The sequence below is a fragment of the Akebia trifoliata genome, chromosome 4, assembly GCF_017979445.1.
Source record: "Akebia trifoliata isolate Shusen 1 chromosome 4, ASM1797944v1, whole genome shotgun sequence".
NCBI lineage: Eukaryota > Viridiplantae > Streptophyta > Magnoliopsida > Ranunculales > Lardizabalaceae > Akebia > Akebia trifoliata.
This window is the reverse complement of record NC_141378.1, coordinates 36,454,661-36,526,749: the sequence shown is the minus strand read 5'-3', so window position 1 is coordinate 36,526,749 and position 72,089 is coordinate 36,454,661. Positions and strand designations below refer to the sequence as shown.

At 35.9% G+C, this 72,089-nt stretch overlaps 4 protein-coding genes across 5 annotated transcripts in view; 2 read left to right on the top strand and 2 right to left on the bottom strand.

The window, feature by feature from the left end:
- Positions 1-4,565, top strand: part of LOC147404826 (1-aminocyclopropane-1-carboxylate oxidase homolog 1-like) — a 6,447-nt gene extending 1,882 nt beyond the window's left edge. The window contains exon 2 of the mRNA XM_086440905.1: positions 3,979-4,565. Coding sequence (XP_086297031.1) covers positions 3,979-4,242 — 264 coding nt within the window. The 3' untranslated portion in view covers positions 4,243-4,565. The remainder of the gene's footprint in view (positions 1-3,978) is intronic.
- A 19,294-nt stretch (positions 4,566-23,859) lies between these two features.
- On the top strand, positions 23,860-47,306 carry LOC147404825 (putative E3 ubiquitin ligase SUD1). The gene is made up of 9 exons (XM_086440904.1): positions 23,860-24,256; positions 36,127-36,819; positions 41,396-42,157; positions 42,239-42,450; positions 42,667-43,032; positions 43,807-43,964; positions 44,048-44,211; positions 44,623-44,769; positions 46,586-47,306. Exons 1-9 carry the CDS (start codon positions 23,972-23,974, stop codon positions 47,084-47,086), a joined length of 3,288 nt encoding a protein of 1,095 aa, XP_086297030.1. The 5' UTR covers positions 23,860-23,971; the 3' UTR covers positions 47,087-47,306.
- A 1,655-nt stretch (positions 47,307-48,961) lies between these two features.
- Positions 48,962-63,670, bottom strand: LOC147404824 (polyadenylate-binding protein 2-like). Of its 2 annotated transcripts, XM_086440903.1 has the most exons (10): positions 63,013-63,670; positions 54,154-54,272; positions 53,389-54,045; positions 53,214-53,291; positions 53,052-53,141; positions 52,613-52,750; positions 50,187-50,369; positions 49,884-50,090; positions 49,524-49,778; positions 48,962-49,223 (listed from the first exon to the last, which is right to left on the bottom strand). In XM_086440903.1, exons 1-9 carry the CDS (start codon positions 63,257-63,259, stop codon positions 49,524-49,526), a joined length of 1,974 nt encoding a protein of 657 aa, XP_086297029.1. In that variant the 5' UTR covers positions 63,260-63,670; the 3' UTR covers positions 48,962-49,223. The 2 variants fall into 2 exon arrangements, with proteins under 2 accessions (XP_086297029.1, XP_086297028.1); XM_086440902.1 differs by lacking the exon at positions 48,962-49,223 and having other exon boundaries at positions 49,262-49,778.
- Positions 63,671-66,757: 3,087 nt separating this feature from the next.
- LOC147404823 (uncharacterized) lies at positions 66,758-67,270 on the bottom strand. The gene has a single exon (XM_086437916.1). The coding sequence runs from the start codon at positions 67,268-67,270 to the stop codon at positions 66,758-66,760; it is 513 nt and encodes a 170-aa protein (XP_086294042.1).
- Positions 67,271-72,089: the final 4,819 nt, after the last annotated feature.

Here is a 72,089-nt window from a genome sequence, read left to right as displayed (position 1 = left end):
TTCATAAATTATATTTAGAAAAATGTCACTCATTTGTTTTTTACTGAATAAAAAGTAAATATGTTTTTTTATTATTGTGTGGGAGAAGGGATGAGTTTGGAGCATGATTTTAAAACTCATTTTAACATTTCGTCTTGTCCATAAATGAGACCGAGTTGTTTGGGATGAGCTTTTTGATTCGTTTGAGTCATATCGGTCAACAATGAGACAAATAAACCATGGTTTTAAATCTCGTCCGATGTGTTTAATTTGTCTATTTGTCTCGTTGGTGGACAATACCGAGATGTATTGGACGAGTCGTCTTGGTCTCAAAAGAGATTTAAAACCATGGTTTGGAATTTGGAGGCCACTCTCAAGGATGTATTCCAGAAATTACTTGATGCATGTGGGGAGGGGATAGTATCTTAATTGGGTGCTCTAAGAGGTCCAGATACCTCGGTTCAAAAAACAAATACTAGAATATTCTATTTAAAAAAATGCCAGTCAATTAGGTTTTGAAATTAGAGAATTCTAAATATTTTCATTGATCATTAGTGATTTGGTGTATGTATCTTATGCACTTCAATTGATCAATACACCTCTATAATATAATTCTCTTGTCTCTATATACACTTGAATTTTCACCACATATTGAGTCAATTGTAGGAAAAATCAGGGATTTATCGTATGTGTTTGAATGAAAGTGTAAGTGATATTGTGAAGTGTTTTGTTTTTGAAGTTGTGGTGTAAATGCTTTAGTCCTATATCGGATAAAAGCAATTAAAAAGTGTAACTCTTATATGGAAGCTCTCACATAATATATTGAATATGAGAGAGATATGGATAAAGTATACACGTGCATGAGAGCCCATGGCTTTTAAAGGGATTTGGATCCATTAGTTAAAAAAAAAAAAAAACTTAGTATGTGTGTGCACATCCGATGCTCGTGCAGGGGGTGCAAATCTTAGATTTAAACCTCATGTGGATGCATGCGAAATGCCCACTTTTGCTCAAATTTGTTGGAGCTTTTTCTTCAATTATTTTATCCATTGAATTGAACTCAACGAGTTACAACTCGTTATTGTTTTAAGTAACACAAGTGGTGGTAGTTCTTAAGTCCTCACAAAGTGTCTATCCAAAGAGACACTTCCAAGTCTATTAATTCTCATCCTTTCTCTCATTTAGAAAATGAACCTCAAAGCTTTAAGGAGGCCATGTTCACTCCTAAAGCACTATTTTGGAAAGAGGTTGTGAATAATGAGCTTGAACCTATTATGCAAAACCATACATAAGAACTAGTGAGTCTTCCACCAGGAAATATACCAATAGGTTGCAAATGGATTTTTAAGAGAAAAATGAAATCTGATGATTTCATTGATAAATATAAGGCAAGACTTGTTGCCAAAGGATTCAAACAAAATGTTTGGATTATTTTGATATGTATTCACCTATTACAAGAATAGCATTCATTCGGATGTTAATAGAAATTGTTGTTTTATATAAATTTGAAATCAATCTAATAGACTGAAAAACAATATTTCTAAATGATGAATTAAATGAGAAAATTTACATTGAGCAACCAGAAAGGTTCATCGTCAAATGATAGGAAAAGAAAGTGTGTTATTAATTTAGATAAACCAAGCGAAGAAGCAAAATGGGTTCGTCATTTCTTAGAAGATATTCTATTATGGGAAAAACCCATGACTGCAATTTGTGTACATTGTGATAATCAAATGAGTATCATCTGGGCATAGAATTTTGTATATAGTAGAAAGTCATGGCATTTCCGTCGTATACACAACACTGTTAGACAATTACTCTCAAATTGAGTTATTTCTATTAACTTTATAAAGTCTAAAGAAAATTTTACGGATAGATTTGTCTAGAAAATAAAAATATCGTATATTGAGGGAAATGGAATTAAAGCCTATATCTATGAGTTGCCTTAATGGAAACCTAACCTAGCAATTGAAGATCCCATGGACTAGATTCAATATGAAAATTGGTTGTGAGTAACTCAATCGATAACACTTAGAATATTTTTCTTCTACCCATTTTTGTGATGCATTAAGTGCTGCCTACAACGAGTGTTTATGATAAAATAAATTTTTAATGATGCATATATCTTGTACTTACAAATGGGGTACAACAAGATACTCTTAATATGATGTCACCTATGTGAGTGTAGAATTGGATCGGTTCTATGAGAATCTTACGAGTTTGGATTCTCTGGAGCACTCAAGAATTTGAGATTGTTCAGGACCAAAATGAAAATAATCGTAAGAACTAACTGTGATTGGAAAGGAAATGTGTCAAGTCTATTGTCTTAATTTACACAAAACACTGAATAGTTTAGGACTTATGTTCATTGCTTAGTCTAGTAAATCTGATAGGCTCTCGCTAAGGAAAGTACAAAGCTACAAATTACTTTTCCTGATACATGATGTTTTCCATTGTATTCTTTGTGTTTTTAGAATGTTTTATCATATTCCTTCCATAGTTTCAACTTTTTTCCATTCATATGGGGGATTGTAGGAAAAATCTGGGATTTATCCCATGTGTTTGAATGGAAATGTAAGTTATATTGTAAAATGGTTTGTTTTTTAAGTTGAAATGTAAGTATTTTAGTCTCACATCGGATAGAAACAACTAGAGAGTGTAACTCTTAGATGGAAGCTCTCACGTAATGTATTGAATGTGAGAGAGATATGGATAAAGCCATGCGTGCACAAGGGCACATGAGATCTAAAGGGATTTGGATCCATTGGTCTGAAAAACCTTAGTGCGTGTGTGCACGTGCAAAGGGGGTGCAAATCTTGGATTTAAACCTCACGTGGATGTGCGCAAAAGGCTACTTTTGCTATAAAAAATTGGGTGTTTTTCTTCAATTATTTTATACAATGAGTTACAACTAATGATTGTTCTAAGAGACACAAATGGTGGTTGTTCTAAAGTCCTCTCTAAGATCATCGTTTCCACGAGGTCCGACTTCCTTCCTGTCGAATTGGATGCCGCCACTATCAGCACAGACTTTGAAAAGTAACACACTCCCGACAGGTAGGATCAGGATTCTTGTTTCCGTCTATCTATTAGTATGAATGATTGCCTATTCAGATGCGGTGAGCTAGTGTCTGTCTGAACAGTCACAACTAAGAGACATTTTCACTAATTTGGTGTATGTCCAAAGAGACACTTCCAACTTTATTAATTCTCATCCTTTCTCTCATTTATGTCATTGCATTTTCGAATTTGCTTGCATTGTGTCATTCGATTTTCATTGATTTTTCCTGTGAACCATTGAGAGTACAGCCACAACATAAGTTCGATTGTACGTGTACACTTAAAGTGCTGACTTGTACATGTGTGGAGTGTTGTATCCCGGGAGACAGACGTCCAAAGACTGTTACTACATTGCAGGGAAAAAATTTGTCTCAAGGCTATTGTATCTAAATACAAGTCTTGTTTTGTTCAAATCAGTGATTGAGTCCAATTGATATTTCTAACTTATTTAGTTTTTTGTTATTTTATTTTAATTTCTTTTTTGTTTATCTTCTGTATCTAACTACACAGAAATAACATCAATTGCACGTACTTAATTAAAAACCAAGCAAGCTAAGTCCACTTGACTGAGTTTCAAGTAAAACTAGTTTTAATTGGGCAAATTAAGTTGAATGGAGAAACAAGAATTTTGATAGGCAATGTGATCATTTGGGGTATAGAATCTATTTTGAAAGGGAACATGGTCACAAAGGATTCAAAGACTTTTTTTAAAAAGAGAACTTGATCTCTAGGATTCAAAGGCTCTTCGAATCAATGATATTTCGGACTAGAAATAACACAAGTACATATAATTTCCACTTTTTTCACACATGAGTGGGACTGAATTGGTGTTGGACCAAATTGTATCTAAACCCCCTTAAAATTCAAACTAAGCTCAACAGCAAAATGCTGGTGGGCTGAACCTTTGACTTGGGCTCCTTTTTTTTTTTTTTGTGGCAGATAATATCCAATGACGAGTACAAGAGTGTCGTGCATCGGGTGTTGGCTAATCCTTCCCGAGATCCAAAAATCTCGGTTGGTGTTTTCTTTGGTCCAGGAAAAGATTCAGATACAGATTCCTATGGGCCTTTTCCGGAGATGCTATCATCGGAAAAACCAGCACTCTATCGAAATTTTACTATGCCAGAGATATACAAGCACAGCCATATCTATGCAGGTAAAGGCAGAGAAATGGCAGAATCATTTAAGTTGCACAATATGTAATCCATGTCATACCGTATATGGAAGGATAGCTAGAAATATTTTCCCCAAAAGGAAATTTATATTACTTTGGAATTTTGGATTCCAAAGCATAAGAAATTTATCTTTTAGGAAAATATTATCTAAGTTTGAATCACCTTAGGTGTTGGATTTGGTGTCATGGTTTATTTTGATTTTGTTTGCAAAATAAAAGTGTGAGTGTTGTTGGGTGGTTACATATTTGAACACTAAGTTCTGTATATGGTATCCTTTTATATGTAAAACATATTAGAGTTTGTGTGTAATTGTCATCCAAGTTATTATGAATAAATTTAAGTCTTCATAAATATCTCCCTCAAACAACACTCATTTGTAACCCAATGAGAAAAAATACTATATAGAGAAGTTGATTTCATGGAAGAATGGTTGAGTGGACTTAGGGCTGTAGGAATGCTAATCACATTGATGGATTCGCCACGAATAACAACTTGTAATGGCTAATCACTATAGTTTTTGACGGATTCAGCCTTTGAGAAATCGCAAATGTGAATGGCTCATTTATAACAAAACAAGGATTGGATTTCGTCCAATCTTCAAACATTTCTTTTGTAGAAATTTCATAGATAAAATGACTTGGTGAACGTCATATAATAACAAAGATAAAATTTCTTATTTATTTTTATGTTCTATAAGTGACATATAGAACCTGGTACATGGATGAGTGTGTGTAATTAATAATGAGAGTTGCTGGTCATATTGCCTCTTTTTATTGGATCTGTTTTACATTGCTATTCTAAGCATTACATGTATTTCTCTTGAACCAATGTTTAGGTTTGTTGGTAAAACTGATTTTGTTTGAGCTTGAGAGCTAAGATCTAGTTCCTAAAGGGTTAGAAAACCCAACAATTGGTATCAAAGCCGTGGTTGTGCACTCGTTTTCAATTGAAATCGGTCAACTATGTTCGGATTGAGAAAAATGGAGAGAAGAAAAACTAAATGAGTTTCTCTTCATTTCTCTTATTTGGGTTGTTAAGTGGGGAGAGAAGAGAAGAAAAAAAAATGTGAGTTTTCCTTCCGTCCAAAAGTTGAGAGAAGAGAAGAGAAATGAAAAGAAATCCTTTTAAAATATTTTATAATTTCAACTCTACCCCTATATTTCTTTTAAGATATTTTTAAATTTCAAAGTTATCCTAATTTTTCTCCTGTCAATTCAAATATGATGGAGAGAAATTGAGTTTCTCTTCTCTCCACTTTTCTCAATCCAAACAAAGTGAAATCATTATAGTGCCAAGGTTTTAAAGAGGATTTCGAAAAAAAACTCCTTGTTTTATTTCTCACCATTGCCATCGGTTAATTGTGGGATCACTGGATTTGGTGTTACTAGCGTACTGTCGTGCATACTTGTTGTTTTATTGCCGATCAAAGGTTAAGCTTTTGGTCTCCACATTGCGCTACTATAATGGTTTTTTTTTTTTTTTAAATCCTCAGGTTCCAAAACCTGATTGGAGAATATTAAGTCATTGGGTCGAAGCCTTATGGATTTATCGGGTTGCGCCTATTAAAGGGATTGAACTATTGTATGTTTTTTTAAAGTAGGAAAAATTATTTAAAGGACCCTGGCGGAGGGACTTTTTAAAAATAATCCCCAAGTTTTGGTCGGTCTCTTAATAGTCCATTAAGTAAAATTTTCTTTTCTTAACAGACCTCATCTCCCAAATTTCTCACGATTGAATACCTTAACCATACAAACTTATCGTTTTCATCCAAAAAAAATTGGATTCTTGACATCTCAATCGAGTTTCGGAGACTCCATTCCATCATAAAGGATTTAAGAAAGAAGAAGATGTCATTTTCAAGGATTTTTCAAATATTTTGAATATTTGAGTAAGATAAGTAGGGTTTTTTCATTTTTTTGTATTAGTTTTTAGATAAAAATCAATCAAGAATGGTTCTTTTGGTTTGAAATCATCTCAACAAGTCATTATCTCAAGTTTTTAATTGATCTTTATATGTATTTTAATATAAAAATAAAAAATACGTGGATTTTACCATTGTCGAGTTCACCATTTTATTTATAAAAAGGGATAAACTCAACAATAAATAAAAAATGGTGAGTTCACTAATAAGGAGGTATCATTATGAAATAAAAAGTTTACTAAATATCCTATTAAGTTACCATCCGACACTTATATAGGGATTATTTATAAATAAATCTCTCCGCCAGAGCCTTTTAAGTAATTTTTCATTTTGAAGTGTTTGGGCGTATTAAATATTTAAAGAGTTTTTTCTTTATTCAAAGTTTTAAGTTTATAGAACTTCTATTTGGGGTCCAAAGGTGCCAAGCAAAGTTGCTTTCTTCACGTGGGCGGCGGCTCTAGGAAGGATACAAATGATAGATTTTGTTGATGCGGCGTGGATGGTACGGGGCGAGTTGTTGTGTACTATGTATGGAAAATGGAGAATCATCGGATCATCTCCTAATCCATTGCAAGTTCTTGCATGGCATTTGGGCTCATTTTTTTAAGTTATATGGGGTCTCAACATGTTTACCGGAATCAGTTAAGGATATCTTTATTGGTTGGTCGTCAATTGGCTATTCGTTTGGCGGCACAAAATGGTTGCTTTGGACTATTACGCCGTTTGCAATTTGTTGGGGGGTGTGTTTTGAAAGGAATAGGCGCATATTTGAGGGGAAACAAAATGATTGTTCAAACACGATCATGTCTATCTTAGGTCTTATCTTTTGTTGGTCCAAAGTATATAAGGAGTTTAAGGGTTTGTTTTTTGAGGATTTTTTATACAAGTGGGATGGAGTTTGCCGTTCCATTCGTAATTAGCATTGTTTTGTAATGCCCTTCCACGTCTGGTCATCTCGACCGACTTGGTTTTTTTTAGAAATAGAATGCTATTTATTAAAAAAAAAAAAAGTTTATAAACTTCAAAACCATAATCACTAGTGAGTACAGAACACTTCTCAAGGTTTTAAAATTATTTGGGTTTAATTGTAACCCATCATTTTGACCCACGTGTTACTTCAAGCTAGGCACGGTAGATGTATCATTGTTTCGGAACCGAATCGGGTTTGTTATAACCCATTTTCTGACTCAGTAATAAACTAAGTTGACTCAACAATTCTTAAATTTTTTAAGTTGTTGTGAGCATGTGCTTAATTACTGTTTGGAATTAATTATTTGAAGTATTGATTAGAGAATCAATTGCAAAATCATTCCTTGATTAGAACTCTCTTGAACTTATGATTAAATTATCGTTGACGACATTCTTGCGAGTTGATTTTAATAATTACATGTGAACCCCAAAATATTCAAATGATTTGCTTTGAGTTCTATCTTTCGAAGACAAATCCCTTGATTGCCTTGAGGTTTAAAGTTTCTTTCTTTTAGGTTCTATGGGTGCATAAAGAATCATTTAATCTAATAAATTAAAGCTTAGAACCTAGATTAGTGACCATCCCAAATCAGGTGTTAGGTCTAACCTATGAGGTTTAGGAGCACCAGTAAGGTAACCATTTGAGGATACATTATCGAAGTAATCACGCATTCTACCAAAAGTGGGCAGATGATCGATTTATGGAGGTTGTGTCTTTCTTGAATTTTTTAGATAAAAAATCTCTTCAAGGTTACACATAGCACTAATTTCCATGAAACCTCCTTATTCTACCAAAAGGTTATTTAGTAGTTTTGTGTGAATGGAATGAGTAGAATAGTCATAAGTGTTTTAGGGAGATCCTTCTTTCCAAAAGGTAGTGGTAGTGTCTAAGTTGAACTAGAGCATGAGAAGTGAGTAGTGTCTCAAAACACTAATTTATATGCAGTTATAACAATTTAGGACCTAGTTCTATGTTTGTAAACAAATAATCGTGTTTATGGCTCATATCATCTCATTCCATCTTTTATAATGTTAATTTGGCATTATTGCATGAAATTGTACAATTATTGAAAATTTGATCATGCATGTATTCAAGTGTGCAGGCCAAAAATCAAAAAGACAAAAATGAATACAAGAGTTGTTTTCCGGCATTACTTTACAACTATGAAGAGAAAAAGGCCTAGACCAAATCCCAGGCATTTCCAAGTGCTCCCCCCTCCTTTGGTGATGATGATGATTGTTCTTCTTCCGTAGACAATGATGTTGATGTGAGTGAACAGATATGGGATAGGGGACAATAGAAGAGTTCTTAATCTCGATCCCATTACAAGGAGAAAGGATCTAGAATCCAATCTCGCCTCAAGTAGTAAGTTGATCAGTTTTGTTCTGAATTTTATTATTTTTCTTCAGCTCTAAAATTTAAGTTAAAATAAGAGAGGGATCCCAACTTAATCTGAAACAAAACTTTAGAGTCAATCAAGAAATTTTCTAAAGATAAGAAATCAAGTTTTGTGGTTGGAAAACAAAATTGATAGTGAAACATCAAACTTGACGATTAAGAAATCCATTTTAATGATGAAGATCAAATTTATGAACAAATTAGCTAAAATCCACAGTAAAAGTTTAGATGTAGATGAAGAAAATCCAGAATTAAAGACTGAAAGATAAAATCAATGGATTTTACAAGAAAATAAATCTTACTTTCTCTTATTCAGATGAATTCCACAGATCTAAACAAATTTCTTTATTTTATTTATTGCTTTTTTTAGTAGAATACTTCCAATTTTACAATATCTCCACAATAATCTTGGAGAATTCTCTCAAGATCTTAGGAGAATTTCAAATTTTGGATTCGCTTTGTCTAAATTTCTCTCTCTCTCTCTCTCTCTCTCCCTCCTAAAACTCTAAGACTCATACCTTTTTTTTTTTTTGTCTAAAATAATACCCTCTTAAAATCAAACCCCCCCCCCTCCCCTCCCCTCCCCTCCCCTCCCCTCTTAAAATGAGGTCCTCCCCCTTATTTATAGTCATAGAGAAGGGGGATCTTATAGGAAGAACATAAAAACTTAATCAAAAAGCACGAAATAATTAAGTGATCCGAAACATATCTATGATCACTATATGCAGTACAAGGATCAAAGATTGATATCTATCTTGGTTGCTATATAACAACCATAAATCGCTATATGAAAAAATTGATATTTTGGCATTTGAAGCTTGATTTTCTTTAATACTTCTTCATTTCTATAAAATCCTTCAAATCCTGGACTCTTTAATTCTTCAAACTCTTCAATTTGTTCCATTGTTAGGCTCATGAAGCTTTGATCATCCAAACTGGTGTTTAATTCCCAAATAAAAAGCTTGAAATGTGGCATGAGTTGTGAGCTCATCTTGATGTATAACAATAGAGTCCCCTTAATGCTTGGTTGCCAAAAGAACTCAAAGGCGAGCATCACACTCAAAATTACGATGAAGGCCCTGATTGATCATGTTGAACAAAGAACATAAGAACCAAGTCCATCAGTAAAGCCTAATAGACCAAGAAGCCAAGATATAGAAGAAATGACAAATCGCATAATTGTGTGATGAGTATCCCAAGGATTGTTTTTTTTAATGAGAAATAAAAGGTCAAAAATAGAAGACTGAACCACCGTTGCATTCATCTCACGGTATTTCGTATTCAAACTAGTCAAAACACCTCAGTGAAAAACAAAACTCAAAAGATTGTCATTCATAAATCACTAGAGGAGATCAAGGTCAAAACAACATCCGAGAGTCATTAACGGCAAGTCAACAGGTAAGGGTACTCAACTAGACAAAATCTTTTTTGACTATCATTGCAACTGTCATTCTAATTTTGTTGGTATGTTGCATGTCTTTTCAATTTTGTTTTTGGCCTTAAATGCCATGGTATGGTGAGAGATGAAATGATGTATGAGAATAGAAACCTAGAAGAACGAAATAAAAAAGAATAAAACAAGATATAGTAGTATCCCATGGAAACCTAAAAAGAAGATAAGCTAGGGTTCTAAAATGGAACCCTTGAATCAAAAGAAGGAAGCAAGAGTAACATAAAGGAGCAACAAGGTAGGAAATGACAAGAAAGGACCCAAAACATAGCAAAAAAGAGCAAGTGGAAATATCCTTGGAAAATAGTGATCATGATCACTATAAGTCAAAACATCTCACCCCCAAATGACAATGTTGTGATTGCTATAAATAGCGATCATGAGGTTGTTATAAAAATAGATATCAAAAGTCTTTATGACACTTAGCAAAATTTGTGGGAATATAGCGATCAGGAAAAAGCGATCAAGAGAGTAATATGTTGGATAAATTTTGATTCTGGTTTGTTGAAACAATGAATTGTAAGTAATATTATAATGTAAATAATTCGAGGAAATTGGAAGAACTTATCGGTGACTGAGGCACGGAGAAGTCGATGTCCTTAAAATCAATTTCGCCTTCTTAGGATTGAATCCTCAGTGCAGTTGATTTCTGGCGTTTGGTTTCCAAGATAAACAGTCACTGTCTGCTATCCGTGCACTCGGAAATAGCAGATCTACGGCGAACTCGATTAGATCGAACTTTTCACAAGCAGCAAGTATTTCGTTTTCTGTACTTGAATAAAAGGGAAAAAACTTATTTTATAAATAGCAAGCCATCGGTTCACAACAGACCCAACTGTTCACAAATTAACAGTTGAGATAAAAACACAAACTAACGATTGAAATTAAATAAAAGTTTAGCAAAAATGGGCCTATCACGCGCACCCACGTGAGGCTTAAATTTCGAAATCTGCACCCCCCTGCTCGCGCATCGTATGCACACACACGCACTAAGGTTTTCCAACAGGTTGGCCCCAAACTCAATGGGCTGCAATCCCACAATGCCTTAGGCCCCCATGTGCGCGCGAGGCCTAGTCTCTATCTCTCTCACACTCAAGCATTAAAGAGAGAGGGATCATAAATAAGTTGAGAACTTTCCTTGTATTTACCCGATGTGGGACTAAAGAAAGAAGAGATGTTTTATACAACTTTCAAAACCAATAAAGTAAAGTAAAACAAAAAAGAAAAAAGAAAAGAGTTCTTTTATGTTTCACCAAAAAAGGAAAGTACTACTTTTTACAATAAAACACTCAAGAGGTCTTGTGTTCAAAACTTATTCTCGACAATAAATGAATGAAATATTATATGAAAATTAAACTATGAATTTTACAAAAATCCGCCACAAATTTATAGTAAGAAGAGAAGGAATTGCTGCTCGTACAAATTGAAATACCGGATACCTAATATCGATGTCTTTTGGACTTAATCGATACTTAGTATTGATAGACAGAACTCACAGGAACCTGGTGTAACTAGGTTACTTAACCCTTTCCCTTTTAATGTAAGTTTAACTATCATATCATACATATATTTCTTTCTAGGATCGATCAAGTTCTTATGGTTTGACACTTTTCGGCCATGTTTCGAATCTTGATATTTCATGAATGCTTTAGAATAATTGCCCATATTATTCATAAAAAGCGGCCCCACTTCTACATTCACATAGGTAAATCCATCAAGTGTGTTCTATGACTATTACACACCACCCAATAAGGCTATGAATTATATTAAGAACTTTTGTTCATCCTTAACTCGTCATAGATAAGCACTACTTAACATCATAGGAAATGGATCAAAAGTTTGTCAACTCTTTTTCACTAGTGCTTCATCAATTAGTTCAGTGACTTGTTGTTATCTATTGAATCTACTTCGTGGGATCTCCAGTCATATAAATTGGGTTTCCATCACAGACTAATTATTTATATAGGCATTAATCCCATTCCCCTCGATGATTTACTCACTAACCCTCTAGTTAATGGTTTTGTTAACCGATCTGCTAAATTGATTTCTAACCTTACAAAATCAATAGCAATCACTCCATTCATTAATAATTGCCTGACCACATTATGTCTAAGACGAATGTGTCTACTTTTACCATTATATATATGATTTTTAGCCTTGGCTATAGCAGCTTGACTATCACAGTGTATAAATACTGATGGCATTGGTTTTTCTCATAAAGGAATACCTATTAATAGGTTTCTTAGCTATTCAGCCTCAGTTCCCGCTAACTCTAATGCAATGAACTCTGATTCCATTGTAGATTTAGCCATACATGTCTGGTTAGATGATTTCCAAGAGACAACCCCTTCACCTAGCATAAAAATATAATCACTAGTGGACTTAGATTCGTCAGATTCTAATATCCAGTTCGCATCAGTATACTTTTCTAACACATTTGGACTTCCACTAAAATGTAAGCCCATGCCTATGGTTCCTCTCAAATATCTAAGAAACCTCACTAATGATGTCCAATGATTTCTACTAGGATTACTAGTGAACCTACTTAGCACCCTCACAGCAAAAGCTATATCTGGACGAGTACAATTCATTAAATACATCAAACTTCCTATGATCCTAGCATATTCTTTTTGTGACACACTATCACCTCTATTTTTTCTTAACTTTATATTCGGATCTAAGGAAGTCAAGACAGGTACACTATCAAAGTGTTCAAACTTTTTTAACACTTTTTCCACATAATGGCTTTGAGACAATACAAATCCTTCATCTTTTTTAGCTATTTAATCCCTAATATGATATCAACTTCTTCTAAATCCTTCATCTCAAATTTGGATTTTAGGAAAAATTTAGTTTCATCAACTATTTTTAGATTTGTTCCCAAAATCAATATATCATCTACATACAAACAAATGATTACACCAATTTTGCCACTAAATTTGCTATACACACATCTATCACAATCATTAAAAATATATCCACTAGACTTAAGCACAGAATCAAATTTCTCATGTCATTGTTTAAGTGCTTGTTTTAGCCCATATAAGGACTTTACTAACCTACACACTTTATTCTCTTGACCAAGAACCATACACCCTTCAGGTTGTTCCATATAAATTTCTTCTTCTAAATCGCTATTTAAAAATGTTGTTTTAACATTCATTTGGTGAACTACTAATTTGTAAATAGAAGCTAAGGCTATTAAAACTCTAACAGTAGCAATCCTAGTTACTGGAGAATACGTATCAAAGTAATCTATCCTTTCTTTTTGTCTAAATCCTTTGGTGACCAATCTTGCTTTAAATTTATCTATTGATCCATCTGATCTTAGTTTCTTTTTAAATACCCATTTGCATCCAATAGGTTTGGTGCCTTTAGGTAACTCCACTAATTCCCAAGTATGATTTAACATGATTGACTCTAATTCACTATTAATGACTTCTCTCCAAAAAACAGCATCAGGAGATGTCACGGCTTCTTGATAAGATAACGGATCATCATCTACTAAATAAGTATAGAAATCATCTCCTAGATTGGTTTCTTTTCTAATTCTTTTACTCATTTTAGGTTCTATTTCTTTAGGAAAGGATTTAAGAATTGGTGTTTCTCTTTCTATCACCATTTTTCCTTTGTCATTAGAGCTTAAGGAATCTTTAACCTTCATAAGAAAAATTTTCTCAAAAAATTCAGCATCTCTAGTTTCAATGATGACATTGATATCAATACCATCTTCATTAGATCTTAATGTTAAGAATCTATATGAAGTACTATATTCAGAATATCCTAAAAATGCACAATCAATTGTTTTAGGTCCTATCTTTCTCTTTTTGATTTCTAGGAGTCCTACTTTACATAAACACCCTCACACTTTAAGGTAATTTAAGTTAGGTGCATAATCTTTCCAAAGCTCATAAGGAGTTTTTCCTAATTTTCTATGGGGAATTCTATTAGTAATGTGACATGCAGTCAATATAGCCTCTCCCCACATATTATTAGGCATTCCAGAGTTCATAAGTAATGCATTTAACATTTCTTTTAAAGATCTGTTATTCCTTTCTGATATTCCATTTGACTCAGGTGAGTATGGAGGCGTGACTTCATGTATAATGTCATTTTGTTCACAAAATTAACTAAGGAGATTAGAATCATATTCTCCTCCTCTATCAAATCTTAATTTTTTAATTTTCCTATTTAATTGATTTTCTTCTTCATTTTTATATTTTAGAAACATATCTTCTGCTTCATTTTTAGTTCTAAGAAGATATACTCTTGTGAATCTAGAAAAATCATCTATAAAAGTAATGTAATATCTTTTACCTCCTCTAGACTCAAGATTTCTAAAATCTCCAAGATCAGTATGAATAAGACTAAGAAGTTCTGAAGATGTTCTTGATATGTTATAGTGTGGTTTATGTGAAAATTTTGATTCTACACAAATCTCGCATTTATCTAACTCCTTAATTTCTAGATTAGGTAAAATACCTAAGTTCTTCAATTTCTTTAATTTTCCTAAACTGGTGTGACCTAATCTAGCATGCCATAAAGAAATTGACTCAACAAGATAAGCAGAAGACGATGTAATATCATTCATAATATTAAGTACAAACAAACCCCCATTACAATATCATTTTCTTAAAAATACCCCATGTTTAGTCAATACTAGTTTATTAAACTCAAATACAAGTTTAATCCCAACTTTATTTAAAAGAGACCCAGACACAAGATTTCTTCTAATGGTAGAAACATGAAGAACATCTGTGAGTACTAGTGTCTTCCCAGAAGTCAGCTTAAGAGTCATTTTACCTTTTCCAGCAACTTGAGATGTTCTTGAGTCTCCTAAATAGACTACTTCATCTCCCACATAATTGTAGGAAGTAAACATCTTCATGTTCCTACACACACGCCTCATAGCACCAGTGTCTATTACCCACTCCTTTGGATTTTCCACAAGACTGATTTCGGAGATAACTGCAATAATAGTATCATTATTAATTTCAGTTAGATTCACATGATTCCCTTTCAATTTTTCTTTAGTTTTCCTGAATATACACTCAACTGCATGATGACCAGGTTTACCACACACAAAGCAACTACCTTTCAACTTCTTGAAGCCAACAGTATTCTTGGTCCTTGGTCCCTCTTTTTTAAATATTTTCTTAGATCTAAACCTAGACGGTTGAGAATCTCCTTCTATGAGATTGGCTTTGGTAACAAATTGTTTAACCTTACCATTTTTCTCTCTTAGTCTACTAGTTTCTTCTATGTTAATGCAGACAATGAGGTCTTCAAGAGATTTATCTTTTTTTTTCTACCTCAAATTAGTCTTGTATTCATTCCAACTTTCGGGAAGTTTCTCAATTAAAGATGACACTACAAACTGTTCTGGCAATTTAATGCCTTCATACGTCAACTCATGAATAATATTTTGAAATTCATTTACTTGATCTGTAATCGACTTCCCATCGACAATTAAAAATTCTAAGAATGTTTTAACTACATATTTTTTGACACCTGCATTTTCTGTTACATATTTCTTCTTTAATGCCCCCCATAATTCTATAGAAGTACCATACACACAATAAATATCATACAAAGTGTTTACAAGACAAGATAAAATATAATTCCTACAAATTCCATCTACTTTAATCCAATTCTGCAAATTAGGGTCTGTATCTGTAGGTTTTTCTATTTTGAGTACGAACAATACATTAAAGGCTTCAAGGAAGAAGAGCAATTTTTGGCTCCATCTTCGATAAAATTTCCCATTAAAAGGTTCTGGTTTCAACAAGTCAAGTTTCACATGTTCGGGTCTAAAATCCATGTTTTAAAGTTCAGAAACAGAAACAGGATATAGATATAAATTGGTTTTAAGATTGTTGGATAAATTCTGATTCTGGTTTGTTGAAACAATGAATTGTAAGCAATATTATAATGTAAATAATTTGAGAAAATTGGAAAAACTTACCGGTGACTGAGGCATGGAGAAGCCGTTGTCCTTAAAACCAATTTCGTCTCCTTAGGATTGAATCCTCAGTGTAGTCAGTTTCTGGCGTTTGGTTTCCAAGATTCAATAGTCACTGTCTGCTAACCGTGCACTTGGAAATAGCAGATCTACGACAAACTCAATTAGATCGAACTTTTCACAAGCAGTAAAATTTGTATTCGGAGAGAACATAAAATTTGAAATCGGAGAAGAAAAGAGATCAGAAAGTATTTCGTTTTCTGTACTTGAATAAAAGGGAAAAAACTTATTTTATAAACAGCAAGTCATCGGTTCACAACAGACCCAACTGTTCACAAATCAACGGTTGAGATAAAAACACAAACCAACGATTGAGATTAAATAAAAGTTTAGCAAAAACGGGCCTATCACGCGCACCCACGTGAGGCTTAAATTTCGAAATTTGCACCCCCTGCGCGGGCATCGTATGCTCACACACGCACTAAGGTTTTCCGACGGGTTGGCCCCAAACTCAATGGGCTGCAGTCCCACAGTGCCTTGGGCCCCCATGTGCGCGCGAGGCCCAGTCTCTATCTCTCTCACACTCAAGCATTAAAGAGAGATGGATCATAAATAAGTTGAGAACTTTCCTTGTATTTACCCGTTGTGGGACTAAAGAAAGAAGAGATGTTTTATACAACTTTCAAAACCAATAAAGTAAAATAAAACAAAAAAGGAAAAAGAAAAGAGTTTTTTTATGTTTCACCAAAAAAAGGAAAGTACTACTTTTTACAATAAAACACTCAAGAGGTCTTGAGTTCAAAACTTATTCTCAACAATAAATGAATGAAATATTATATGAAAATTAAACTATGAATTTTACAAAATAATATAGTGATTAGGCGATAGAACGCAAAAAGATTTCCAAGGAAACATAGCAATTAGGAATTCCAAAAAAAAAGTAATTACAAGGAAAGCGACTAAAATTTTTGGCGATCAGATGGTCCAAACTTAGAAAAATTCTAGATCTTCACAACAGATAGCCATCATTACTCCCACACATAGAGAAATACCATAATAATATAACGACTAGAGACATTAAGACCATACCAATGGCCAACCCAGTACATCTCATTCTTCATTGCTCCTAGTATCATATGTTCTTTGTTTCATCCATTTTGTCAAAAATTATCAAGTCCCTTGAAATGAAATCCCATATATTTTCTTCAAATACTAAACCTAGGACCACAACTATGCATGGATCCTATCAAGTATAAAGAAATCAAGTATTTCAACAAGCATGAGAAGGCGTAGCTAAGAAATTGTTCCAATGGAAGAACATAACCAAACTGTTCCAAGGGTAGAGAATATCACTGATCCATCAGAGTGGGAAGAAATATATTGTGAAACTTGCATCAAAGTCAACAAACCATATTAATAAGAGAGCAAATATCATGGCTCTACAACTGACTTTGTTGTTGAAAGGAACTTCCACGGATCAAATATTAAAGAAACCACTTTATTCCATGAGGCAAGAAGAAGATATAGACATCATTATGAAAATCCATTACATCAATATTTGAGATCCAGTGGCATGGGCCAACTGGGCTAAAAGAGTTTTGAGATAGAACTCCATGAGGAAAATGCTAGAAGATCTAGGGTTAGTAGTTGTAATCAAAATCTCAATGCTAGAAATTTTTTCAAACAAATCCTTAATGATGGCTTTGACAAAGCTGTGGAACCTAGGGACCCACACTTTCATCTCATGCGCTCATGAATTCACTTTCACCATAGAAGACACCGACAGATTGGCGAGACTACCAATAGGTAATGAAGTGGCTTATGTTTCACACAATAAACTAGAAAGATTTAGGAGACCCTAGAAGGCTAGGGGCAAAATATATCTAAGTAATTGGAGAGAGGAATTCAACAAGTATTATTGCGAGAAAATTCATCTAGCAACATTTTTAGTATATCTTTTTTTTTTCGATTTTCATCACATTGGTCATTGCCCACAGATGTATCAACACGATAATGTTCACTATTGTAGCCAAAGTTCTTGCAAACAAAGACATATGTCTGGAAAGCTTGTTAGTAGCTCAGTTGTACCAATAGGGCTAGATAATTATTATCAAGAAATCACGACTAGGCAAGATGCAAGATTAAGGGGAGAAGTAGAGCCCACAAGACCAATACACATACGATTCTAGGTTTTGCATATATGGGCGTACCAACGCTTTCAATCCATTGCCCTAGAAAAATAAGTTATTGTGAATATCCATGGAACTTACTGCTATGGCATCAACAAGCTAGCATTCATTGATACTAGTGCATTCATCAAAGCTCTTGTACAAGCAACAACATTTCATGGAAGTCGTAGCAGAACAATGAATTAAGGTCTGAGCCAATGTATCCGTTGGTGGCCAAAAAATAGAAAAGGATCCATCTACCACATTAATTGCTCATAATCGACATAGAGTTTCGAAACAATATGGGTATGACCAAAACGTGCCATTACAATGGCTATCTGAGAGATATAGCTCGATGGAGGTAGTCCTCAACCACTTTTTTAAGATCCTGTTGAGCCAATCTCAATAAATAACATTAAATGACTGAGAAAATCAAATAATAGAAAAATACAAGAGGTATTTTGATAACCATTGAAAAGCACGATATGCTTTAGCTCAACAGCTCCAGGAAACACACTAAAGGAATTATGAGAAATATTGTAAGTAGCAGCTCTGCAACAAAGACTATCATTTCGATAGATGGGGTAAATAAAGGAAGATACATCGCGGTGAAGGGTATTCAAACAAAGGGCTATGATATTTTGGCAATATGACGGGAAATGAGAGCCAACTTGGCATAGGAGCCAGCAAATATCAAATCATTCCATATCATGGAAGAAGAAGAATGAGCTAGGGAAATTTCTTTGCAAGTCCTTGGAAGAGACTTCCTTGAAGAAGAAACTAATGCCGATAATGCAAATGAAGAAACTCCTTATTCCTAATAGATGAAAGGTCAATAGCACAGGGGACATCCTTGAAAGGAAGAGGTAAAAAGATAAAAACATCCACGAAGGCGGCAAGCACAATCACTAGGAAAAAAAAATCCTAAATTTGTATCCAATGATAGATCATTTTATACTTTTGAAAAAAAAAACTTATCTTGCTTGAGACTTGAAGGAAATTGAATTCTAAGGAAGAAGATGAGGGTAAACATTTTTATCCATAGAGGTTGAAGATGATTGAGTTTAAGAAGAAAAATCAAGGGTTTTTGGTTAGAAGGAGAATAAAAATCTAAGTCGCTATTTGGTCAAAATGACTTGTCCGAAACAACTCAGTCTCGTTGATGAGCAAGATGAGAATGAAATACTAAGATTGAAAACTATGGAGAATTTTCAAAAAATGTAATAAAAGTAGTAAGTCATTAACGGTTCGGTTTTATACAAGCCTTGAACCATGAATCGATCCATTTTCTTAACCAAGAACCTAACCACTACTTGTTCCAAATCGAACTAAAGCAGCCTAAAGCTAGCTGGTTGGTTTGGTTCTCGATTTGAATTGAACCAAGTTGCACTCCTACACCTTTAAACCTACCTTAAATTGAGAGATGCTATTGGCACCCCAACTTTTACTTATTACACCTCAATTAAAAAGTACATGTTTGAGAATAAGTAAAGTTTGTGTGCCAATGGTAACTTTCTCAATTTTTGTTTTCTTTCTAGATTTCTATTTTTTGGGTTAGGATTTTATATGGGCCTAATCATTATGGCAAACAACTACTAAAATTGTTTGAACAAGTATTATAATGTTGGGATTATAATTTAAGCCACACCTTTGTAATGTTTGAAGAATGTTTTTTAATTTTTAATTGGAATGTGATAAATAATTTAAGAAAGTTGGGTGTAATAAGTAAAAGTTGGGGTGTCAATTGCAACTCTCCTTAAATTTCATCACAGAGGGTTGAGAACCTTGTTAGCAATTGGAAATATAGTAAAAATTCAATATGTGAAAAATTCGAGTTCTATTCGATTTTGGGTTGCAAAAATCCCATATAAAATTTGGTAAACGGAAAATATGCGACATATGCTTTATACATCTATTATTTGTCTCATTTCAAAAATTCGAAAACCAAATTTTTTGTAATATGACAGTGGTGATGAAATTGGTGATGTTAATGGTAATGGTGAAGGTGATAATATAGTGGTGAAGGTGAGAATGATGGTGATAATGAGGGCATTAAGGTTATTGTTCCATTGGTTTATGAAAGAAGACCAAAATTAACGGATAAATCATCAGTTTAAAAAATTAAGGTGGTATATCAAATAAATATAGAGGGATATGTCATTATTTTTGTCATACCCTAAAAATTTCGAACCTTGATCTGATCCAGGACCTGTTAGTTCAAGATTATAATATAAGGGTATGAGAACAAACAAGAACCATTGAATCATATCAACTAAATATATATATAATTAAAATAAATATAAATTAATACTATCAAAATTGAGAGCATCATCCTAGAACCCAATCAAAATGTAAAGTGTAGTAATACTTGTTGGCTACTTATTACATTAAAATCAAATATAATAAATTAAAATAAAACTATTCTAAATTTTAATCCTAAATAAACTAAACAACTAAAAAAAAACTAAGTCCACTGATGATTCTATATTCCATCATTCCATTCCAATCTCAATACTCATTATCTAAAAAGTTTTTCCGATACAGTCGATAAGTTAAAACTTACAGGAAAGTCAACGCTACACTAATATTTATGCATACATACAAATAAAAAGAAACATATGATCAAGTTATCATAAAATAACCAAGTCATTCAAAAATAATCAATGCATGCAATGATGATCAATTTTCCACCGGTTTGGCCATAACAATTATCATCGATTTTCCTAATAGTTCTATCAAACTCTCTGTTCCAAAATACGGAACCTTCCTTGAGGGTCTTTCGGATCTTTCACCCAAAGCCTTAAGTCCTTACTAGCTTAATTCATCATTCTAAAACGTGTCCATGATTATGCAATTTCACATTTATATTCAAAAAAAATATTTCATATAGTTTCCACATAAATATTATCACAATAACCAAAAATTTATCACCAAAATCTATCAGACATTTATATCTCACATTATTCATCGATCAACACATGAGAAATACATAATCATGCTATATACTTAATTTGTATTTACTACGCATATATAAATAGATATGTCGTGAGAACCCATTTTAATCAATGTTGAAATCCATTAATGAAATTCGATTCTTTCTTCTCCGTTTTGCGCCTTCTTAATTTTCTACACCAAATAATTATATAGATAAAAATTATTAATGGTGTTCAAACTATCATAATATAATTTTTAACGTCTCTCTCATTGCAAGGATTTTATTTTCATTTAAAAACTAACACAAAAATAAAATAATACAACTTTTAAGAACAAAAAAATGACTAAAATGATAACCTTGCATTGAAATTTGACTTCTCTAAATACAAAATTTTATTTAATTTTTTTTGATATTTATGTAAAGGGGACTTTTAGATCTTTCTAACGATAAATAAATCGTCGAAAACGGATAAGTAACGAGTCCTCGACAGATTATATAAGTTAATCCTATAAATCTATCTTAAGTGACGAGAATCATAAATTCTTCAAAACGTTGATTTTATTTTAAATTTTATACAATAAAAGAATATATTTTTATTTTAAAACTAAATGCATAGAAATCTACAACAATTAAGAAGATCCAAAAGTTTTCTACCTTAAATTTATGTCGAGAAATATCTGAAAAACATAGAAATTTGGGTTGGGTCAAAGGTTTCACATTGGATGTGGTCGAAAATACTATTTCTTTGATTCCCTTTGAAACTTGCGATGAACCGAGAGATTTTCTCTTCTACGTCAAAACCTAACGGGTTCTCTAAGCAAATGAAAACCTAAGTTGAAGATGGAGGGATGTTAGGGTTTTGTTTTAGAAGAAGATAACGTGGGGAGATAGAGGATTAATTCTAAAAAATTTCGTGGGTTAATATTTATATTATTAAAAGGACATAATGGTCATTATTCAATTTTTTTATTTTTATTAAAAAATTTATGTCCTGAACTCTGATTTTCTTGATCTTATAGTCTATTTCAATTAATTTTTCGATGCGGATCTAATAGTGTAATCGGTTTCGAAAAATTCTAACTTAAAAAATATTCTTCTATTTGTGTGATCAACGAATTTTCTCGAGATACGTGTTTAAAATATGGGGCGTTACAATTTTTAAAAAGACAGAAGGGACATTTGTCACCTAAAAGGGTGGATTCCTCTAAAATTTTCAGGCATGGTCTCTTCAAAGTTGAACTTGTGTTGCACGTTACAACTTACAAGTTTACACTTAACAACATACAACAAGTTACAATAACATTTCTTTTTATCGAGTTTTATAAAAATTCACAAAAGACGCAAAATTCATAAAAAAAAAAAAAACATATTTTATTATTTTGTAGCTAAAAATACGTGAATTATTTAGAATAATTCAATAATCTAGAGAATAATACTTTTATTGAAACAAGGGTCGGTCTATTTGCACACATCAAAATGGCTCATTGCATATACTTAAGTGACATTTGTTAAAAAAGATAATTACCATTTTACCTTTGCGTTTTGTTAGTTGTACAAACCATCACTTACCAAACAAAAAACTCAAAACCCACTTTTTCTTCTTCCTTCCTTCTTTCCTTCCTCTTCTTCTTATTCTTATTAGTCATTCATCTCCTTTTGAGTTTTGTGAAAGGTTGAATCAATGAATATTAGGTTTTTTTTTCCAAGTTTTTTTTTTTTTTGAATATTTATATATATATATATGGGTCGGGTTCCTGCAACACACATTGCGACACACATATAGACAACGTGTTTGTCTTATATGGGCAAAAATGTTTGGAATGGGCTGATTTTTTGTGAGGATGATCTCTGTGATGAGGGGTTCATCCTGGCAAAAAATCATCCCATTCCAAAACTTGTAACCCCATCAAAATTGATTTACAAAAATTTGACGGTCTATAATTTTTCAACAAAAATTGGACGGTCTAGAAGTTTCATAATGAGCTGATTTTTTGCCAGGATGATCTCCTCACCACAGAGATCATCCTCACAAAAAATCAGCCCATTCCAAACATTTTTGCCCATATAAGACAAAACACGTTGTCTATATGTGTGTTAAAATGGTTGTCGTTTGAACCTGACCCTATATATATATATATATATATATATATATATATATATATATATATATATATATATATATATATATATATATATATATTGCATTTAATTATTAAGGAAGACGAAAAAAGCATTATTAAAATCTTAAAATAACAATTTTGAATCGAAGAACTCGAAGATTTTTTGACAGTTCTATTCGGTAGGTTTAAACCAAACTTGTTTTAGCAAATTCAATAGGTACCTACCGAATATTTCCAAACAAGTTCGATAAGTACCTATCAAACAACATTTTATACTAATTATTGTAAAACCGATTCAGTAGGTGCCCATTAAATCTTACAAAATATATTTGTTAAGTATTAAACATAACTTTCTCATGAATAACTTCAATTCTATTGGAAGTGTTGAGGTGAGAAAAATAAGTAAGGTCAAAGCTTAAAATTCTCATTGAAAATTTTCAAGATACAAAAAAGAAAAGGAAAAATTAAGAAAGACTGTGATAAAAAAATGATTCTTACTTTTAGATATGAATAATAAGCAATAGAGGTTAAAATAGATTATTAGGTATGTGAAAAGTTAAGTGGGTATAACAAGCAAGTGGGTGAAATGAGCCATTTCGATGTGTGCAAATAGACCCACTCTTTGTACTTTAAAAAAAAAAAAACCGAAAATTTCGTGAATTTTCCGAGAATTAAATGGGAGATAGCTTAAAAATGGGTTGAGAGTTGAAACTCGAGAGATACAACCAAAGCTTAAAAATGGGTTGAGAGTTGAAACTCGAGAGATACAACCAAAGGCGGAGACTTAAAAAGGGGAAAAAGGCCCTAATTGTGCTTCGTTTCGTGGCTTGGCGATGGAAATTGCAGTTGAACCCTCGACCACTCCTGAGGATGAGAGGGTTAACAACAACATTTCGGTCGATAGCGTTGGAGGTTCTTCGTCCTCTCGTAGTCCTTCCAGCAACAACAACATCGTCTCTGAAGAGGAGGATGAAGAGGATGTGTGCAGGATTTGCCGTAACACTGGCGATGCAGACAACCCTCTTCGCTATCCATGCGCTTGCAGCGGAAGTATCAAATTCGTTCACCAGGATTGTCTCCTTCAGTGGCTCAATCACAGCAATGCTCGACAATGCGAGGTACTTTTTTCCTATAATTTGATCTTTGATCTTTGAATTCTTGATGCGTTGTTCTTTATTTGTTGAAATTTAAGGTATTTGTCTGTCGGGTTGTTTTGTTATTTTGTGAAATCGCCTTAAGTCTTTATAATTGTGGAAATATTGTTGGGAAGAATTTGTTTTGTTATTTTGTTGGCTTTTTTAATTAGAAAATAAAATTATTGATAAAGAGGAAAAGATGTCCTCTAGAGAACAGCTAGAACAAAGAAAAGATCACCCTTACAAACTACACATAAAATCCTTAAAGAAGAAGTCTGTAAACTCTTTGAATTGTTTGCACCAGTAGAAAATTGGGTGCGTTTTTGGAGACCCTCAAAGACTCCACATTCCTATTGGTCCATGTGCACCGAAGGGCATTCCAAATTTACAAAAATACTCACGTTTACCTATGTAGGGGACCTTCAACACACGTGTACCAATAGGAATGTGGAGTTTTTGAGGGTCTCCAAATTCGTACTCTAGACAATCAAACCTAATACACATGATGATATCCCGAGGTAAATGCTCCTTTCCTTTGAAATGCGTCCATTCCTTTCTTTCCACAAGATTACAGAGCTAGGGAATCTGGTTTGGGATAGAGCTAAGGATTTGGGCTACAATAGGGTCACTTTAAATGTTTGGGGTAAACCCAAAAGGGTTTGGCTGCGGGGTTTAATTAAAATGTTTTGCAATTACGGTTAGGGGTATAGGTTTATATGGTAAAAAAATTTAGGATGAAGAAAACAAAACAAATAGGTTTGGGGGTTTCAAGAACCCAAAAATCAAGAATTCAAGAAAATAAAGAACTAGAAAATAAAAAAAATGCAAAAAAAGAGAAATAAGATTATAAGGGAAAGAGAATGGATAGAAGGATAGCAAAAAAGAAAAGAAAAGTGGAAGTTAAAAACATTTTTGATTTGGCATCCATGGTGGAACAACCCCAAATTGAAACCGCACAGCTGATGAGGGATTGGTATTTTTGGTGTTTCCAACAAGTAAACCTATTCTTTTAAGGTTACCAACACATAAGTGACACACTAAATGGACCTCCTTTTAGTAACTTCCTACGATAGGATTTCCCTAAAATCATACCTTCTCCATCTGCCATCCTGTTAGCTGAAGCCAGAAGTGCTTAATAATTACAGTCTCTCTCTTGTAGCAGGTACCATGTGCTAGAACCACAAGTATGCTTATTGAATAGGGGGAGATCCATACAAGATGGCTCATTTTGGACTTTGCGAATTCTAAGATCACTTCTTGTTGATTTGGTTTTTTATATGTTCTATTGTTACGCCCCAAGCTTTGAGGATGTTCTCTATGTTGAGAAGATCATCCTCACAAAAAATCAGCTCAATCTGAAACTTTTAAACCCATCAAAAGTGATTTACAAATTATTGATAAAAAATCGACGGTCCACATTCTAAATCACTTTTGATGGGGTTAGAAGTTTCAGATTGGACTGATTTTTTTTAGGATGATCTTCTCATCATAGAGATCATCATCACAAAAAATCAGTTCAATCCAAAACCTCAAACTCATATTTGAATTTGTTTTATTATTACATTGTTTTTACATATCTCCCTTGATCCTGACCCTATATATACACTCACACCACATTTCCTCAGGTCAAACCATGTGATTTTACATAGCTTACTAGACCACTCTTTTTTTTTTTTTTTCTATATGTAAATCCAACACCTACTCTACAAACGAAAAATATATACTAACTATATCCAAAAATCTTTTGAGGTCATAAGCAAAAGTCCTCACTAGATATACCTCCAAAAACAACTCCTTGCAAATTGGTCTCCAAAAACGTAACACACATGTCACTGACTATTGGTCAATTTGCAAAAATATGAAAGTTTGAGCTTGACAGCCTAGCAAGTAATTCCCTACCTAAAATAAAGTTTTGAATTGAATAAAAAACATGTGTTGTCTAAAATAACTCGTATGACAAGGGAATTATAGATATTGAATTGTATGATTTTTATGTGGACCCAAAAAAATTACATTTTCAAAAGTAAAATATATATAAGATCTAAATGGAATTTGCTTTATCCAAAATCACACTTTATATAGCCCACAAAGGAAAATGGAATTTCCTCATTTGAAGTTCATATAAATATTCAATTCCCAATATGATAGGATTATTTGCAATTATTTTCTGAATCAATTGGCATCTCGCATCAAATATCATAAGCACGCTTCCCATTGAGAGTATGTGGTGATAGCCCTAGGGCTGGATTAGTTTTTCGTTGACTTTTTGTAAATTTTTCGCGAGAGGTGTTTCCTAGATCATAGTTCTAATACCACTTTCATATCCTTAATCCCAAAGGAAGGAGCTGACGAGTTGAGTGACTTCATATCCATTAGCCTGGTATGCTCGATGTATAATTTTTTTCAAAGGTTCTTGACTCTAGATTGAAATTGGTGATTCTCAAGATAATTGGTCAAGTACAAGGGGCATTCATTGAGGGAAGGTAGATCCCAAATGAGATTTTGATAGGGAATGAATGCATTGATTCAAGGAGAAGAGATGGGAGGCTTGGAGTAGTATGTAAAATTGATATTGAAATGACTTATGATCATGTGAATTGGAATTTTCTGTGGTATCTGATGTAACGAATGAGGTTTGGTGAAAAGTGGATTTTTTGGATCATTAGTTGTGTCTCCTCAGCCTCCTCCATTTTGGTTAATGGCTCCCCTGTTGGTTATTTTAAAAGCTCTCGTGAGTTAAGGTGATGGGGTTGTCAAATCTTGAAGAGCTTATTTTAGTTTTTTTTAGACATCTATTTTAGGGTTATAATTTTATATTTTTTGGGCTTATTTTGAAGTTTTATTAGCCCATGGTCTTATTATAATATTTAGGGACAATTTAGTACCTTTTATTTGTTTTTTATTTAAGTTTATTAGGGTTGAAAAATTAGGAGACAGAAAGTTATAAAAATTAGGTTATTTTTTTGGTATTTTTGTTTGATTAGGATTCTTGACTTTATTTTCTTTATATATAGATTGTATTAGGATTTTTTTTTAACAAAGAATTTTGATGAATAAAGCATAAGTTTCTTTCATGGAGTGATGTGAGTTCTCTACCATTCTTGTTGTGATTCGAAGAAATTCTTAGTGTGATTCCAAGGTTTTATCTTTTCCATCATCTTCTCATCTTTCCATTTTTTTTATTATTGTTTCTTGATTTTCTTGAAATCTTAAATACATTAAGAATCTTCTTTTCTTGATTTTCTTTTAGTCCTTGTTCTTGATTTTCTTGAATTTTTAAAGTTTTGAATCTTGATTTCTTGAAACCCATTTTATTTTAATCTTAATCTAATCCCAACCAAAATATCGTAATAGTAAAATTTTGCATTTTTTGTCCATTGGGATTGTGGTCATAATTGCTAAATGTCAAAATTAAACTCTAGGATCCAAATCCTTTTGGGTTACCCTATTGTCGCCTAAATCCAAAACCAAATTCCAAAATCACCCAAATCAGATTCCTTAACCCCCCCCCCCGCCCCCCCTATTATCCTCTTCTTCCCTCATTGTCTTGCATCATTAGGCAAGGAGATCCTCTATCTCCCTTCCTATTTAACATTGTGCTGGAAGCTTTAGTGAGAATGATCTTAAGAGCTACAAGTATTGGGGCTCTAAGAGGTTTTGGGGTTGGGGAGAAGGGCCAAAGATCTCTCACTTGCAATTTGCTGATGACACCCTCCTGTTTCTTGATGTGTCAACAAGTGAGGTGTGCGTACTTCGGGGCTTTTTGTTCTATTTTGAGACGGTTTCGAGCCTTCTTATTAACTTGAGGAAGAGTAAGTTGCTCCTTATTGGTGATGTTTTAGACTAATAAGTACATATAATGACAAACGATCAAAAAAATAATGACAAACGATTCCCTTAATTTATGGTCATTTTGTAATATTAATTTGGTTATTTGAGATTAATTGGCTAATTATTATTGTTGTATGTTTAGGAGGCTCAAAGTGAAAGAAAGATGGATTTTTGGTGTAATAAAAGATCAAAAAGGTGGAGGAATTTTTTTACAAAAGACCAGGGTTAAAAAAACAAGAAAAAAAGAAATCTTGAGAGAGATTCTATCCATATTTCTCATGTACCATATTTGCCTACAATTTTCTCTATCCTCTTCTTATTTATCTCTTTACTTTTTTCCTTTCTTCCCCTTTTCCCATGTCTCTCCCTATTTCCAACAAATTTTCTTCCCTAAGTTTCTCTCTTATTCCAACAATTTCGCTCATCTATCTTCTTTTCTCATTCTCACTCAATCTCTCCCTACCCTCCACGATTTCTCAACCTCCCACTTTTTATTTTTATTTTTCTATTTGAAATCTTATCCCTACCAAAGTATATTTTTTCACGTGGTTGGCAACTTTGAACAGACTCCCTATAGTCGAGTTCCTTAGATTGAGGGGCATGTATCTTGTTGACCTTTTTTGCTTGTGTAAGGTGAGTGAGGAGTCTATGGATCATTTGCTTGTTCATTGCAAGTCAACGACTATTCTTTGGTTTCATTTCTTTTCCTTGTTTAAAATAGTTTGGTGCCAGCCTCAATCAGTTCTCTCTTTTATCATGTTGGAGTCCATCAAGTTTTCCTAGCAGGAGAAGGATTCGTGGAAAATTGTTCCCTTTGCTATTTGTTGGGGCCTTTTGAAAGAGTGGAATGAGAGAACCTTTGAAGGGAAAGAAAATTTGACTCAAGATCTATTTTTGAGTGTTCTTGGCTTGGTGTTTTTTTTTTTGGTGTAAACATTTTAGGGAGTTTAGAGGGCTGTTTTTTGAGGATTTCATGTTTAAATGGGAAACTGTTTGTAGTGATACCAAGTATCTTTTGTATCTTTTTGAAGGTTGCCTTGTTCTCCTTTCAATAAAATTTTCATTCATAAAAAAAAGAGACACAAATAGATAAGCTTCTCTAGTGAAAGGTGTATAAAATGGTTAATTGCAAATGCATTTCATGTCCATCGACATATAAATGGATGCATGGAAATAGTAACTCCCTATATATATATGTTATGCATAAACTATTGATTGGTAGTAAAGAAGGCAAATAATGAAGTTAAATTGTGCTAAAAGGTTAAATAACTTGTGTAGATATAAAATCTTCATTCAAGAAAATTCAAACTACTAGGGTTCGGGAGTCACCATCATTCCTGAGTTTTTTGGGGTGTTTTTGACCACCCAAAATAGAAATTTCTTTTGAAAACAATTTTTATAAAGAAAATGACTCTTAAAGGTTATCTAAAGAGATTTGGGTAAGGGGATTCGGTTGAAGAGTAGGGAAGGTGTTAGAAACCCCACTCTACCCATCAAAATGATGGTTACCTAAGAACTTGGCCATTTTAAAAGATTTTGAAAACTTGAGATTATATTTGGAGTAGAGTTTGGACAAAATGTAGGTTCTATGTGAGAACCATCTTGATTTCAAAACAAGTCTTAAGTTGATCTCATTGGTACAAGGAACCTTTGGACAATTTTATTTTAACCTCAATAGAAAGGGAAGCACATGAAAATGTGTTTTGAATGCAAATGCAAAGTGTGACATGCTTGAAAACCTAAATGCACGAAAATTTTTGCAATCTGGATTTTTGACACATGAGTAGAAATCATTGTCAAAACCCAAGCAAAACAATTCCAATTGGAGAGATTGTTTTACTGTGATGAACTAGACTTCAAGGCGGTTCAATTAGAAAAAGAACCAACCCATCTGGAGTCCTGTTTTGAGAGTTATAGTCTTGGGAAGCTGTTGTCCCCAACTTTGTATTGATACGGACACATGGAGTCTTGTTTTGAGAGTTATTACCTCTTCTCAGGTTATATCTCCTAAATTACTTGATAGATTCCTCTGCCATTTGGTGGGTAAAAGTTAATTTCAAGATGGTCTTTTTCCAATTGGAATCAACTCGAAAGCTTTTCTCAAGTGGGAGAACCATCTATCCCAAGTTAGCTCACTGTTTCAGGTTTATCCACTGTTTTTAGTAACATAATCACATTAATGTGAAAAATGTTTTATGTGGTGGAAATGCAAGAAAATGAAGTATGAATGATGTTATTTATGAGAGAAATGATTTGGCAGAGGTGATAGAGAAGGTAGTCTCGTAGAAAAGCCTCCTCTTAGCTTCTCGCCTTTATGCAAAATGGATGTAAATTTCCCACATGGTAGGTTTTTTATTTTGGCAAAGGAAATGTGCCTATCTCTAGAAAGAGATCCCTGGTATGCTCATTTTGCCTTTAATGGATGAATTTTATGGAAAAAGCATAGGTTTTGGATCTAGAATATCCTTCATCCATCATTTTCCATGTCCATTGTTCGAAGGTCATCCCCAAGAAAGGCTTGACTATCTGATTTGGATGGAGTTGGGGTTGGGGGGGGGGGGGTTACAAATAAGACTTCTATGTTATGTAAAGAAAATGAAATGATTAAAAAGAGAAATTCCCTATAAAAGATGCCTAGATTACACTAGACAATACTTTTATTGTCTTGAAATTTTTTTTTTTGTCTTATTCAAAGACTTGAGAGAGGTAGAGAGTTCAAGAAAGTGAGAGAATGAGATGAGTTTTTTTTTTAGAGTTTTAAGGCTAAGGGATTGTTTTTTGGACTTTGGGTTAAATAATTCGTTTGTGGTCTTGATTCTGAAGAAGGGGCTGAAGATTTGGGAGATTTCAGACCGATTAACTCGCTTAATTCCACCTACAAAATCATTGCCGAAGTGTTAGTTATAAATGAGTTGATTGATTCGATATTGAGAATGGGTGTCCCGGGTTTTGTGTATAAGATTGATATCCAGAAAGCTTATGATCATGTGAACTGGAGTTTTCTAAAGTATTTGATGCAACGTTTGGGCTTTGGAGACAAATGGATTAGGTGGATCATGAAATGCATTTTGTTTGCTTTGTTCTCAACTTTGGTCAATGGGAACCTGACTAGTCATTTTAGGAGTTCGAGGGGTTTGAGACAAAGGGATCCGTTGTCTCCGTTTTTATTTGTCTTCGAGGGTGAGGCCTTGAGTAGATTGTTTAAGAGAACGACGTTGATAGGGGAGTTGGATGGTTTTGGGCTTCAATAGGGGATCCTAAGGTTACCCATCTTCAGTTTGCAGATGACATTCGCATTCTTGGGAGCCTCGACTGATCAAGTGTGCTTTTTGAGGGGTATTCTCTTTAGCTTTAAATTGATGTCAAAGCTTTAGATCAATTTTAGGAAAAGCAAATTCTTGGGGGTGGCTTTGGTCCCGCAGATTCATTAATGGGCAGCAATGTTTGGGTGTCAAGTGGAGTCTTTTCCTTCTTCCTATTTAGATCTTTCTTTTGGGGCTGTTTATAGAAGTAAGAAAATTTGGAAACTGATTCTTGAAAGAATGGCAAAAAGGTTGATGTCTTGGAAAGCAAAGTATTTGTCAAAAGGAGGAAAGTTAATTCTCATAAGGAGTACTTTGGAAAGCATTCCAGTGTACTACTTGTCTTTCCATTCCAAAAAATGTAGAGACAAAGCTAGAAAGGATGGTCAAGGAGTTTCTTTGGAACGATAAAGGGGGGAAAAGGAAATATAATCTAGTCAATTGGAAAGTGTTTTATGCTCCTAAAAAGGTAGGAGGTTTAGGAATAAAGGGTTTCAGGATTTCCAACAAAGCCTTGCTGGGTAAAGTGGTTTTGGAGGTTTGGGAAGGAGAATAATAGTTTGTGGAGGGAAGTCATTAAGGTTAAATTTGGGGAGAAGAGGCTAGGGTGCGAGAGTGGGGATGTGAAAACTACGTTTGGGTGTAGTGTGTGGAAAGGAATCACAAAAGGGTATCAAGAGTTTCATAAGTAGATAATTGTTTTTAAAGTGGGATTTGGGGATTGTGTTCGGTTCTGGGAGGACATTTGGTGTGGTGAGATGGCTTTATCTCGACAATTTCCCAAGATTTACAAGCTCTCCTCTAAAAAGAGAAAGCCGTTTCAGTTGTCTTGAACCACTCGAGGAGCAGTACCTCTTGGGATTTAGGTCTTAGAAGGTCTCTTAATGATTGGGAAATTCAGGAGCTAGCCGACCTATTTGCGATTCTAGACCTTCAGTGCTTGGATCCATTAGGGAGTGACAATTGGGAATGGACTGGTAACCAGGAGGAAAGGTTCTCGGAAGTTCTTTTCGGGTTACTCAAGAACCCCAAACTTTAGCTTCATTTCCTTATAAATTCATTTGGGGTTCTAAAATTACATAAAAAATCTCAATTTTTTGCTTGGTTAACGGTTTCCAATAAACTTTTAACCTTAAATCACCTTATTGCTAGAGGCGTCATTACTCTTTATTTTGTCCCTTGTGCAAGAATAGTAGGGAGTCTGTTGATTAGTTTCTTTTACATTGTTCTTTGGTTTCAAAAGTTTTGTATCATTTTTGGGGCCTGTTCAATGTTTGTTGGGTTCTCCCCGCTTCCACAAAAAAATTGTTATTCACTTGGAGTTTTAATCTGTTCATTGGAAGGAAAAGAAGTCTCTGGGCTTTACTTCATTTTGTTATTACTGAAGTATTTGAAAAGAGAGAAATGGGAGAATTTTCTCGGGTGTGGAGAGCTCGTTGCACGAGATGATCTTAGGTTTTTTGTTTTATTGGTACAAGTTGGATGTGTCTTTTAGAGGGGTTTTCTTTGAGGAGTTTGTTTTTAAGTGGGACTCTTAAGTGTGATGTTTAGCTTTCTTTTTATGTTTTTTTTTTTGTTTGTAGTTTTTGTTTATTTTTGTGATGTTCACCTCGACCTCCTTTTAAATATGTTGTTTTACCTAGAAAAAAAAAGGGATTGCTGGTTGAAAGCTTTGGCAAACCCTTCTATTTATAGGCTTTTAAGAAGGTTTTGTGGATATAATGGTCCACACATCACACGTTGCACTTAATTTCAATTAAAGCAAGAGTGAGGACTTAAAATACCCCCCAACAAAGGGGTCTTGATGGTAATTTACCACTATTTGTCTCTTATCAATGAAGATAATGAAGGGATAGAGTGAATGCTTATCAAGATCTTTCTAGAGCTTTTTTGAGGGCTTAAAAGTCTAATTGATTAATTCCCAAACTAGCATAGAATCTTTTTTTATTTACATTGAAAAATAAGTCTTTACTAAAGAATTTTCAACGAAGGTGGGGGCTAAAAAGTAAAGTCCTAGCCCATGTGCATGAGTGGACTTGAGATTAAACAAAACAAATAGGTTAGGGTGGTAAAAACACCTCTAAGATATTTTATTTTGCTGCTCAAAAACGGAAAAGAGAATGCCACATGTTTTAATAATAACAAACTCAAGCTTTGGAGGCCAAGTAGCTGGTAGGGACCATAAATCTTAATAGAAATATCTTGGGTCCAATACAATGAGTTGGACTTTTGGTCCGACCCTTGGGTCATAAGGGGTTGCCATCGTCCGTCCATGATACTCATTTATTAAATTTTGTAGCAAATCCAAATTTGTGAGCCACAAAGCAATAGTGGCCCACTAAGCCAACAATTTTATATCTAAGTGTAGTTAACGAAATGCAACATCAACAAACACAACCAAGGGAAATTGAAAGCATCACTCACCTTTTTTTACAAATTACAAATTCACAGGTATCCTAAATTAGCCTCGTGTTGAAGAACCATGAACCCAAATTGATCTGTTCCTTATCAAACTCAAAGCTTGGGAAGATTGTTTTTCTTTTACAACCGTCTAGCATCAAGTGCTCGAAATATCATCAAACTGTATAAATTGGCAGAACATTCCTTTGTTTGGATAGTTAAGGGTTCCTCTATTCTTTGCAGTTCCCTTCAAGCACCTCCTGCAAAGAGGGACAGTTGTAGACACCATAAATTGTCCAAACTCAAGGCAAGATTAAATCAAAGAGCTTGTAGTCCACTAGGGGGTTTTGTTTGTTCCGACTCATTGTATCGGACCAATAGTCCTACTCACTGAATTGGATTCAATATATTTCTGTTAAGATCTCTATTCCCCACCAGCCACTTGGCCTTTAAGGCTTGAGTTTGTTATAATTAAAACATGTGGCATTTTCTAATTCATTTTTGAACAGCAAAATAAACTATCTTAGAGGTATTTTTACCACCCTAACCTCTTTACGTTGTTTAACTTCAAGTCCACCTATGCACATATGTTAGGACTTGTTTTTTTACCCTCACCCTCGTTGAAAATTCTTCAATAAAGACTTGCTGTCCAATGCAAATAAAAAGAGATCTTAGGCTAGTTTGGGAATTAATCAATTGGACTTTTAAGCCCTCAAAGAAGCTCTAGCAAGATCTTGATGGGTATTTACCATTTTATCCTTTGATTATCTTAATTGATAAGAGACATATAGTGGTAAATTACCATCAAGACCCTTTTGTTTGAGGGTATTTTAAATCCACACTCTTGGTTTAATTCAAATTAAGTATAACTTGTGATTTGTGGATCAATATATTCCCAAGGCCTTCTTAAAAGCCCATAAATAAAGGGGAATTCCCAAGACTTTCAACAAGCAATCCTTTAGCCTTGAAACTCTGAAAAGTTTTCATCTTTTTCCTCACCCTCTTAAATTCTCTCTCTCTCTCTCTCTCTCGTCATTGAAGAAGAAGTTCAAGGTAATAAAAGTAATGTATAGTGTAATCTAAGCATTCTGTCTTACGAATTTCTCCTTCTAATCCTCTCATTTTCTTTTGATAACTTAGAAGTTATGTGTGCAAACCACCCCTCAATTTCATCTAAATCAATTGATCAAGCCTTGTTTGGAATGGCCTCCGAGCAATGGACCCGGAAGAAGATGGAGGATGGGTACCCTAGAACTAGAACCTATGTTTTTCATAAAATTCATGCATTAAAAGCAAGATGAGTAGACCGGGGGATCTCGTTCTAGAAATTGGCATCTTTGCTTGCCAACATAAAAAATCCCATCATGTGAAAAATTTGCATTCATAAGGCAAAAAGTTAAGAGGAGACTCTTCTGTGAAACTATTTTCTCTTTTGCCTTTATCAAATCATTTGTCTCATAAATAACATCATTTATGCTTCATTTTCTTGCATTTTCACCACATAACACATTTCTCACACTCATGGCATATTGTTGTCAAAAAAGTAGATAAACCCGAAAAAACAGACTAAATTCAAGTTGATTCCAATTGGAGAAGAACCATCTTGAAGTTCACTTTCTACCCACAAAAGGGCAGCGAAATCTTTGGAGTAGTTTGAGAGCTATAGCGTAAAGAAGAGGCATGTGTCTATGCTGATAGAAAGCTGGGACAACAGTTTCACAAACCTGTAACTCTCGAACTAGGACTCCAAAGTCTCTCTAATTGGAGTTGATTTGATCAAATTTTAATAATGATTTTCACCAATGTATCGAAAACCCAGATTGTGGAAATTTTCATGCATTTAGGTTCAAGAATGTCAAAATTTTTGTTTGCATTCAAAACACTTTTCCGTGGGATCAACCTAAGACTTGTTTCAAAAATCAACATGGTTCTCGCATTGAACTTACATTTTGTCCAAATTCTACTCTATACCATCTCAAATTCAAAAAATTTAAAATGGCCAAGTTCATAAGTAACCATCATTTTGATGGGGAGAGTGGGGTACCTAACACCTTCCTCACTCTTTAATCGAATCTCCTTACTCAAATCTATTTGGTTTGACCTTTAGGAGTCACTTTCTTTAAGAAAAATGTTTTCAAAAGAACGAACCGCAGCTACTCCATGGTCCATACAAGATGCCGTGGCTAAGACCAACGAATTCTAAGACTACGCTTGATTTGATTATATTCTAAAACTGTTGCTGCTATCTCTTGTTATTTTTTCATTGTTCTCTCTATGATCCTCATAAGCTTCTATTAATGCCCTTGAGGTTCATTGCAGGTTTGTAAACATGCATTTTCTTTCTCTCCTGTTTATGCCGATAATGCTCCAGCAAGGCTTCCTTTCCAGGAATTTGTGGTTGGGATGTCAATGAAAGCATGCCACATTCTTCAGTTCTTTATACGCCTTGCATTTGTTCTTTCCGTCTGGCTCCTAATAATACCCTTTATTACATTTTGGATCTGGAGATTGGCTTTCGTGAGGAGTCTTGGAGAAGCCCAAAAACTATTTCTAAGTCATATGTCAACTACCATGATTCTTACCGATTGTTTGCACGGGTTTCTACTTTCTGCTAGTATTGTTTTCATTTTTCTTGGAGCGACTTCTTTAAGGGATTATTTTAGACATCTACGAGAGATTGGAGGTCAAGATGTGGATAGAGAAGACGAAGGCGACAGAAATGGTGCTCGTGCTGCAAGAAGGGCTCCTGTTCCAGCTAATAGAATTCATGGTGGTGATGTAAATGGTGAAGATGGTGGTGGAGGGCAAGGGATTGGTGGAGCTGGTCAAATAATTAGAAGAAATGCGGAGAATGTCGCGGCTAGGTTGGAAATGCAGGCGGCACGTCTTGAGGCACATGTTGAACAGATGTTTGATGGCCTAGATGATGCAGATGGTGCAGAAGATGTTCCCTTTGATGAGCTTGTTGGTATGCAAGGGCCTGTCTTTCACCTGGTTGAAAATGCTTTTACTGTAAGTCTCTTTCCTTTTTTGTTATTTATTTTGTTTTAGCTTCTGCTGTTATGTTTTTTCCCTTCATATTTCTTGATCAGTTCTAAATGACTCTTTTTTTTTGTTTTGGATGGGCAAAGAAAGTTTCCATTAATGAAAGAAAAGAAGGGAGGTCTTTTAACAATAAACTTCCTCCATAAGCTCTCTTCTTCCTCTCCAAACTTCCAAAGTGACTTAGCCAAAACTGCTGAATTCACAGAGTTAAAATTTTTTATCCAAAAACCCTCCCTGAAACTTCGGCAAACAAATACGAGTCCACATCACCAAGTGGATGATGCAGGACGATGAAGAAAGAAGATGAAAAAAGGTGGTTTGAAAAATTATGATATATATATATATATATATATTTTTTTTTTTGAAAAAAAGGTTTGATAATAGAGTATAGGGTATATTTGGAAAAGGGATTAATGAAATAAGGGTTAAAGAAAATGGGAGAGGATAAGGATTTCAGGTTTTGAGATTTGTAGGTTTCAAGAATCAAGAATTAAGAATTAATAATCAAGAATTTAGGAATCAAGAATTCAAGAAACTAAAAAAGAAAAATCAAGAATCAAGAATTCTTAAAAAAAAAAAAATCAAGATACAGATTTTATGGATGGTTTATTGATCTTTAAAATTTAAACAAAAAAATGTAGAAAAAGATGGATTGAAGATGATGATTAAAGAAAAAAAATTGATATTTACCTTAGAATCACCTCAATGATTTCCATAGCATAAATCACATTGAATGCACCAACATTCAAAAGAAAACAGAGACTTCTGTAATTTTATTTATTCCATTCATTCTCTATCGATAAACCCTAATACAATGTATAAATAAAGAAATCAACCAAGAGTCCTAATAAAACTAAAATACCAAATAAAATAATAATTTTCGTAACTTTCTCTCTCCTAATTTTTCAACCCTAATAACTTAAATTAAAGACATCCTAAAGTTACCAAACTATCCCTAAATATTATATTAAGACCAGGGGTCAATAAAACATGAAAATAAGCCCAAAAATATAAAAATAAAGCCCTAAAACAACTCAAAACTAAAAAATAACTAATATAAAATAATCATGAATGATAAAACGATAAATCTAGACCAAATTAAATGAAATCCTAAATAATTACAAAATTTTCATCAGAACCCTTAATCGTTAACTTGATTTGTGTTCCGCATTAATGGAACTTCTTCCTTCCCTTTCTATCATGTCTAAAGAACTCTCTACACAACTTATCCAATTTGTTCTTTACCCCCTCAAGGGATTGAGAAAAGGGAAAGAAAATAATTAAGAATGCTTTGCCAACGGGCTCTTAGTCAAGGTTAAATGTCGAGCCTTTGAAGAAGTTGGCCCTTTTGCCAAATCTTTCAATGAAAGGGTCCGACATACCTTTGGTCCTATAGGAAGCCCCAAATACGAAAAAGGTAGGAGACCCACCTTGAAACCCATTGAAGCCTCCTGCAAGTCCATATCCAGAGTCTTCCCAGCACCAAACACCAAGCTCTTCTTCAAATTCATCGGGACACCTGATATAGCTCTAAAACAACACAAAATCCCATTGAAAAAAATGGAGTTGCCTTGATGAGAAATCCAAAAATGTCAGGGTATCATTGGCAAACTGTAAATGTGATACGAGTGGACCTTGGTCCCCAATAGTGAAGTCGGACAATTCACCACAAGATACTACCTTTGACAACATCTTCCCAAGCATTTCCATAACCACCAAGAACAAAAAAAGAGATAGAGGATCCCCTTGCCTCAATCCCCTCGAGCTACGAAAGAAAGCATTAGGAAAGCCATTGACAAGCATCGGGAAGGAAGGTGTAGACACACACCTAATGACCCATCTCATCCACTTTTCCCCCAAACCCATCTTTATGCAATAAGAACTCCAAGAATCTCCAATTAATGTGATCATAAGCCTTATCATGATCAATCTTGTACACCAATCCCGAAACCTTCGATTTTCTAGTTGAATTAATGCACTCATTTACATGTAGGACCACATCTCGGATTTGCCTACCTTCCACAAAAGCACCTTGGTAAGGCCCAATAATACCTTTTTTTGCCACTTTCATCCTGAAGGCTAAAAGCTTGGGAATAGTCTTATACACTGAACCAACCAAAGCTAATAGGTCTCAAATCCGAAATCTTTTGCACACCGCTTTTTTGGGGATAAGGGTCACAGTTTGCATTTGGGCCATGAACCAAGAAGTTGTCTCTAAATAACACATCCACGACAGCTACCAGATCATTCTTGATTGTTTCCCAACACTCTTTGAAAAATTCCATAGAAAATCCATTTGGACCTAGAGCATTGTCCCCCACCATCCTATTCATAGTTGCACAAACTTCTTCCCTCCTCTATAGGTCTCTCTAACCACGACTGATAGTCTAAACAAATAATGTCATAGTAGAGATGATCAAACAACGACCTAGGTTGAAGATCTTCTGTATAAAGCTCCTGAAAGCCTACAACTTCCTGGGCCACCTCATAGTTTCCCACTTTCCAATCACCATTCACCTTAATTTTATAGATGAAATTTGCCTGGTTGTGACAATTTGTCATACAGTGAAAAAAGCTCATGTTATTATCCCCTTACTTTAACAATCTAATTCGGAATTTTTGCCCAGCTCACCTTCGTCACTACGACCCTCTGGGCTTGAGCCCTTAAATTCTCCCTCCTACTTCTTTCCTCTCCCTATTAGCCGCCCTGTCTCCTCCATTCTATCATACACATCAATCTCACCTAATAGCTCCTTAATTTCAAATCCACCCAACCAAACCTGTCCAATTTCCACAACTTGATCTTTTCCTTCAATTCCTTTAACTTTAATCTAAAAACAACATTGGGTGCCCCCATAAACATCAACTCATTCCACCTAGAGTGAATCAGCTCCTTAAACTTGGGTGAAGGAGCCACATGTTCTCAAAACAAAAAGGAATAGGCCTCTTAGAAGCTTCTCCTGCCTTGAGAAAAATAGGATAGTGATCCAATGCATTGTTTGGCACCAATTCTGAATGATACCTCCATAGTGCTCCTCCTAGTCCAAAGAAACCAAAAAACGATCCAACTTGTTCATAATTAGATCTTCCTGGTGGTTAGACCATATGAACCTGTCCCCCAGACAATGAAAGGTCAACCAACTTATTACAATTTACGAAATTTCCGAACTTACGCATACGAGAAGTCATCCCCAAGCTTCTCATACAAAAACCGAATGAGATTGAAGTCACCTCCAAGGCACAACTACCTGTTCCACCTAAACCATCATCAAGCACTTGGCAAAAAATGTGAATCTTCATGCGGCTTGGATGGGCCCATAAACTGCCAAGAACACCCAACTAAAGTCCTCAATTCTCCTACACAAAAACTGAAACTGAGAAAGCTAAGCTCATCCTCAACTTCTAATCCAGAAAAATAGCAAACCCAAATTTTCCAGATTCATTTCTCAAGGAAACTTTTCCTCTTCCTGAATCACCCTCTTGTTTTTCTCTCTCCATATCTTCCAACACACTGCAAACGGAAGAATGGTCCACATGTATCTTTCTTTGCTAGAGAAAATATTTTGAGTCCACCCAAAAAGAGTTATAACTGAATTCAGGAAGACCCATTCTACATGAAAGAAATAAAAGAACATAAATATGGATATGTAAAAGAGTTCTCTTGTGGGTATATATCATATCTTATTTTGTAATAATTTATACTTAAGACTTTCACTGGTGTCAATGCTTGAAAAATTGCTATTGTGTGGAATTTATTCTTGTTATTCAAATGGTGTTCCTTTCCTAATTAATCATTTATTTCTACTTACAGGTGCCTAGAACTAGGTGGAAATATCACATGTATCTTTCTTTGCTCGAAAAAATATTGTGAGTCCACCCAAAAAGAGTCACAACTGAATTCAGGAAGACCCATTCTACATGAAAGAAATAAAAGAACATAAATAAGGATATGTAAAAGAGTTCTCTCGTGGGTATATATATCATATCTTACTTTGTGATAATTGATACTTAAGTTTTTCACTGGGGTCAATGCTTAAAAAATTGCTATTACTTTTGTGTGGAATTTATTCTTGTTATTCAAATGGTGTTCCTTTCCTAATTAATCATTATTTCTACTTACAGGTGTCTAAAACTAGGTAGAAATACCACATGATATTTCTTTGCTAGAGAAAATATTGTGAGTCCACCCAAAAAGAGTCATAACTGAATTCAGGAAGACCCATTCTACATGAAAGAAATAAAAGAACATAAATAAGGATATGTAAAAGAATTCTCTTGTGGGTATATATATCTTATCTTATTTTGTAATGATTTTTACTTAAGTTTTTCACGGGGGTCAATTCTTGAAAAATTGCTATTACTTTTGTGTGGAATTTATTCTTGTTATTCAAATGGTGTTCCTTTCCTAGTTAATCATTTATTTCTACTTACAGGTGTCTAGAACTAGGTAGAAATACCATATGGAACTGGTGATAGTTTTGTTGTTCCATTTATTGTGTGGAGTTGACTCATCGATATTCTTGATGGCACTCTTTCTTTGCAGGTTCTGGCTAGCAACATGATATTCCTTGGTGTTGTAATTTTCGTTCCCTTCTCATTAGGTCGGATCCTCCTCCATTACCTATCTTGGCTTTTATCAGCAGCTACAAGTCCAGTGTTGTCAACGGTCATGCCATTTACAGAGTCAGCCCTTTCGTTGGAAAATATCACATTGAAGACAAATTTGTCCTCTGAAAGCCATAAAGATGGTATGCTTGATCATATTGTGGAAGTTGTTGCAGAGACCTTGAAAGCAAACATGACCGATCTAGACAAGGTCTCTAACAATATGGGCAAATCGTTTTCAGTCGATATGTTGAATGGGACGACTGGTGGAACCTCACGCCTTTCTGATATTACCACTCTCGCTGCCGGATACATGTTTATATTCTCTTTAGTATTCCTCTACCTTGGAGTTGTTGCTTTAATTCGTTATACTAGGGGTGAACCTTTGACTATGGGGAGGTTTTATGGTATCGCTTCTATAGCAGAGGCGATTCCCTCCCTTATAAGGCAATTTGTGGCTGCAATGAGACATCTAATGACTATGATTAAGGTTGCTTTCCTTTTAGTAATTGAACTTGGGGTTTTTCCTTTGATGTGTGGATGGTGGCTTGATGTTTGTACTATAAGGATGCTTGGAAAAACAATTTCTCAAAGGGTTGAATTCTTTTCAACCTCTCCCTTGGCAAGCTCTTTGGTACATTGGATTGTAGGCATCGTATACATGTTACAAATAAGCATTTTTGTGAGCCTTCTTCGAGGGGTATTGTTTCTATATTCCATTTTATCTCCTTTGACAGGTTTTTTTATTTTCCCATTAATCATATTCAGTTACTTCTGATAGGTTTTGCGTAATGGTGTTTTGTACTTTCTTCGAGACCCGGCTGATCCAAATTACAATCCTTTTCGGGATCTTATTGATGACCCGGTGCACAAGCATGCTCGCCGGGTTTTATTGTCTGTCGCTGTTTACGGGAGCTTGATTGTGATGTTGGTGTTTTTACCAGTCAAACTTGCCATGCGACTGGCACCTTCTATCTTTCCATTGGATATTTCGTAAGTCACTTCCATGTTCTTCTGTCCATTGTTGCATTTTTTTTTTAATGAGATTCTATTGCCACACTAACTTTTGCTAATGCCACCCCAATTCATATGTAAATCACTGGCATTAGCAAAAGTTGTGTTGCAATAGAAGCTCTTTTTTCTATTTAGTTAAAGAATTCTCTGTATCACTTATTTTTTCTGCTAATAACATTTAGAAGCATGATGCAGAGTGTCTGACCCATTTACGGAGATTCCTGCGGACATGCTACTCTTTCAAATTTGCATTCCATTTGCAATTGAGCATTTTAAGTTGCGGGCAACAATTAAAGCCCTTCTCCGCCAATGGTTTACGGCAGTTGGTTGGGCACTTGGCTTAACCGAGTTCTTACTACCCAGACCTGAGGATAATGGAGGGCAGGAAACAGGGAATGTGGAAAGGCAGGATAGATTACGTGATGTACGAGGTGGAGATGTGCGTCAAGATCAGGCTCTAGCAGCATTTGTGGCCCCTGAAGATCCTAATAGAATCATTCGTACATCTGGTAACTTGGATGTTGCAGAAGATTATGATGGTGATGAACAGGCTGATTCTGAGTAAGTATTTTGCACTAGTTTAGTATTATTAGTATACTAGAGTTCTCTCATGTCTATGACACGGGCATCGTCTTTGGGGTTAATGGGGTAAAAGCAGGAAATAAAATAAATTTGTAGGGGTTTTATTAAAAAAATTGAGGTTAAAGGGGTAAAAGATGAGAAATAATAAAGTGGGTTGAAGGGGGTAAAAGAGGAGATACAGTAAAGTTAGAAAGAGAAGAGTAAAGGCAATAAAGTGGGGCTCACAAAAATTGTAGCTCCATGGGATGCTTATCCCCACTCAAAACTGTAGTTAGATGGGAAGTTTATCCCCACAAAACCGTAGCAATTGTGGGACCTACAGTTGTGTTTTATTATATATATCCATATCACCATGAGTTGCATCTTTGGAATAAAAGGGATTTTTTTAAATTTCTTATTATATTTCATCACAACAGTGATGATATTCTTCTCGACAAACTCAACATTGATGATGATGCAATGATTTTTTGCTCAGAACCTCGTAATTGTAAGTAAGGTTGGAACGACAGATTACTCTAAAGTGATCCACTCTGCCAATAATCTTGCTGCTACAAGATCCCAAGGATGATATTATTGCAATACGAAACTATTAAATTGGCGAGGATCATGTGGCCTATATTTTTTAGTTTGATTTGTGATTTTCTCTTGTTTGTTCTTTCTTTGTCCCTAGCAAAATCATTTAATCTATGATCTGGTATTGTGTTAACTCATTCCCAACCTTCCATCTAACCCTGTGAGTTCAACACTTTGCAGATATGGTTTTGTACTTCGCATTGTGCTGTTGTTAGTGCTAGCATGGATGACTTTGCTCCTCTTCAATTCAGCATTGATAGTTGTACCCATATCTCTTGGACGTGCACTCTTCAATACCATTCCTCTTCTCCCCATAACTCATGGGATCAAGTGTAATGGTAATATGGTTATAGAAACTAGTCTTTAATCGATATTTCAATGTTATGAGGCAAACTAACTTATTTTCAACTTCCTATTTTAGATCTGTATGCTTTCATTATCGGAAGCTACATCATATGGACTGTTGTAGCTGGAGCGAGGTATTGTATTGAGCATGTTAAAACGCAGAGAGCAATAATTCTGTTGAACCAAATATGGAGGTGGTGTGGCATTGTGTTCAAGAGTTCCATACTGTTGTCAATTTGGGTAAGCAAATTCATCGTTGGAGATCATTTAAAGTACGTCAGTACCAAGCATGCATTATTTAAAATCGGTGATGTTAGGTTTACCCCATTGTAAAATGCAAGATTAGGTTTACCCCTCTTGACTGTAAGTCAAGGTGGTTTTTTTCTTGATGATTTAACAGTGAAGCTTTGATATTTTAAAATTTTGATTTAGTAATTTAAGTATTTAAAGAGCATTTTGAAAAAAAATCAAAATCAAAATTTCATCGTTAAATCATCAAGAAAACACAACCTTCACTTACGGTCTAGGGGGGTAAGCCTAATGTTGCATTTTGCTAGGGGGTAAACCTAATATCACCAATTTTACAGGGGGATATTTCTAAAATACCCTATTACTTTCATTAGATTATTGATCTTGATCATTTTGTTCCAGATATTTATCATCCCGGTGTTGATTGGTCTGCTCTTTGAGCTTTTGGTGATTGTGCCAATGCGGGTGCCAGTCGATGAAAGCCCGGTTTTTCTCTTGTATCAGGACTGGGCACTGGGGCTTATCTTTCTGAAGATCTGGACTAGATTGGTAAAGTGTTTTATCTTTCTGATTTATGCTTTAAATAAAATATTGCAGTTAACCTATCTGATGCGCACAATGGTCTCATTCAAGGATGGCATATTATTCTCATTACTGCACCTGTTGCACATGCCAGTGTGTGTGTGTGTGTGTGTGTTTTTGTTTTTTTGTTTTCTTGGCTGATTTTGGATTGTTTCGAATGTTTCGGTCATAATATTCCGACACCCATCAATACAAACTGAAACATTCCATTACAAAATGGCGCCAACCGAAACATTCTAATTACAAGAATATTGTGTATCTGAATGTTCAAAAATCAGTGCATGTCAGCCGATATAATACTATATTTTGATCCATGATAATGATCTCTTCTTAAGTTATTTTGAACTATTTCCTGTTATGAAGATATGGGGGACAAATGTTCTACTTCTTAATGTAACCACGAATACCTACTCACTCTCCTTCGCAAGACCTTCTTAGTGTTTGCAATAAAGTTTGTTCTCCTATGATCATTAGCCACTTTGTGGAAAAACTTGGTATTATTGTCCTGATGGGGACATCAAATCTTAAAGAGTAGATTTTAGTTTTTATTTAGATTTTTGTTTTAGGGATTTATTTTAGTGTTTAGGATGAGTATTTGAGATTATTTTCCTATTTTATTAGCCTATGGTGTTAGTATAAGTGTTTAGGGCCAATTTGGTAATTTTATATTGAATCTTTAATGAGTTTTCATAAGTTGAAAATTCAAGGGAAATCAGACCACCCGTCCATCCGCACAACCACATACACGTATCAGACCTGGTTTTCGGTACAGAAGTAGGTTGTACCTGTTTCTTAATTAAAAAGCTACATGGATAGGTAAAGTAACTGGCAATTCTATATTTGAGTTAAAATATTTAATATTACATGTTGCTGTAAAGTTCCTTGCCATTTTTCATATTGAATAAGAATACTTCCTAGCACCTATAAAAAAAATATACAAAAAAAAAGAGTACTTCCTAACAATTGAACGGAAAAAGAGTGCTTCCTAAGAGGAGTGACAAATGGGTAAATATTTGGTTGGTTGCAATTAAGTAGCTTGGTAATTCTTTAGATTTAGGCTACTAAAGGGACGGTTGAAGTTCCCTTTTCAACACAATAATAAAAAATATATTACAATATTTCCCTAAATAATAGTATTATCGTAAGTCGATAGGACATTGCCCATCTCTGGAGGGAGAAGTGGAAAAAAGCTTCACGATCACAATGGGAGTGCATTTATTCTGTATACCAGAGAAATGAGGAAGCCACATTCTAAGGTTCTAAAAGTGATGCTGAAGGACTGATTTATTTTTTTATTACCCTAGATGTGTTGAGTTGGGAGAAAATTACAGTTTTAAAGGGCCAACATTGATACGAGTTTAGATATTGGTTATATTTCATCCATTCAACATGTTTGCATAACTGTCCTATTGTTCTGATGGAGAGAAGAACCATGATAAGCTTTTCAGGAATCACAAAAAATCAGCCCTTTCTGAAACTTCTAATCATATCAAATTTGGAGTTTTATTCAATATTCAAATGGATTTAGTCCAATTTTTCCAACTTTTAGTAAGGCTAGAAATGTTGGAATTGGTTGATTTCTCCATGGTTAGGAGATAATCCTCGTCAAAAAGAAAAATCCATTTGGTCTTTTGTCCATATGAGGTGGAATCTCGGACAAGACCTCCCCCACATATTTACTACTTAATTTTACTTGGAAGATTTGAATACAAGTTGGGATACAGAAAGTAATCTTGCATGTGATTTTCATTCTATGAATATCATCTGTTTTGTTTTCAAATAGGTTATGCTGGATCACATGGCACCTCTGGTAGATGAAAGTTGGCGAATAAAGTTTGAGAGGGTGAGAGAGGATGGCTTCTCCCGGCTACGAGGGCTTTGGGTGCTACAGGAGATTGTGATCCCAATCTTAATGAAGCTGCTGACAGCTCTCTGTGTGCCCTATGTTTTTGCAAGAGGGTTGTTCCCCGTGCTTGGGTATCCATTGATTGTGAACTCTGCCGTCTACAGGTTTGCTTGGCTGGGTTGCCTCAGCTTTAGTTTACTGTGTTACTGTGCCAAGAGATTCCATGTCTGGTTCACAAACCTCCACAATTCCATACGGGATGATCGCTATTTGATTGGTCGGAGGCTTCATAACTTTGGTGAAGACAGAGTGGACAAAGGCAATGAGGCCGTGACACAAGACGCAACTCTGCCAGACAACATTTTAATCCAACGTGAGCAAGAAACAGATGGCAGACTCAGACAACGCAATCCCCAAAACCAGGGGCAGGTTTTATAACCGTCATTGCTGGGCTTTGTGGGTTGTAATTGTTCACACACTGAAATTGTAGGTGACTCTTATTATTGCTGTGTTGTGTCATGAGCTTGGTAACGAGTTCCTTTTATTGTTGAGACTTGACACTCATTCCCCACCCCAGTGAAGGGGGAAGGGGATGGACATTGGAAATATACAATTGTTTATAGCAAAGCAGATTATATATTATCTTGTGTTATAGAAACAGGCATTAAAGAAGTTCTTTAAAACTGAACTCCCTGGCAAGAAAGGAGTATTTTTATCTGTATCAAAGACCTTGCATCTATCTCATTTCTGCCCACTTCTTTTCCACATGTATTTGGGGGAAAATAACATAGCAGATATAGACTTGATTTTCTTATGTTGAATTTAGCGAGAGATAAGGAGCTTATAGCTTGATGTGACCTTACGTTCTATCAAGTATTCTTATCTTTTCTGGTGCTCTAGAGAACATTTTATGTCAAGGATTCTACCTTATGAAGCAATTCTCTTTCGGTCAAAAAAGAAAAACAACTTTCTGTAAAATTACCAAAATACCCCTTCAACCCAACACATCCTCGTTAAAACATTTAAATGGCAATTTATTGCTACTATTATAGAGTGTCTCAAGGCCATGTCTCTTGGCCAACTCTCAAGTTTGCGATGTCTGCTAGTATTTTTAGGCCTTACTGGATACCATACCACCACAAATTTGTCCAGCTCTATGGATTAATTTGTGCTTGTGCACCCTTGGCCGCATTACTAAAAGGATTCCTTTGTGTGGAGCTCATTGGCTGACATTGCCTTTCAAGCTCTCAAGTAGGCAATGTGCTCAACAACAGTTTTAGTCCTTCCTGATCTCACCAAACCATTTGACCTCATGAGGATGTCAGTATTGTGGCTGTTCTAATAGAATATGGCCCCACCCCTTGGCCTTATATGCAATTATTATGCAAGCAATCGACAAATGACATCCTCATTTGTTGTGGAACCATTTCCACATCCGAACCTATCATAGAAGCTTGAAATACTTAATGAAGCCAACATGTATAGCCAAACTCATCGACGGTGATAATCAAATTGTCTTCTTCCATATGGGAAAAGAGGGGCTGTTGATCCCATTCCTGTCTCAGCGGGATTCTATTATCCATTTACTGAATTTCAGATTCAGCGCTTGTCAAAGTCATTCTCAATCATCAATGATCAGTGCTTGTCAAAGTCATTTTCCATCATCAATGATCAGCTCTGCTACATTACCCCCCCCCCCCCCCCCCAAACCCAGTAGTATCGTCTGTACACTCATAAGAGCACCACCCTCCAACATGTTCATGATAAGCCTAGACGTCAGTCATTCAAGCTTCCTCAGACTTATAAAAGGGTTAAACAGGTTTTTTTTATTGATTAGGCATGAAGCATATTTGGACTGAAATCTGTATGGACTTCTTCAAGGGTCTTCTTCTATCTCATGGAAAAATGCCATCTTCATCTAACTTTCCAAAGCTGCACATTTTCCCACCCATATTCTGCCACATGGTATGTCGTTTATTGTATGCAACGAAATGTAGCATTCACACAACTTTTGGCAAGGATTAACATTTGTTGTGCCAATGGGTTTGGGTTAATGTACCCTACTCCCCCATTGAAAAAGCCATCCTCAAGACTTACAATCAGGAAAGCAGTCCAGTATGAAAGAATCACTGAGAAATGCTGAATTTTCTATTGCAGTGGGCATGAGTATAATATAAGGGAAAGAAACAAAGATTTGCAATCGACTTGAGCAGTGAAGTGAAATTGCCATCTCCACCAAATAAAAAGATCAATAAGTCAAAGATGGAAACTGACATGCAAGCAACGTGTGCCATGCATCTGGAGGCGCAGAAAGAACTCTAATGCTCAAAAGATGAAATAAGCGGGGGAGGCATGTAGTGGTTCTTACAACATTCATTCAATCCAACAGCATTATTATTTTCCTAAAGGTTTGTTGGTCTACATGATGTAGACTTTGTTTCTATTAATTGTTTTTGGCACCATTCCCGGCATAGATAAAAAAGGAAAGCATATGATGGTTCACACCCAAGGCCAAATGTGGCCGGAACAGCACCATTGCAGCTCAGACTTGACAAGACGAAGTCATTCAATTACCCTAAGAACAAAAAGGACAACACATTAACACAACAGATCTTCTAGGGCATATATGCCTGCAAAGTAGAACAATTATTCTCTCAAACCAAACATATAAATATAAATATAGTAATGTTTGAGAACCTACTACTACTATTGTTTGGGAAGAAAATAACTCAAGCGTCCAGTATTCATCTATCATAGCAAACTCCAATCTAAACAGTATTTAAAGCCACGCCACCAAGGATTAATTCAAATTAAGGGATTTCAGACAGTATAGTCATCGTGCACAACCACTATAATGACTGACAGAGAGACTCACTTAGGAGACGAGGGAATCATTCAATGAAAGAGAAGCTAGTTGATCCGTTGGACTCCCGGCCTGCTGCTGCTGCTGCTGCTGAGCAACATTCCTCAGAACTTCCATGGCCTCAGCAACTTTCGCTTTCAAAGCTTCAGGCGATTCAAGCAAGTGCAAAACCTCAGTTTGGTCCATCTCCAGAAGCATGCCAGTAACTTTGGCTGCCATATCGTGCTCCAACTGATCCACAAGTGGATACAAGCTTTCACCCAACATCTACACAACACAAAGTGAAGAAGTTAAGAACAAAGGTTGGTTTTCACTAGGGGCTTATTAATATCACTATGATGCGATAGAGCCTTGAATTGAATTAAAGCATACCGTCCTCTGATGTTCAGGTGTTGCATTTGCAAGAGCAGTGGCCAAAGCCCCTATTGGAATAGGCTGCGGTATGGCAGGCTCTCGTAATGGCATGCCACCCATGTCATATGGGACAGAAAGCATGCCTCCCGCCATTCCCGGCATGGGAACATCAGGCACATTACGACCTGGTGGGTAACGGTACATGCGTTGTCCCCTTGGGAGCATCTGTTACAACATTCATAGATAACATAAAAGACGATGTTAATGAGAAGGCAAAAAAACAAAGACGGCATTAAAAAAATGTTAAATTACCAAACAGACCTGCTGCTGAATTAGGGGCATCGGCTGCTGAGTTTGTTGCACTGGTCCTGCTCCACCACGTCTACCACCCTGACGTTGTCCCTGCTGCTGCTGCTGCTGGACCATTGGCACAAAAAAGTTTGGCATTGGCGCTCCACCAGGCCTCATCCCAGGGACAAGTTGCTGTTGGTATCCAAACCCGGGCTGACAGAAATTAACAGATAAGAGACCATTACCACCATTCAAAGGTTATGAACATTGCCCATGTTCAAAGCATAACATTCAAAAGAGTAAACGTCTTAAACTGCAACGGCAGCCAAATTCATCACGTTACAAGACAAAGATTCAGGGGAAAAAAGTGTTTCAAAATGTGTATTTTCATAGAAAGATGTGCACAAAGAGCATTAAGGTTCTCTCCATGAAAACAAATGTAAGCAAATAAATGATCAATTTAGCCCTTCCCTCGAGCTGAGATGCATGTATGGGTATATGGGCTGTCAATGGATGCTTAACGGTTCGGATACAGCAATATCCGAATCCAAAAATTTTATTTGATATCCGAATTCAAATTCGAATCCAACGGATGTTCTAAAACCCTATCCGAATTTGAATCCGATTATCCTATCGGATATCGGATAATATCCTATTAGAATTCGAATAATTTGTATATGAAAAAAACATAATTTTTCCTTATCCAATTAATTTTTTATTATTTAAAAAATATAATATATTATACTATGTATATAATAAATAAATCAAATCAAATAATACATATTATATTATTTATATAAAAAATAAATCAAATAAAATAATACATATTATATTATTTACATAAAAAATATATCAAATAAAATAATATATATTATATATTATTTCGAATCAGATATTATCAGATTCGAAATATTAATATCTGAATCCGTATCCGATAAGGATTCGAATATATAAAACTATCCGAATTCGAATCCAATATCCGAAAATTTTGGATAATATCCGATTTTTCGAATTCGAATTTGAATCAGATTCGAATTGTCAACTATCCATCGACACCCCGATACATCAACCACTTCAGTTTGTTGTAAGCTTTCTCTGTCAAATATCCAGGGACATCTAGAACAGAGTAATCATAGGGAATTTACCTTATTTTCTTTTCCTTTTATTGGTTCTTTTTATCGACAACATTTGGGAATTGGCTAACATGCTCAACTAAGTAAATAAGTTTTTGAACAGTTTGTGCATGGGGAGGTGTGCATTCCCCGATCAATACTTTTTCTTGATCCTCTATTCATTCAAGCAACCCTAGTAATTGATAATTGATAAAAAGGGAAAAGTCTTTTTTTTCTGCTAAGCAAGCAACAGATTAGTGGCTAATAGAGGTGAATATGGGTTCAACAGGATTTGAACCTAGGTCATGAGATCAACTCTCCTCAAGCCTTTACCACTTAGCTAAGTGGGACCTTCGTAAAATTATATGTATTAAAAAAAGAAAGAAAAAAAAAACATGTTTGCACTTGATTCTGTTTTGTTCCTAACTCACTATGTGACCAATACAGGAGCGTCCATACCAAGGCAAAGTGGGTCCACTAGTAGGCTTAACTTTGGCTCTAGTTAGCTTGGAATTTCAACTTTAATTTATCTTTATTTATTATATTTGGAGTGTTTTATGTTATTTTTATAGATAGTAGTTGTACTCCTGATCTTTTTAAAATAGTCATGTGCAAATTATGTGAGTTTTTAAGTATATTGAAATATTAAGATTAAATGGTTAATGATGTAATCAATGGCTAGGATGCTAGGGCTATTGTAACCCTCGTATAAATCATGTTCTAGAATAGTTTAATCTGCATCAATGTTTGACGCCTATGGTCAACTTTGACGTCCCATAAGCAATAATCATTATGATGTCCAGTACTTGATCACAAACACTTCTAATAGCAAGCAAAGATCAATTTTAATTAAATATTACTGAAATGATTTGCTATGGGCTTGGACCCATAGCTAAGTTGGTTTGACACATTGCAAAGCAACTTTGAGGTTGTGGCTTCAAGTCCAGCTTACCCATAAATAAAAAAATGTTTTAGTTTCTTGTTGATTTGATATCCCAAGTTCCCCAGGGTTTTCAATAGTTCTTTAGGAATGCAAGAAACAAATCAAGACCAACCTGATGCTAGATTCCCTGGATATAAACTGCCAAATACGTTGATTAGATAAGTTCATGACAGAACAATTGATATGCATTCAAGACTTTGTAGTCAACCAATTATGTTCATAATCTGTTTAAAGATGCCTGTATATTACATGGCCAAAATTATTATCCCTTCAGTAAATTAGAGCAATTTACCATGTAGAGAAATGTTAAGTGCAAATGGTAAAATTAGTCGACATGAGGAGAAATGTCCAATGCAACAAAAATTGCTCAAGAACATAACTAGTATAATGATAGGCTTTACCTGTGGAGGAATGATAGCAGGAGGCGCTTGACCATAAAATATTTGTTGTCCAAGACCTGGACCACCGGGAGGGTATATTGGCATTCGAGGGCCAACAGAAGGTGCTATTGCAACTGGCCGCATTTGAGAAAATTGTGCCTACATAAACAATGATTAGCAACAAAAAAGAGGGGAAAAAACACATTTTTGGAGCTAAAGCAAGATTTGAAATGATGTATCAAAGCAGGCCAAGATATCTTTTTTGTGGGCACAAACATCCAACTCCAGCTACAGTGGATGGAGTCCACTCCTGCTACAGTGGAGTGGGGTGCGACCAGATTCATACGGGTAGATATTATTTAGCTAGCATCTTATGATCAAGAAATTCAAGGTTCGAGTATGCAAAATGTCAGATATTTTCGCAACTTGTACAGCGGAACATATTTATTTACAAATCTACCTGCAACCTTGCCCTTCTATCTTCTTTCCTCTGTGCAAAAGCAACATAAAGAGGTTTGGCAACAACCATTTTGCCATTCATCTCCGCAAGCTACAAAAATAACACAGATCTTTAATAAAATTATGAAAAAAATTTCTCAAAGACGCAAGGATATTAACTTACCGCTCGACTTGCTTCTTCGGGAGACGAGAAAGCAACAAATCCTGAACCCCTACTAATTCCATTTGGGTCTCGCATAACCTATTAAGATTTCAAAAATCAAAACCAAATATATTTTAGTAAGCCCCCAACATGAAAAAGAGATTACTGGAGCCGACCAAAAAACACATCTACAAACCTTGCATGAAGTAATTGTGCCAAACTCCGAGAACAATTCCCTCAGCTTATCGTCACCAATGCTGTCATCCAAGTTCTTCACATACAAGTTCGCCCCTTGAAATTTGTCTTCAGCCTCCTTCACCGTCTGATCAAAACGCCCTTTTAGTTCCATCTCTCTTTCAGATTTCTTCTGTGCTTTCCCAACATACCACTCCTTCTCATCAAATTTCTTCCCATTAAGAGCCTCAACAGCTCGAGCAGCATCATCTGTATTCTCAAAGTTGACAAAACCAAAACACTTGGATTTTCCATCTCCATCCCTCATTACTACAACACTAGTAATCATTCCATACTCGCCGAAAAATTTCTTCAGATCTTCTTCTGTTGTTGATTCTGAGAGATTTTTGACAAAAACGTTATTGAATTTTTCCTTGCTTGTAGCTGTTTCTCTTTCCTGCTTACGAAGGAAATGGCCAACAAAAACAGGTTTATCATTCAACAGCATGCCATTGAGCTTATCTATTGCATTTTGTGCTGATTCCTCATGGTCAAACTGAACAAATCCATAGCCTTTTGATTGGCCAGAAGGATCTGTAGCTATCTTGCAAGAGAGAATATTTCCAAATACAGAAAATGTTTCATGGAGTCCTTTGTTGTCAATCGCCTTATCAAGATTCTGCCAGACAAATAATAACAGCTTTGTCAAGAAACAAATTAACCAAAACCAACAGCATAATATTTTGAATCCAGAACCGTGTGACCACAAAAATTAGAATAGAAATACCTTGATAAATATATTAGCAGTCCCACTTTTACGAATGCTAGGATCACGATGAGAATACATAATCCTAATTGGCTTGCCATTAAGAGGAGCGAAGTTTAGCACATCCAATGCTCTTGCGGCTGTCATATACATTAACATGTAAGAAATTGCACAAGAAAGAAAGAAATGATGGGCATCTGTATGGTGCAAAATTCTTGGGAAAAAGATTCGTGCATTATTCTCTTCCTAAAAAGAGATCTAAGAATAGGAAATATTAACACATGCTTAATTGGTTCAAAAATAAGAAACAGTTGCTCATATGAACCAAAGAGACCAATACAACTTTTTTTGCCTTGCATAAGTGAGAAAATGGACTTGGAACCCAAAATTTGAGGGTCGTACCAACTACCATCCAAGCTAGAGGAGCAAGATAAGGTAATTCCTGATTACCCTAGATGATTTTCATCCAAGATGCAGATACAATGTCTCGAGATTGGGCTTATGTAGCCATGAGCACGAGGAACTTTGTAGGTAACCTCATTGTTTGCGGGTTGTGGGGAAACTCTATCAAGTGGGGAATGAGGATGGGGTTCGGTAATCTGATAGGTTCTAAGTTTGTAGGCAAGAGGTTTTGTGATCCCAGAGGTTGCAGAAAAGTGGAAGTCCTTGGAGTGGCAATCTCATTGGAGGAAAAAGGGGTTAGTCGTTCGCTCAGAAGGAGGTTTTAGCCTTCGATCCTTAGCCTCTTTGGGAGGCTGAAGCATCTGTTGATCATGCTATCCGCCTTGTTTAGAAGGTGAAGTGAGAGGGACGCAACGTGATCGAGTGGTTGATGGAGAGGAGCTTCAAAGATGAAAACAGAGATTAGTAGACAATTTGTCAAGGTGATTGACTGGTTGTTGGAGAATATCCTGAGTGAGCCTTTCGGTTGGGATGGGGATTTGAGGGGTTCAAGACTGAATAGAGAGTCCTGCTGAAGGTTTCCCTAGGAATACCGAATAAAATAGGACTCGGTTCAAAAAGTTGTGGGTGAATAACTGCCTCCAACAACACTAAACAAATAGGAGATGCGGAGTTGTCTACCCATGGTAGAGGTGGTTTAGATAGCGTTGCACCTCATTTCATGAGTTTCTAAGTAGAGGACGTGACCTCAAGTCGGGTGACGACGTAATCACAACTTATTAAAGAGATCCAAGACTTTCAAAAGAAGGCAAGCGAACCTACTTTCAAATTGTCTTCAGGTAGGAGCTTGGGAAGTTGGGCTTGTTATGACAATTAGAGATTAATGGGAGCGGAAACAATTTTGGCAAAAGCTTGATGACATATATGCTTACTGGGAAAGGCCTTGGTGTGTGGGAGGAGATTTCAACATCCTTTGATTCTCGTTCGAGAAGCTTGGGGGTTCTAAAGTAACAACTAAAATGAGGAAATCCGATGAATATGTTAACAAGAACGGGTTGATTGATATTCCATTATGTGGTAACAAATACAGTTTGGCAAAGAATCGAGGCATACCAATTTAATAGGCTGGATAGATTCTTGGTTTCATCTTGGGAGGAGCATTTTAGTTTGACATACCAGGAGACATTCATGAGCAACCTTAGATCATTATCAATCTCTTTGCATACCGACGATTTTTCTAGAGTACATTCATGAGCAAGGAGATAGGCTTGCATTTGGTGGTGACCCAAGCGTGGTGTTCATAATAAAACTCTAGGTGATCAAGGAGAAGTTGATAATTGAAACAAGGAGTATTTTGGCAGAATTGAGGTAAAGAAGAAAGTTATGTTAGCAGGGAGGAGTTGGATAGAAAGAAAGAGTTGGGATGTTTGAGTGTTAAGGATGGGCAAGGAGGAGTAGCCTTATGGGAGTTTTTAGAATCTTGTTGCTGTGGAAAAAGTTAGTTGGAGACAGAAAACAAAAGTGAAATGGCTTAAATAAGGGGAATCCAATACTAAGTTCTTCCACAAATTGGCAAATAGTCATAGGAGAACAAATTGCATCTCTAAGTTACGGGTCAATGGAGTGAGGTTGGAAAGTGAGGATGGGATTGTTAATAGCTCTAGGAGAAACTGTATAAAGAGGAACATTATGTTAGACCAAAACTGATCATCTTCAGCTCAATAGCATTTCTGAGACATGGAAAGGTTGGCTTGAGAGACCATTTGAGGAGATGTTGCATGTTATTTCGAATATGAGTAGTGATTAAAGTTCCAAGCCCCGACGGTTTTTCAATGGCATTTTTCAAGGTTTGTTGCTCTTAAATAAAAGAAGACATGTCAATTGTGAAAGAGTTCTACATAGAGATGTTTTTGTATTATGGGTCTAATTTCTCATTTGTGCCCTTAATTCCAAAACAGAGTGGTACATAGTAGATTTCTGAGTTGAGGCTGATCAGTTAGCAGGAGCCACATACAAGATCATCTCAAAGCTACTCTCATCAAGGATAAAAGTGCTTCTTGACAGTGTTATTGGGCCTTCACAAAGAATACATGTTGGGTCTTATGGGTTTTGGTCAAAAGTGGATTCATTGGATGATAAAATGTGTATCCTCGCCTACTTTCTATATCCTAGTGAATTGATCACCCCAAGGTTTTTTCAAAAGTTTGAGAGGGTTGAGACAAGGGTACCCGTTATCCCCTTTCCTATTTATTGTCGTTGTCTAAGCTTTGGGGAGGATGTTGAAGAAAGTGGGTGAGAATAGGGATCTCCATGATTGCTTGGTAGAGGATCTATTGGGCCAATTGTGTCTCATCCTCAGTTTGAGGATGACACGCTCGTTTTTTGGATGAATCGATAAGTCAATTGAGATTCTTAATGCAATCTTCTGTTGTTTCAAGGTGACACTTGGACTCCCAGTGAATCTTTAGAAGAGGAAAGTTCTTGTTGGTGGTGATGTGCAAAATGTAGAGTTGCTTGCCGCCATTTTGGGTTGTCAAACAAGTCAATTGCCCACGATCTACCTTAGGTTACCTTTGGAGATTCTGTATAACTCTATAGCTCTATGAGAGCCAGTGTGAGAAAGAGTTGGAAGGAGAGTCGATAGTTGTCACACAATGTACTTAACCAAAGGTGGGAAGATGACGATGATTAAGAGCACTCTGTATAGCATTCTGATATACTTGTCCTTTTTTACACTGCTAAAGAGTGTGGAATTGAAGCTAAATAAACTGAGTTTCTTAGGCATGACATTAATAATAAGTTTTTTTTTTTAATAACCAAAAGTTTATTAATGGAGGACACAAAGTCCTCAAAAATGAGAACAAGAAAATAAAAAGAACAAAAACAAAAAGCAACATAAAAACAAGAAGCACAAAAACCAACTCCCAAAACCACTCCAATCACCCTCAGCTTACAAGCTCCCATCTAAATAAGAAATCCTTGAACCAAAAACCTCTAAAATTGTGGTACTGTTTGCACTAAAAGAATAGAATGCCCACAATACTAAAATGATCCGCATAAAATGCTCTTTCCCATCAAAGATGCGACCGTTTCTTTGCTTCCACCAACAGATGGCCGAGGGTAGAAGGTTCCAAAGAGTCCTGCCCTTACCTGAAAGTCCATGGACCTCCAACAATCATGCAAACAGCGAATCGACCAAGGGGCAGGCCATGACAGATTGAAAAGGGAAATAAAGGACCACTGGAGAAGAATACAATTCACTGACTCATCATTAGACTTGCAAAGAGAACAAAACTCAACAATGACCACACCCCTCAATCTAAGATGATCAATAGTAAGAATCTTATCCAAGGCCATTAACCATATGAAGAAAGTGGACATTCCGTAAGTTGGGATTGATGAACAAGGCACTTTTGGGAAAGTAAGTGGAAAATTGGAGTCGAGGAGAAAAGCCTTCAAAGAAAGGTGATACCGAATAAGATTGGTTTGAGTCACTTTGGTTGAGGGAGTTGGATAAAGAGCAAGTCAATGGGTTGTTGTGTTTGGAGATGGATTCTTAAAGTTGCTTCGTTAGTTCATGTTAGAATCAACTTCAAGGTTGGAATGGAAACAACGTGAATTTTGGGAAGATAGATGGTATGGTCATACTCCTCTTAGGATCAATTCCCAACTCTTTTTGGGTTGTCCTCAAAGCAAGGAAGAGACAAACTTAGTTTTTTTTTTTTTAAATCTCAAATCGATCAGTGGCTTGGGCTACAATAAAGAAGAGCATTTAACAATTGGGAGATAGAAGAGTTGGATCGATTAATTGCGCTATGTCTAATGTGTCTTCATTCCGGAGCATAATAAAAATTAGATTTGGGAAGGGCCAAGAACGAGATGTTTTTTGTGTGTTCTCTTATCGGTCTAGGCACCATGATATTGGTAGGTACTTCTCAGTTCTTCCTATTTAGGGACCTAAAGTTCTATCCAAGGTTGCTTTTTTATATGGAAGTTGTACTAGTCTACTAGATAAACTCCAAACGATGAACTTGCTAATGTGTAAAAGCTTTTGTATGTCAAACTTTTGTTATTTATGTAAAAGGGATTGGGAGTCAATGAGACATCTTGTTATGAATTGCTCGTTTGCTCCCAAGGTATGGGGGTACTTGTTGGAGTTCTTTGGCATCAATTGTTGCTTTCCTAAGTCAATAAGATCTTTGGTTGAGTCTTGTCCAACGTTGGGTTCATATTTCATCTTGGCTAATCATCAGATCTTCAAAGAGAAGGGCATGCATCAAGATGTCTTGTTGTCCATGATGAGTCTTTCGTTTTTTGGGTGTAAGATTTTTAAGGAGTTTAGGATAGTTTTCTTTGAGGACTTGTTGTCCATGATGAGTCTTTTATTTTTTTGGAGTAAGATCTTTAAGAAGTCTAGAGTAGTTTTCTTTGAGGATTTGTTGTCCATGATGAGTCTTTTATTTTTTTGGTGTAAGATCTTTACAGAGTTTAGGGTAGTTTTCTTTGAGGACTTTATGGGTAGGTGCGTGGTTGGATATGTTCTTTAACCCCTGTAGAAGACCTTGTCTTTTTGTTGCATCTTTTTTGTTGGTCATCTCGATAAATAATTTCCATAGCATCACCAAGTTGAATTCACCCAAATTCAAACAATAGAAAAATAAAACCTTCAATTAATATAGGGACTGAGTAGTTGCACACCATCCATTACCAATTGCACTCCATTTGGATGATTACACTCCAAAAATAATTTTAACAAAATATTGCACGAAATATTGTTCTTCCTCAACTATGCCCACAGAAATTATAGTTGGTCCAGTAATTTTTGCAAGAAATATTGTCATTTTGGAATCATGTTTACAAAATTACAATCCCTTGAAATATACAAGTTCATATTAATTTTAGATAGAGATAAGAAATTCAATATTCTAATTAAGTTGGAGCCAAAGAGATCACGAGCAAAATCTATCAAAAATAAATAAAACACGAGCAAAATAGAGCATGAGCATAGAATACAAAGCTACGAGTTAAAATAAAGGTTAAACCCTAAAAGATTAGGTATTGGAGTGCAAGCAATAGGTTAAACTAGAGGTCATAAAAAACAAAAAAAATAAAGGATTGTTTGGTGTGTAACCAACAATTAGTGGTGTGCAACTAATCGGTCCCTTAATATATATATATATATATATTAAGGGGAATGCTAACATCCAAGACCTCATGGGGACGTTAGCATTCTCCAATATTTTTTTTTTAATAATGCCCCTACCCATTTTGTCATTTAGTGAAAAAAACAAGGGTATATTAGTCTTTTTACATAATAAATACTTATTTATGTAATTAATACTTGTCTATTTCATAATAAATGCTAAGGGCATTTAATCTTTAGAATTAAATGCCTTGTTGCAATAAATGATTTGACAATCAATGCAAACAAGTATTTATTGTGTAAAAGACCAACATACCCCTATTTGTTTTCACTAAAAGACATAATGAATATGTGTATTATTGGAAAAATAAAGAGTTGGAGAATGCTAAAGCCCCCATGAGGTCTTGGACGTTAGCATATATATATATATATATATATATATATATATATATATATATATATATTCATTTATTGTCTCCTTCAAACAAACTATTACATTGTTTAAATATAAAAAAATCAGTTGCTAAAACCTAAAAGATTTCTAATTTGACTTTCACTTGTATTCTAGGGTAATTTTCTCAGAGAATAATGCTGAAGTGACCTCAAGCTAGAACCTCATACTGCACTTCATGACGTGAAAGTGGATTGGAACCATAGATGCTTTTCACTCATATCTCGATGAAAAACATCTATGGTTCCTATCCAATTTCACGTCATGAAGTGCAATATGATGTTCCAACTTGAGGTCACTCCAGCACGACTCTTTCTCAATATAGTAACTTTTTTAAAATAATTTTTTCCAAAAATAGTAAAATTTCTAATACAACAAAAACTTTTCTACTAAAATTAAAATATCTAATAAACTTCTAAAACAAATAGGACTCAAAATAATCCAAAAATAAATCTCTTATATCCTAAAATTTTGTCTAACTCATTAATTACTATTAAATCCACTAAATAACAACCCATGATCTTTGATGTCCCCTTCAATTGGACTATTGATTTGGTTTGCATCTCGCATTAAAAGATTTTTATTTCCACAATAAATGGACTGCATAATTTTTCAAATTTTGATCCACTTTTGGTAAGGCAAGAAAAATCAAAATAGGCTGAGTTTTTGTGAGTTTATTCTTATCGGGAATCCGCCTTAATTTATCTCCATATTCCTCATAAGTATGCGTCATTATAGTGTCAAAAAAAGTTTTATAATATTCTGAACCATAGAAATTAAAAGGGCAAACACATCGAAACCCCCATCATCTTTTTGCATTTTTCCACCAGTACAAGATAATATTATCAAAAGGAGAAAGAAGAGATCTAGAAAACCTAACTTATATGCAAACAAAAAAGCAAGAAAAGAAAATTTAAAATATGTAGACATAACATCTCAAACATGATACATGGAACTGTTGTTCCCCAAAGTTATGTTCTCTCATTAATGCATTTTCCCAACTGGAAATGAAATCCTCAAAAGATAATAATGCTCGTTGAAGGCATGCTCCTTTGAATCAAAGAAACGACAATTTGGTTCTTTCCAAAGGGACCAACAAATAATGAAAGACTTCGGGGAGCAAATGCTCATATTCCCACATGCAAATGCCGCAAACTACCAAGAATGAAAAAGGGATAGTATGGACATGGGGAAAACCCAATGGATATTGTAGAAGGAAAGGAACTGAGACTAGATGACCCTTGTAAGATTGCTATCAGAGTCACAAAGTTAGGGTTTGAGAATAAATTGAAAAGGAGACAATTCAATAAAATCGAAAAAAATAATCAAATCCTATATGAAACTATAATAGTAGATCAATCACCAAACCCCATATTAATATCATCTAAATATCCACAGAAAATAACCACAAGTCCACAACACATGCAAGGTTCATATATTTAATATTTTATATTTAAATATATAAAAAGATTAAAATTATTAGTCCAAGTTAGGATTCATCTATTTCATTAGTTAAATAGTCATCACTATCTTCATCAAAGGTCATCTCTTCTTACTATCATCTTTTGGTTTTCCCGATTTAATCACGAAGTTAACAAAAGTTGTGACTTTTTTTTATAGATATAAGGAAAATACAAAAGACAGAAAGGGAAGGTTGAGTTGACCAACCCAAAAAGGAAAGAAACAACTAACTAAAACTTAGAAATGTTACAAACTCTATCCCACCAGACTAGGAAGTCCTCCAGGAAAACCTCCTTCAATTCTTTGAAAACCTAACACCAAAAAAATAATAACCAAGAATAGACATGAATAACTCTTGACAAAATTGTTCCTTTCCCTATTTACCTATAAAAAAAATGATTATTTCTTTCCCTAAAAAATCCAAGCATTTCTTTCCTTACAAATGCCCCAAGTAATCACAAATGGTGTTAGACTCCAAATCAACCTCTTCAAAAAATGAAAACCCAACCCCAATTGAAGACATTCCCCAAACACACCTCTTATTGTACGCGGTAGACAACAATCCACTCCGAAACAAGACAAAAAAAGATCCCACACCTCTTTGGCCACCACACAATGCACAAGTCACGATTAAATCACAAAGGATGTGACTTGTTGAAAAGGTCACAATTACAATGTTGAAGAAAAAAGTCACGATTTAATCACAACTTCTTTTATAAGGTGCAGTATTTGTTGACTATGGTTGCAATGGATGAGAAGGTGACCGATCAACTCACCATTGAATTTATACATGGAACAAAAATCAATCATGACAATACCCCCTGAAATGTAAGATTAACAAAACTATCACCTTAATAATAAAATAATTTTTTTTTTAAGATGGAGATGGGAGACATCTTGTTAAAATGACCAGCACTCGCCCTCCCAGTCATTAATATTCCTCTTGAATTCAAAGTTCCCTAAGACTTCTACTCCAAGCCAAACCAAGAATCTAAAATAACAAGTTCTTTTTGGATCAAATCAAGTACAAAGAGAATAATGATCCTCCCAAAATCAAATTTTAGTCCCTCTCCACTTTGTAATCAATCCTCCTCTTGAACTCAAAAAGCACCTTCAACACCACTTTAAATACTCCATACCAATAAGATGATTTTACAACACAGCTTTCCCAATCTAAGGCATCAAAGTCATACTTTGATTGGACCACTCTCTTTCAAAAATCCACTTCTTGTCCTAAAAAAAAATTTATTCATGAATCTAACATTCCTAAATCCTAAAACAACACCTTTTTGTTATTCCATAGAAAATGCATAAACATCTTATCCAACTTCAATTCCACAACCCATACAAAATATATATATTTTTTTTTAAAAAAAGAAGAACAAATACAAATACAAACTGTAATGAAAAATGAAAAACTAACCGTCTTGGGTGTTGCTATAGTTAACATAGGCATAACCGAGTGATCGTCGAGTGCTTATATCCCTGCAGACACGAACCGACACGACTTGCCCGACTTGGCTGAACAGATCGTAAAGCTGCGAGTCCGTCACATTAAATTCAAGATCTCCAACATACAAAGAAGTCAATACAAACTGATTTCCAACAGCGTTCGCCGCTGCTCCATTTGAACCTACAGGAATCTGAGGTTGGACTTGAACTTGCGCCATCTTTCACAACTATCTCTTTTTTTTTTCTTTTTCTTTTTCTTTCTTTTTTTTTTTTTTTCTTTTTTTCTTTTTTTCTTCCCTCTCCCCTTGTTATTGATTGAAACAAAACCCCAGAAACGCGAGACACGATAATCACTCTGTTTCTAAAACGAAATATTAAAAAAAGATCAAGAACTCTCTGTCTCTCTCTCTCTCTCTTTCTCTCGCTCAATTAGTAGAATTTGAAGGGTTTTTGTAGATTTTTCTTTTTTTGAACTTTTTTTTTTTTTTGATTGAAGAGGAGAGGGAAAGATAGATCGAAGATCCGGACCGTAGGACCGGGGACGAGGAAGAAGAGAACAATAGAGAAGGAAACAGACGGTAGGGCAGGCCCAACACAACCGCAGCGCTCTTCTGCGAACCGCTTCGTCTATATATTGGGATGAGAATGACAACGCCAAACCCTAATTTTATTTATCGAGGAAATCTCGACCATCGATCTTTAACATGGGACCGGGTGTTTGGTTGCAAGTGATTGTGGGACGAGCTTAAGTGAGGACTTGTTCTTAAATCGGCAAAACATACTCCAAAAATATGAATGGCATTGACAGATGACCCAAAACATACTCAAGGGTATGTTTGATTGCACATAAAAAAAATAAGGTGGAAAATTAATTTTCATAGAAAATAATATTTTTTAAGTATTTAATTACACATGAAAATGAAAATTCATTTTTCACCTCAATCAAAATGTTCACAAAAACATGAATTTCACTTTTATCCCCAATTCTTCCCCTTATATCTTTTTCTTCCTTACCACCACCACCACCATCACACTAACATCGTCGTCGTCACTATCGTTATCATCGTCGTCGTCATCACCATCTCTGGCCATCACTCACTCTCTCTCTCTCTCCTCCTTCTTCATTCCTCTCCTCCTTCGATGTCGTCGCCACCACGTTCTCCTCTCATCTTCTTCTTTACTTACCTTCGCCACCACCACCACGTTCTCCTCTCTTCTTCCTCATTTATCTCCGTCTTCGTCACCGTCGTCGCCGCCGCCACCACCACATTCTCCCCTCTTCTTCCTCACTTATCTTCGTCGTCACCGCAACTACCACCACGTTCTCCCCTCTTCTTCCTCACTTATTTCCGTCATCGTCGCCACCACCACATCCTCTCCCCTCCCTCTTCCTCCTCATCTTCTTCTTCCTTTCCCCTTCCTCTCATCTTGTTTCTCCTCATCCCCCTCTCCTTCTTCTTTTTCCTCATATAAATTTTCTATGATTTTATCCAAGTACAATCAAACAATAGAATTTGATTTTCCAACCCTACCTATTTTCCATCACTAATTTTCCATGAATTTCAAATTCCATAGAAAGTCACTTTCCATGCAATCAACCCATTTTAAAACTTCTAACCCCAATTTGCAAGTTGAAGAATCATGGACCATCGATTATTTGCAAATCACTTTTGATGAGGTTAGAAATTTTAGAATGGGCTGATTTTTCATGAGGATAATTTCCTCACCATATAGATCATCCTCACAAAATATCAACTCATTTCAAAACTTTTAACCCATGTTTTGAAAAATATTTGACACAATGTTTGGTTTTTTTATGACCTCCGAACACTTCTTATATATATATATATGAGAACACTAACGTTCAAGACTTTATGAGATCGTTAGTATTCTAATACTTTATTTTTCCAATAATACACATATTCATTTTGATTTTTAATGAAAACAAATAGGAGTATATTGGTCTTTCATATAATAAATGCTTATTTACATTGATTATCAAATCATTTATTGCAACAAGACATTCAATTCTAAAGATTAAATACCCTTGGCATTTATTATGAAAAAGATAAGTATTAATTACATAAAAAGTATTTATTATGTAAAAATACTAATATACCTTGTCTTTTCCACTAAATGACAAAATGGGTAAAGTTATTATTTGAAAAAAAAAGGTATTAGAGAATGCTAACATCCCATGAGGTCTTAGACGTTAGCATTCCCCATATATATATATAAAGAAAGAGAGAGAGATAGAAAGAGAGAAATACAGTTTTATGGACTGAAGGTCCATTCATCTCTATGGACCACATGTTACATGTCGACCAAATACACCATCAGGTGCCAAATGTATATAGAGCATACAATTTATGTACTCTCAAAAAATTAGAAATAAAAAAATAGATTTTTTCACCATTAGAGTTAAATTTTAAATCAAGGAATTCAATGATCATCCATTTTAAACTCAAGATCCAACATCAAAAAATATTTTTTTTGAGAGGATTTATTTTTTCAAGCCTAATCTAGACAACGTACAAAAGGGTGAGTTGCCATTTAGACCAATGCGACAATCCACATGGCCCAAATGTGGACCTCGGTCTATGTTTTACATGGTCTCTTGGTTTATACAACATTTTCCATATATATATATATATATATATATATATATATATATATATATGTCTGTGTGCGGTCGAAATCCGGTCGACGGCTTTGATGGATCCCTCATGCACTGATCTCGAAATAGCTCCCGGTATCCCCTTCCTCGCGGCGGCCTAGTACATGTCACAGACACTCCAACGCTCAAGTTAGAGAGACAGAAGAATAGTAATTGATACTCCTAGTCCTCGGTCCTTCCAGCCCCTTTACAATAGTGTTTATTGTGCTATTTAACCCCCTACTTCTCCTTAGGGTTTCCTTTTCTATAGGCTGTAGTATAGGCCGTAATTATAGGATTTATGCTAATTCTGGGGGGTTGTTTACCTAATTGGGGTATCTTGGAATGATCGAGTTTATCTGTTATGATTGCATTCGGGATTTTCAGAACTAACGTGCATGCAACAGTATTGCGGTTTTCTCGAGGTCTGGTTTACCCTGCCTGGCAAGGCTGACTCAACTTAATGTTGTGTTGCCCTACTAGCCAGACTAGGAAGGCCTGTGCTCTAAACTGATATGTGTTAGGTACCATTTAGCCGGCTAGGAAAGGAATATTAACATCCTTATAGGAAGAATATCTAGTGTTTCCCAATTCCCAGCCTACACCCACGTTAACTGAAGCCCTCGAGCCAAGTTACATGGAGTCCCGCGTGTCATAGGATCATCTATTGCTTGTAACACACCTATTGCTTTTGTTACATATTACATCGTATAATTTCAATATTATATCAATAAAGTTGCCTTCGGGCTTTGTCTTGAGTTGCCTCGTTTACTTGTTTGCTAGCTACGTTTATGATGTATGATCATTTTTACAGGCTTGTTTGTGGATTAGCACCACTTGCAATACGATCGTGACACACAAGCTAATGAGGGAATGAAGTTATGATGTTGGTTGCTTGATTATCTTTCCATGCTTCTAGCAACTATCACAACGCTTGACATACGATCCTACATCTTTTTATAAGTAGGGCTAGAAGTGCCCCTGAGAGAGTACCTTATGCGCTAAAATTCTCCCCCCTGAATGGTTTCCACAATCACCCTCATGGATCTCTCTCAAAACTTCATTTGCTTCCTCTGGCTCGAGGCAGCGTAGGAGTGGCCCCTACAAACTTTTTGTATGAAGCCCCATTTAGAATCGTGTACCTCTCCGCTCTATTCTTAACTTGTTTGGCATCCTTCAGATTGCTGGACAGCTCCCCGCGCTGTAAGTAGGCTAGGGTTAGATTTATCCACCCTTGATCTTTTTCAACTGCTACTAAACTGGGCAACCCAAACTCGTCTATTGACGAGTGTTCCTGATAGCTCAACGGTAACTCTCTATTGTCCTGTCGGACCAACATCGAGGCAATATAGGCCAGTGCATTTGCATGTCTATTGTCCATCATTGGTATGTGCTCAATATTAATATCTTCTGCTCGCTGCACAACTGCCCTGATTTTTCCCAGATAGAGTTGCATCCACGGATCCCGGGCCTCAAACGTCCCATTGGCGTGGTTGACCACTAATTGAGAGGTGTTGTAGATCGTGGCCTCTACTACCCCCAATCCTACTAAGAATTTGAGGCCGAGCAGCATTGCATCATATTCTGCCTTGTTATTTGAGGCCTTGAACCCAGGGTCACCGCGTTCTCTATCTGGCTCTATCCGGAGTGATTAGTACTATTCTGATTCCTGATCCCTCGAGATTGGATGACCCATCCACATAGATTTTCCACCCCGGTTTGTGCTGTAGTTCTTGCTCGTCTTCCGTCTGCTGCAACTCTTCTACCAACAGATCTGCTTTCTCGTCCACTGAGAAGTCTACCAAGAAGTCAGCTACCACTTGGCCTTTCACCGAAACTCTCAGCTTGTACTCGAAGCCGAATTCTGCTAATTAAACTGCCCACTTGGCCATCTTGCCTGATCCTTCTGCCTTCCCCAATACTATCTTCAAAGGAAATTATGTGATGACTTGTACCCGATGTGCCTGGAAGTACAGTCGCAGGCGCATCGCTGTATAGGCCAGTGTTAACCCCACCTTCTCAAGCTTTGTGTAGCGCATCTTTGTGTCTGTAAAGGTCTTGCTCATGGGATGTTCCCTTGTTGTCCCGGTTCTGACCAAAACTGAGCTGAGCGCATGTTTGGAAGTGGCCAAATACACCCAACTCTTCTCTTGCTTCTAGCTTGGAGAGTATAGGTGGCTTGACAAGATAACTCTTCAACTCCAAGAATGCCCGCTCACACTCTTCTGTCCACTCGAACTGGGAGTTCTTCCGTAAAAACTAGTATAAAGGTCTGCACTTATCGAAAGATTTGGCTATGAAGCGATTCAAAGCAGTTATTCTCCCTGCAAGTTTCTGGACTTGTTTCTGAGTCTTTGGGGATGTCATCTCTATCAATGCCTTGATCTGGTCTAGGTTGGCTTCAATCCCCTTCTTTGTGACTAAATAACCTAGAAGTTAGCGCAAAGGTACACTTCTCTGGGTTGAGCTTCATTCCGACTTTCCTTATCTTGGAAAATACTTCTAAATCTCCAACGTGATCTTTCCTCATTTTGCTTTTAACCAGCAAGTCATCTATATACACCTTTGCTGTCCTTCCTAGCAGACCTCTGAATAGCTCTATTACTAACCTCTGGTAGGTGGCCCCCACATTCTTCAATCCAAAGGGCACTACTTTGTAGCAATAGAGCCCCTACTCCGTAATAAATGCCATTTTTTTTATCATCCAGGCTGAGCTGTATCTAGTTATAGCTTAAGTAGTCATCCATAAAGGACAATCTCTCATGGCCGGAAGTCGTATCCACGAGCTGGTCTATCCTTGGGATAAGCCTTGTTCAAATTTGTAAAGTTTATGCAGACTCTGATTTTCCCATTCTTCTTGGGTACTGCTACAATGTTAGATATCTACTCTAGAAATTGTACCTCTCTTATGAATCCAGCCCTAATTAGCCTGTTCACTTTATCATTCACTGCATCTCTGAACTGTGGTGCTAGTCTCCTTGGTTTTTGCTTAACTGGTCTGAAATCTGGCTCGACATTCAAATGGTGACAAATCACCTTTGGGCTGATCCCCAGCATCTCCTCGATAGACCAAGCAAAGATGTCTCTGTTCTTCCTCAAATAGTCTGCTAACTCATTCAATTATCCCGGTTCCAACTCAGCACCTACTCCTATTTGCTTTCCCTCTCCTACGTCCCCCATCTGTATACCTTCCAAGCATGGGGGTCCACCAAGCTCGGTTTCCCCCCACTGTAATTGCTATTGTTGAACTCTATCTTCAGTCGATTTTTCCCTACTTAACTCGCAAATTTGCGCTGCTACTTGGTCACCTCGGCATCCCATATCCCTTGTGATGTGGGGAACCTAAGAACTTGATAATAGGTGGATGGGACCGCTATCATCTCATATGTCCACCACCTCCTTAAAATGACATTGTACGGGGAACTTGCCTTGACTACTACGAACCAGGTCATCAACGTTACAGGCCCTGCTTTGACCGATAACACTATCTTTCCCCAGGGCTGACTAGATCTTCCATCAAAATCGACCAGCGGTGCGCCTATTAGAGTAAACACACTCCTACTAAGGCCCATCTTCAAAAAGGCCGATGCGTACAGGATGTCCATCGAGTTGTCGCAATCTACCAACACCCTTTTGAGCATGAAGGTGCCCACCTATAAGGTTATTACCAGTGCATCATAATAGGGTTTGGCCACTCATTCCAAATCTTTCTCTGTAAACGCCATCATTTATTCCCCAAAGGGTTCTAGTTCGGTAGGTCCATTCCTTATCATAAAGATATGCATCAAGTACTCAACTTTTCTTCTTTTTACTCTTTCAGGAATTCTGGTTTGCCTAAGTTTGCTACTATCTTCCCTAAGGATAACGCGTATCACGATCGCCCTCCCATCTTATCCTCCTATTGGCGACTGTTCTGCCCTGTGACCTCTATCCTATAGGAGATCCTTCATCTGCCTTCTGGGCAAGTTTCTCAGCCTGCCCTATTCTGCCAGCTTTCGCAGGAATCTTCTCAGAGCCTAGCATCTATTAGTGGTGTGGGCCCACACTTTGTGATATTCGTAATATCTCTCGCCCTGGTTGATCTGATCTCGGGGAAGTGGTGTGGGCCACTCGAAAAATGGCTCATGTTCAATAAGGGGCAATATTTCATTTGGCAGCATAGTGAAATACGTCCCAGAGCTCCTCCTCTCTCCGTCCTGTTCACGTGGATGCTTCTTATCTTGCTGCTGCGACTGGCGTTGCTTGCTAGGCTTTTCCACGGCATGTATGACCTTGCTCTTTCCCACTGAACTTCGGAGATCATCTTCTAAGCGAATAAAGTTCTTCGCTCTCTCAAACAGCTCGTGCAAAGTTTCTGGCATCTTCTTTACAAAGGATCTATACAATCCTAAATTAGAGGGTAGGAAATTTCTGACCGCCACTACTGCCATTCATTCATCACAACTCTCTAGTGACATTGCTTCTTCTCTGAACTTCTTGGTGAATTCTTTGAGGCTCTCACCTGATCCTATCCTCATGTTAAGTAGTACGTCTACGTCTCCTCCACTCTTTCGGTTGTCGATAAACCACATGACAAAGGCAATACAAAGTTCATCAAATAAGCTAACGGATCCACACGGCAGCTTGTGGAACCAGGTCAGAGCATTCCCCTGCAAACTTGAACAGAACAGCCTACACATTAACCCCTATTTCTCTTCCCACAACTCGAGCATCTGCCGAAAAATGAAACAAATGCTCCACCGAGTCTCTTGTTCTAGAATAAAGGGTAACTCGTGGTGGTACGAACTTCTTAGGCATTTTCTTTGGCTAAAATTTCTGTTGAAAATGGAGATTTATGTATTCCCCGTACGGCTTATGCTGCAGTTGTATCCACATCTACGTTCCTTATCATCTCATTGTCCTTTCTAATCATCTCTCTAACCTCTTGTCAAGTCAAGCTTATTACAGGTTTGGTCCGAATGGCTGTCGTAGCAACCTCTGTATTCTCTTTTCCTATAGGGATCAACGACGTCGTGTTTCCTTCTGTACTAGAGGTATGGACATCTTTACTTGTTACCTGAAGATCCTTCAACATGCTGTCTCGTTTCGCATGTTGGCGGTCTTCGGGACGCTGACTAAAGTTTCGATTTTGCTCTACCAAATCATTCAACTTCTTCTGCATTTCTTCTTGCTACTTTCTCATAGCCTTCAACATCGTCAGAAGCTCGCATCTAAGGTCGACGCAGCCGGTAGGGGCACATTGAGTTCATTCGTTCTTGTGGATTTCTCCATTGTTTCAACTGAAATCAATCTGCTATTGGTGTTCCCACGGATGGCGTCAATTATGTGCGGTCGAAATCTAGTCGATGGCTCTGATAGATTTCTCACACACTAATCCCGAAGTAGCTCCCGACATCCCTGTCCTCGCAGTGGCCTGGTACCTGCCACAGACACTCCGACGCTCAAGTTAGAGAGACAGAGGAATAGTAATTGATACTCCTAGTCCTCAGTCCTTCCAACCCCCTACAATAGTGCTTACTATGCTATTTAACCCCTCGCCTCTCCCTAGGCTTCCCTCCTCTATAGGCTATAGCACAAGCCGTAATCATGGGATTTCTGCTAATTCTAGGGGGTTGTTTACCTAATCGGGATATCCTGGAATGATCGAGTTTATTTGTTATGATTGCATCCGGGATTTTCGGAACTGACGTGCACGCAACAATATTATGGTTTTCTCGAGGTCCAGTCTACCCTGCCTAGCAGAGCTGACTCTACTTAATGCTGTGCTGCCCTGTTAGTCAGACTAGGGAGGCCTCTACTCTGATCTGCCCTGCTTGCTGGGTAGTTCCTTATAAACTGATTTGTGTTAGGTACTATTCGGTCAGCTTGACATGTGTAGGGTTAAGATTGCTTGCGCAATTATTTCCCTTTACAATATCCATATATATACTAGCGAATGCTTGTGCCTGCCATGAGTGATCCACTTTTGTGCATGTTAGTGAGATCAAATTTTAAACATTAAAGTGTTGTTGGATCAAATTTGGTCTCATAAGCAAACATGCAATTAGTGAGATCTACAATAAAATATAATAATCCAAATTACAAAATCACAATTCTATAACCTATAATTATACATTCTATTAAGTAAGAGTTATAATGATATATGGTGATTTACATTTAAAAATAATATATAAAAGAATCATTTTTTCGTACAACGATCATGTCCTTCAGAGTGTAAATTATTGATTATCATGTTTTTCTAAGAAATAATGGACAAAAGTGTTCAACATGAAAAAGGTGTTCAAGATACATTAAAAGAAATTAAATTTAAACAAAAGTATGATTTACCTATACAATTTTGCATTAGATCAGGAAAAAAATTGAAATCAATTGGATCAAAACACTATAGTAAA

What these genes read in the sequence shown, in the direction of transcription:
- LOC147404824 (XM_086440903.1), bottom strand. Translation starts at nt 63,259, where the DNA reads ATGGCGCAAGTTCAAGTCCAACCTCAGATTCCTGTAGGTTCAAATGGA. An exon ending in TGCCCCTAATTCAGCAGCAG is followed by an intron (nt 50,091 to 50,186) that starts GTCTGTTTGGTA and finishes ATGTTGTAACAG; the next exon opens with ATGCTCCCAAGGGGACAACG. An exon ending in CACCTGAACATCAGAGGACG is followed by an intron (nt 49,779 to 49,883) that starts GTATGCTTTAAT and finishes TGTGTTGTGTAG; the next exon opens with ATGTTGGGTGAAAGCTTGTA.
- LOC147404823 (XM_086437916.1), bottom strand. Translation starts at nt 67,270, where the DNA reads ATGCTGCTCGGCCTCAAATTCTTAGTAGGATTGGGGGTAGTAGAGGCC.
- LOC147404825 (XM_086440904.1), top strand. Translation starts at nt 23,972, where the DNA reads ATGGAAATTGCAGTTGAACCCTCGACCACTCCTGAGGATGAGAGGGTT. An exon ending in ATCTTTCCATTGGATATTTC is followed by an intron (nt 42,451 to 42,666) that starts GTAAGTCACTTC and finishes AGCATGATGCAG; the next exon opens with AGTGTCTGACCCATTTACGG. An exon ending in CCATACTGTTGTCAATTTGG is followed by an intron (nt 44,212 to 44,622) that starts GTAAGCAAATTC and finishes ATTTTGTTCCAG; the next exon opens with ATATTTATCATCCCGGTGTT.